The sequence below is a fragment of the Pararge aegeria genome, chromosome 25 (genome assembly GCF_905163445.1).
Source record: "Pararge aegeria chromosome 25, ilParAegt1.1, whole genome shotgun sequence".
Lineage (NCBI taxonomy): Eukaryota > Metazoa > Arthropoda > Insecta > Lepidoptera > Nymphalidae > Pararge > Pararge aegeria.
The window spans coordinates 390044-461094 of NC_053204.1; the positions used below are offsets into that span (position 1 = coordinate 390044).

At 54.7% G+C, this 71051-nt stretch overlaps 3 protein-coding genes across 3 annotated transcripts; 1 reads left to right on the forward strand and 2 right to left on the reverse strand.

The window, feature by feature from the left end:
- Nucleotides 1-39799: 39799 nt before the first annotated feature.
- LOC120634783 lies at nucleotides 39800-40204 on the reverse strand (the record flags this gene model as incomplete). The annotated part of the gene is made up of 1 exon (XM_039905567.1): nucleotides 39800-40204. A coding segment is annotated over one exon (405 nt), but the record flags the coding sequence as incomplete, so codon positions are not given.
- A 9050-nt stretch (nucleotides 40205-49254) lies between these two features.
- LOC120634710 lies at nucleotides 49255-55429 on the reverse strand (the record flags this gene model as incomplete). Its single annotated transcript, XM_039905483.1, has 2 exons — nucleotides 55316-55429; nucleotides 49255-49659 (listed from the first exon to the last, which is right to left on the reverse strand). Coding segments are annotated over exons 1-2 (519 nt in total), but the record flags the coding sequence as incomplete, so codon positions are not given.
- An 11625-nt stretch (nucleotides 55430-67054) lies between these two features.
- On the forward strand, nucleotides 67055-68917 carry LOC120634711. Its single transcript, XM_039905485.1, has one exon. It carries the CDS (start codon nucleotides 67055-67057, stop codon nucleotides 68915-68917), a length of 1863 nt encoding a protein of 620 aa, XP_039761419.1.
- Nucleotides 68918-71051: the final 2134 nt, after the last annotated feature.

Sequence of the window (71051 nt, forward strand, 5' to 3'; positions counted from 1 at the left end):
CTTCGGACCCCTGCTCTTCCCCTCCTTCACCTTCGGAACCCTGCTCTTCCCGTCCTTCACCTTCGGAACCCTGCTCTTCCCCTCCTTCACCTTCGGAACCCTGCTCTTCCCCTCCTTCACCTTCGGACCCCTGCTCTTCCCGTCCTTCACCTTCGGACCCCTGCTCTTCCCGTCCTTCACCTTTGGAACCCTGCTCTTCCCGTCCTTCACCTTCTGAACCCTGCTCTTCCCCTCCTTCACCTTCGGACCCCTGCTCTTCCCCTCCTTCACCTTCGGCCCCCGGCTCTTCCCCTCCTTCACCTTCGGACCCCTGCTCTTCCCTTCGTTCACCTTCGGACCCCTGCTCTTCCCCTCCTTCACCTTCGGACCCCTGCTATTCCCCTCCTTCACCTTCGGACCCCTGCTCTTCCCCTCGTTCACCTTCGGACCCCTGCTCTTCCCCTCCCAACCACTCTGCTCTCAACGATGTATTCCCCTCATCCCCACCCGTAACCTCTATTGTATGTATTCCCCTCCCAACCCCCATCAAATTTTGGCCCAATAACTGTAAAATTTTCTAAGTTGTCCTTTCTCCAGTCTGACGCCTTTAAACCCTTGCCACATTTCCTGCTTCACCTCACTTTAGCCTAGTTGACTCTTCCCGTATTGCAACCCCCCTTAAATGCTGCTTTGCTTTTATCTCCCGTGAATTTATCATTTCAGCCCTATACCCTGGCCCTGTACTCTCTTCGCTGTGCATTCTCCCCTTACCTTGATTGTAATCATCATCCCTTGCAAATTCTTTAAATATTCGCCCTTTAGCCGTTTCTCCTGTCAATTCTTTCTTAGTTTAAGCGAATAAATTTCATCTAATTGCTCTCCACCTTTAATCTTTTAACTTCTGTATTTTTCGGAGCAAACAAAACTACAATGTAATTCAATCAATTTATTATTGTTTCATACAACAACCAGTATATTTTATTCTGACATTGTTTTAGTATAATTATCTTATCAACGATACGCTGCTTCGCTTTAATTTTAATTTTGTAAAAATAGTATTATTTTAATAACTTATCCCATTCTTTGAGTACAGATTTAATCAGACAACTGTCTGTACGCTGGGGTTTTATAGAAAAAGTCGCAAATTTTTAGCTGTTTCACAAATTAAGAAAAGTAGCGAATTGTTTCCGGTAATAATGGACTGGTCTCCGTGTCCGCAGAGGCTACCCCGCCACTGTGCTGGGGGTGATCCCCTACGCGGGGGTGTCTTTCTTCACCTACGACTCGCTGAAGCACTGGTACCTGGGTGAGTCGCGGGACATTGCTACACGTGTTTAACTCACGACGCCCGAATGTGAGTGAATGAACAAATGAATGGGACGTGTCGCCCCGTGTCCTTCAATTTGAGACGTATACCGTTGCGGATAGGTATAGCTACAAAGGGTAGAATTGCATGTAACACCTTGTACAGGTAACCACATTCATGGTCACTTTAGCCCTATTGATAGGACTCCGTTCTCGCACACCTTCATCTACTCTTTCAGCCCGAGCCCTTCCCACTTTAATCTTTGCCTTTGTTGTTACTGCAGACTCAGTCTCAGGCTCCACTGCGACAGCCTTCAACGAGGGCTCTCCTTCTTCCTCTTCCCGTGAGTCCACCTGATCATGGGGCCGCTTTGATACGGCTCCGGCTACCTTCCAAGGCTCCACTAAGGCCTCCAAAACTCTGTCACTATCGTCTGAATCAGTGTCCATTAGAAGCTCATTAACCTTTTCCTCCTCCGTTGGCTTAGGCAGAACAATCTTCAGCCGGTAAGCCTGTCCTTCTCTCTTCCTTCCTCTCTCTTCCTCTCCTTGCGGGCCTTCTAGCCCTCTAATATTACTATTCTTTCTAATTTTATTTATTTCCATATTTGATCCCACGAGTATGGGGGAAATATTCAGTCCATCCGGGTGGTGCCCCCTGCACCCAGATAAGCCAAAGCGTAACTCGCCAAAGGGTGTCGGCCGGTACCCTGACGGGGGTCGCACTAGAGACTGAACTACCCATCAGCCATGCATCCCCTCGCGGTGCGCCGCCGCTTGGGATTCGGGGTGATTTTTATAGAGGTTTTCTTCCTCGCAGTCCGGCCGGTTAAGGACCTCGACCTCGACCAAAAAGTCCCGGTCAATGCGCGACAGCGACCAACGAGGACCGTCCTCTCGCAAGGGGGTTGGACCGCTCGGGAGAACCGAACTTGCGGAGATGTCGAACCTCAAGTATCTGTGGTCCGACAACGTCTCCACGTTCTCCAGCACCTTCCAGCCCCGAACACGGCGCGCCAGGGCAGCATCTGCGAAAGTGACGTCCACAATGGAGCCGCCCTGTTGCCGCACGCATGTGTTTACCGATCCTCGGTTTAAGACCGTGAGGCCAGTCGCCATCGCCCATTCCTCCAGCTCTCGTCCACGCGGATCCGTCGCTGGACACCCCCATGCCACAGATTTTGCATTGAGGTCCCCAGCGACAAGAACGCGGCCGGAGCGTCTTCTGCTTATCAGGACGCCGACTTCAGCAAGAAACTGTTCGAAGTCAGCGAGACTTTTATTAGGCGAGAAGTACACTCCGACTACCATAACGTCGTCAACGAAAGCCGAGACGTATACCCGACCTCGCACTACGTTATCGAAGGCTGGAGAGCCCACTATGGACCGGGACGTTATGGCAACCACTCCTTCCGTATCTCCCACCCAATTATCCCCAGAAGGGACGCGATAGGGCTCAGCTACCACGGCTACGTGAATCAACCACTCCGCCATGCTCTGGAAGAGGAGGTCCTGAGCTCTGGCGCAGTGGTTGATATTCGCCTGGAGGAGGTTCAGGTCCATTATTAGTCTTCGGCCATTGGAACCTCCTCAGTCCCCTGCTGCGTTTCCGCTTGCTGAGGTGAGCAAGAAGACTGCTCAGTAGCCTGGCCTGCCTTCCCTCTCTTCTTCTTGCCCGCAGATGGGGATACGCAGGACTTGCTGTCCACGCGATGCTTCGCCGTTCTGCCATCCGCTGCACAGACCACGCAATGTGGTGTAGCGGAGCATTCACGGGCCTTATGACCCGGTCGGCCGCAGCGATAGCACAAACCACTGCGGTCGACCCCTGCCTTGCACTGGGCACCCATGTGCCCCGGTGCCAGGCACCGATAGCACATCAGGGGCCGGGCGTCCAGCAACTTTACTTGGGCCGACACCCATCCCACGAGGAGCCTTCCTCCTGCTACTACCTTCTTGGCAGCTGCAACGGGACAGTGCACTAACACTGCCCCTAGCCCGTCGTAGCCACTGACAACTTCGCCAGAACGCACTTGCTCGACGGGACATCCTCCTACCGTTGCCACCGCTGCGATAACCTCGGCGCTGGTGACGGAGTCGTCCAGGCCTGTGATCCGCAGGTCAACAGACTTCGTAGGTCTAGAGACCCGAACGACCTCGTCACTCAAGACCTCTCTGAGCTTTCTAGCCAAGGAGTCCGCCTTCTCAGCACTGGAGGCCCCGGGGAATTCGAACAGGCGGCCTCCTGTAGCTGCCTTTCGGAGTCGGACTCCTTGTGCGCCAATGTCTGCTGCATTTATTCTCGCCTTCGCAGCGGCAATAACTTTTGCATAAGTCGCGCCCCTTTCTTCCGCCCCCGGTTGCAGCGTTAAGATGACTGCTGATGACCGAGGTGTGCGGAGTTTGCTGGCGCGACTTTTCGCATCAGGTCGCTTCTTGGGACCTACTTTCGTCCATTCCGACGACTGGCTCTTCCCCTGGTGTGGGCCAGCCTCCTGATTCCCGTTCTTTTTCTTCTTCTTCTTTTTCTTCTTCTCCGCGGAAGGTGGAGTAGAAGAGGAAGTAGAAGGGTCTGTCGTCATCCGTGCCCGTGGCTGACTCCACGAGGACCCAGCTGGGCGATGAGGTGGTGCCGAGGGCGCCTGCCCTGCGAGCCTGCTGTGTTCAGATCGGGCGGGCCCCTTAGGCGCGCTTTCAGTAGGCGGTTTTGCGGTGCCTGGAGATCCCGATGCCGCGGCAGCATATGTGCGCCCGTCTCGCCTTTTGTCGGTCGCCAAAGGCGGCCGGAGGTTCCTCTCTGGGAGGAGTCTGTCCTCTAGTGACTCCAGGCGGGCATTCAACATTCCTCCGACCTGGACCATCACCGTACGACAAATCTCCTCCAATGAAGGCGCAGCTGGGGTAACCCCAGGGCGGCCAGTTTTGCCTTGTTGAGGAGGACGCATTGCAGGGGGCGCCTCCTCTGTCTTGTCCGGGGAAGAGTGAGCGGAACCCTGCTTCCGCATACCCTCCATCTCTGTCCGTAATTGGGCCAGCTCTCTGCGGAGGCTAGCCATCTCGGCTTGCAGGCGTGTGTTGTCCGCCTGCAGTCGCCGCGTCTCATCCGAAACGGTGCGCGACCCGAGGGCTTCTACAGTCTCCTTGATGGAAGCCGCAGCGTCTTTCAGGTCACGCACGTAGGTGCCCTTCAAGTGGGCAGACTTAGTGGCCACCTTTCTAATAAGGTCCAAGTCTTCCCAGACCTGGTCCTGCAGTCGGGCTGCGGTCTTTTCATCCACACGTTGCCCGAATGGAGATGACACTTCTTTGCGCGCCTCCCGCCGAAAACGGGCGACGGCGGCCTCCTTGAGGAGGTCATCCTCCGCCTTTTGTTTGGCCTGGGCTTTCGCCTCGGCTCTTTTTTCCATATTAAGGGCCTCCCTGGCCTTGCCAATGCCGACATAACGCCCATGGGTAGGTGGACGCCCTCTACCTCTTACAGGGACTGGTGTCCCCGGCCTTTCCTCGTCAGTCGACATATCATCGCCTTCACTGAGGCGTGGGCGCTTCACTCCTGTCATATCGGACACTGAAAACGCTACCGACGAGCCTGAGCCCGATCTGGGCCTGCTCTCGACGGTTATAAGGCTGCAGTCGGATTCCGACGCCGCCTCTTCAGTTCCGCTCCTCTTCCTCCCCCCTTCTCCTACATCCATCCAAAATTTCCCCCCCAATTCTAACTCTTCCTCCTTACGCATTTCTCTCTCGTGCCTCTGTGCTAAAACTTCGCACCTCTCTAAGGCCACTACCAATTCTTTCCCCCCTTGCACGTTTCCATCTATCCCTAAACCCCCCCCAATCTTCTCCTCTTCCTTACGAATGGTGGCCCCCCCGTATACATGGGGCCGATGCGCCACTAGCGACGCACCAAGGGATTCCCCCTCGCGGGGACCCTCCCGGGTAGATTTATTTCCAGTTCGTACTTCCATTTTGTTTTTTAGGCCTAATGGGGACCCTTCCCAGACACCCTAGTGGCTGCACTCCCAGCAACCATGCATCCCATCGGCGGGCATCAAACCTTAGGATTGGGGTAATTTTTTATAGAGGTTGTCTTCCTCGCAGCCCCACGCTCAGTGCGCGGGACCCCCGGTTCCGCTCAGTGCGGATTACGGGTTGCCCGACGGTGGCCGAAGCCAGCGCTCACCGGCCATGAAGACCGGAGAGCCCACCGCGCTGGGCGTTTCCACCCACACCGGTGATTTTTTTACCGAGGTTGTCCTTCCTCGCGGCCTGTAAGGCCCCACCCTCAGTGGCAGCGCACAGAAGCGCCCCACCCTCAGTGGCAGCGCACAGAAGCGCCCCACCCCGCCTCGTGCTAGTTTTGGTTCGCGCCGGGTTTCCCCGGTACCCCCCATATCTGGGAGGCATTCCCCTATCCACCACCCGGGGACGCGCCCGATGGGGGACTAGCAACCCCACACGGGAACCTAACCTAACCTAACCTAACCTAACCTAACCTAACCTAACCTAACCTAACCTAACCTAACCTTTTAAAACTAGTTTGGATTCCTTTAGACCTCAGCCCACCGGCAACTACGACTAACTAAACACTGATCTAGCTATCTGGCTTTCATCAGTGCATCAACAGCAGCATAACTAGTATTAAAATATAGTAATGAGTTTTTATTAATGCATATATTCACATTAAATCTTGAATCTAAAGTCTAAAGGTGTCAACACTAGATTTAGGTTAGGTTAGGTTAGAACATGAATACGAGGGGTGCCTTTAGGCTAAAAGATAGCCCAGCCTGCGAATGTGACCCAAACGAAACAGAAACTGTCGAACACCTTATAGTAGAATGCCCAAGATTCTCGAACCATCGCTACGAGCTCGAACATCAAATCGATCGGGAAATCTCAACTAGAAGCTTCCACGATCTCGTAGCGGATCCAGAGAGAAGACCAGACTTCCTGAGGTATGTGGAGAAGATCTTCCTCATTGCCGTCAGGAGAAACAGCAACCCGACGCCGCCAAGCCCAGACTTGAGCAGGACCACCCAGGCCCCGTTACCCCAACAACCCTGCCCGGTGCAGGATATGCCTACCAGGCAGCTCTTGCTAATGGCAGAAAGGGGAAATCCGGGGTTAAGAACCCGTGGTGTGGCACTGTTTATGGATAACAGCTCTGAGAGATTGGGGATAGGCTTCTGCATCGCGAGCGACTCGAGCAGGGTGATGATATCGCCAGGACTCGCAGCGCTAGCGAACGGAAGCACTTCCAAAAATACAATTCGACGCAAAATCTATGAAGCCCTGCCAGAAGTTACAGTAGCTCAACAACCCTGTAGAATATTGCGCACAAAGAACAAAGTTGTCGCAATATTCAACTGGAATCTACTGGAACCACCATTTGCCAGGGCCAGCTCAGTACTAACATCATTCTGCAGCACGGGCGACACACCTGCCCGAATAATTAGCGTCGACGCCATGGCGGTGGGCTATACAAAAGGAACAATAGAGGACTACCTTGGTTGCATAGACGCATCGAAAAAGCACCAGGTAGTTGTCTACGAAAACAGGGGAGAGGACCTTAGTTACCTCAAACCCAGGAAAAAACCCAGCGAAACACCTGACTGGGAAAATGTTCCACCCACCATCATGGTTACTCAGGAGCGGAAAAGCGGCGCGGAACAGCTGACACAAAAGTGGCAGGAGGCCGAGAAAACTCAAGGGGAGTCCTCCCAGACAACCTCTGCGCCGACACGTGCCTTTAAAACAGCCATCAGCACGTTCAAATCGGCAATAGCAAGCATGTCTGGCGAAAAATCAAAAAAGAGAGCCGAGTCAATGACGCAAGAGGTGGGCAGTGCACTGGCCGCTTTCTTGAAGCCCAGGCCACAGCCCAAAACTTCACCCAGCGACAAACGGACTAACGCCGAAAAAGGCCTGGTCGAACCGCCGACCCTCGGAGTCGTAGTAACACCAATGGACCACATCATGAATGCATTCTTGGAGTTCATGGCTCTCATCAAAGCTGAGCTAGAGGTCAGCCGGAAGTCCTGCCATGACATCCTGCAGGCCTACAAACATCAAAACACTGGCCTCTTGACGGTGAGACTCCAGGAAGCTGAAGCGGTTATTTACGACAACGGACGTCGGCAAACTCTACATGGAAATGTAGAAGAACTCGACCACATGGCCGCATACAGCGCAACAGCAGGTTTTGTCGAGGTGGACGAAGAGGCGGAAGCAGAAGATAATAAGCCGCGGTTCAAAACACCATCCACCGACCCAATAGTTGTCCTGGCAAAATGCACCAACATAATGCTGGGACAGAGAATCCTCGAACAAGGCAATAAGATAGCGAAGGACGAGAAGGAGCCCCTGAAATCCTGGAAAGCACCCAAAATCACCTGGGTAAACGGAGTTCCTGGCTGTGGGAAGACCACCTGGATAGTGAGGAACTTCGAGATAAATCGTGACGTGGTTCTAACAGCAACCACGGAGGCCAAAAAGGATTTGAAGGAGAAGCTGCAGGCAAAGTACGGAGCGGCATCAACACTCAAAGTCCGCACCATGGCATCGGTCTTGGTAAATGGATTCAAAGAGCAAAGCGAGAGGCACTGCGAGCGCCTCATCGTGGATGAAGCTCTCATGAGCCACCCAGGATCGATAATTATGGCCGCGAAACTTGCTCATGCCAGCGAAATGCTCATAATTGGCGACGAAAACCAGGTGCCCTTCATCGACCGTAGTAACGCTTTCTCATTAAAGTACTCCCGCCCTAGCGTATTCCTCACTATCAGCAAACAACTGTTGTGCACGCACAGAAACCCCATGGACGTGGCGTATGCGCTCAACGAAGTGTATGATGGCATATACTCGTCCAACGTTCGGATACAGTCCCTGACCCTGAAGGACTACACTGGTGCCGAGATCCCTAAAGAGACAATTAACACCTTGTACCTTACCCATACCCAAAAAGAAAAGGCTCTCTTGAAGTCCTTGGGATATGGAACGGGACAGGGATCACGAGTGAACACCATCCACGAGGCCCAGGGTCTGACATCCGAATATGTGGTGATAGTGCGCACTACGGCCAAAAAGTCGCGTATCCACGACGAAATTCCCCACGCGATTGTTGCGGTGTCACGGCACACCATCAGCTGCATATACTACACCGACGACAACACGTTCCCCCGAATAGGACGGCCTCCGTCTTTGGAAGGGCAACTTTGAGCCCCAACATGCCAATTCGGGTGACCATCAGCTCGGTGGCCACCGTAGCCCTCCTCACCGACTCCTCATAACTGCTTCCCCGGACGGCAACCATGGTGTCGTCCGCGTAACAAATAATTACCATCCGGGGCAGCAGAACCGGACGAATTGCCCAATCAAAGCCCAGGTTCCACAGCAGGGGTCCGAGAACCGATCCCTGCGGAACCCCACAAGCCATACGCCTCTCCTGCCTCGCCCCGTCCTTTCCCTGATAGACCACTACCCTTTCCTCCAGGTAGTGCCCTATCATTCGGCGCAGGTACAGGGGCACCCGATGATATTGGAGCGCCTCCTCTACCACGCTATACGGCAGGGTGCCAAAGGCATTGGCGATATCTAGTGATACCGCCAATACCCCGTCGCTTTCCTTCTGCGCTCCTTCGCAGAAACTTTTCAGAGCACCAACGGCATCTATCGTCGACTTGCCTACCCTAAAGCCGTACTGGTGTTCCGAAAGATCAGGGCCCTGCAGAGCGAGGTGCTGGTTAATACGAGAGGCCAGAACTCTCTCCAGCATCTTGCTCACCTCATCAATAAGGACAATTGGTCTGTATGCCGAAGGAGAATCAGGAGAACGACCCTCCTTCCGCAACAGCACCAAGCGTCCCTGTTTCCATACTCTCGGGAACCGCCCCGCCTCCAGGCAGTCATTAAATAGCTGCCTAAGGTGGCTCCCGAGGTGCCTCAAGGCCAGCGCCAGGACTCTTCCCGGGACTCCATCCGGTCCCGGTGCCTTCTTGCACCGCCGCAGGTGGTTCCACGCTTCTCCTAATTCATCCTCTGTGAATGGAGGGGCTTCTATCGACTCTTCTCGCTCCCCGAATGATGGAATCGTCATAGTCGGGGGCGTAAAAGCTGGTGGTTGAGGAAAGAGTCCAGACACCACCCGATTAAGGAGCTCCGGCTCCATGGAGTTCATGGATGGGGCACTCCGCATCTTACCTCTGACGATGCGGTATGGCCGACCCCATGGATCCCTATTCAGGGTTGCCAGGAACTCCTCGCTGGCGGAGTCCTTGGCATTAGCGATGGCCACCTGGAATGCCCTTTTTGCCCTCTGGAGCTCTTTATATAGGCGATCCTCTTCCGGCGCGTCCAGTGGCCTTCTTCGGCGGCAACGGGTGTAAGCCCGGCGCGCCCGATTACTGTCGCAACGGAGAGCAGCAATTTCTTGCGACCACCAGTAAACCGCCTTCCGGGCTGGGAGGCACCTGGTCCGGGGCATCGCTGCATCACATACCCTCGTCAATGCGATGCGGAAACGCCTCGCCCTCTCCTCAACGTCAGTCAGCACCGGGGTGGCTGCGTTCCAGGCCTCAACAATGGCTCCTTCCTCCACCATTTCCCGGTCGAGGCGGGCTAGGGACCATCTCGGAAACACTACTCTCCCTCCTCCGGTCTGACTTTGAGGCAACGAGCAGGATGCGGAGACTCTCCACCGGATGTACCGATGGTCTGACAGAGTCTCCACGACCCAAAGCCACGACCCAGGCCCGGCCGGGAATGCCGTCGGGTCCCGGAGCAGTGTTTTTGGCTCGAAGCCGCAGCAGCGCCGCCCTCAGTTCTCCCTCGGTGACTTCGGGCGCGCCCGTAAAAGACGCGTCCGCAGCACCGATGGGTGGCGCCATACACGGTGGCTCCAAGCCATCCCTCCTGGGGAACAGAGTCCCCACCACTAACTCCAGTTGCTGAGGCTGAAGAGATTCAGTTAGCGGTGGGGCCCTGGGGCGAAGCTTACGCCTAACCATTTTGTATGGCCGGCCCCAGGGATCGGCGTCGAGGCTAGCCAGCATCTCCTCCTCCGCCAGATTCTTGGCTGTTGCCACTGCCACCTTCAAGGTCCCGACGGCTTCCCGGTAATTGCCGTACAGGCGCTGCTCCGCGTCTGCGTTCCGCTGACGCCGTCGTCTGCACCGGGTGTACTGGCGTCTCGCAGCCACGCAAGATTTGCGCAACTGCGCTATTTCGCTGGACCACCAGTACACTGCACCCCTCGGAGGCTGAGGACCGATCCGTGGCATGGCCGCGTCGCAAACTTGCAACATGGCCTGGCCGAGGCACTCGGCTTCCTCCTCACGTCACGTGCACGGGTCGGCTCACTATTCGGGTAGCCGCCGGGATGGAGGAAACCTCGAACCGAATGTAGCGGTGATCCGAGAGGTTTTGGGCAGAAAATGGTAAGGGCCTACCGAACGGTCTCCTTGAACGCCGTTCTGCTCCTGGCGGGGATACTTCCCCTCGATCTCAGAGTTTGGGAAGCAGCCTCTCTGTATGAAGTGAGAAGGGGTGTTACTCTGCCGGAGCTGGGGGACAGGGAGGTAGAAAGAAGTGCCAAGTATGCCACACTACCACATCCGGCAACAAATAGAGACTACAAATTCACAAGCCTCACGGATCAGGAAGAAGTAAACAGGCACAACGATCAAGCAGTGAGAATCTATACAGATGGTAGCAAAATTGAGGGCAAGGTTGGCGCAGCAATATCCATATGGAATGATGTGTCTGAAACCAAAGCCCTGGTAGATTGTGTTTCGGCCCGCTGTAGCAAAACCGACATTTCATACCCGCGTCCGTGTTAGATTCGCTTTGTAATAACACATGAGATTTGTTTACATAGTTTACGGCATATTTTCGCTTTGAAAAGTTTTGATCGGCTTAGATGCTATTAATATTAATCGCGGTTTTTGTAGTTTTAACTGCTTCCTCTTTTAAAAAATCGGATAATATTACGAGTTTGGCTTTAGATCCGTCGGTTATAAGCGGATAGCTGTAGTCCGTCCATTTTGATAACAAAACCGTTGGGAACTTAGACAACACGGCCGACATGATATTCATGTTTTTTAGGTACTCATCTTCACCGATAGCGAGGACTGCTGCGACGAAATTTTGAACTTTAACGGAAAACTTGACTATATCCTTATGATATTCCTGTGCCATTGCTGGAAGCTTCTGGACATCTTGTACTATTCTAGTGATAATAATATCGGGGTTACCAAATTGTAGCTCCAGTGCTGACATTACTATGTCCGGTGTGGTGGCGCTAATCAGCAGCGCCGTGACGGCTTCCTTTGCTGGTCCGCGGAGGTAACTACGTAGCCTCCACAGATTCTCCCTGGGGCTAAAGCTACATACTTTTGTGGACTCGTCGTAAGCTTGCTTAAAATAAAGCCAGTCCATGGGGTCGCCCTCAAACGTTGGTAGATCCTTCTGTGTGCTAATACGGCTTAAAAACTTATGTGTTTGTGCATGTGGTGCGTTGTGCTTAGCAATAGTTGCCATTTCTTTGAGTGCGCTAGCCAGCATGTGTACAGTCCCATCAGTGCCACCGCCTATAGCGGCGGGCGGGCACAGCTCGCCTAAATCTGAACCATCCTGCTGGACGGGCTGTGCTGACTGCTCGTGCTGACTGTGCTCTAACCATTTCTCTACAGAACTATTATTATTGCTACGCACCTCATGCTCCTCCGGTAGTGGACTGTATGCTTCCTCATCTAGTGCTGCCATATCAGCTTGCAACCTTTTCTCAATTAGCTGCATCTCAATACGCGCTTTCGCCTCCGCTGCCTCTAGTTCCAGCCGTGTCTTTCTTGCTCGGATGGATGCTGAACTTGACTTTCTCGACGTGCCATTGCGTGTAGAAGCCCTACTCGGTGCCACTGCGTGGCCGCTAGTGCTCTTAACACTAGTAGCTGGTTCTACTTCATCGAAAAGCCTTTTTCTAAGCTCCTCCTTTAGGGGTACCTGCTTTTTCACCTGCTTACATGTGTGCTGGCTCTGCTCCTGCTCCTCAACTAGGTCCTGTTTCTTCACAGTGTTCACCATATTTGGCGGTGGAGTTTGGAACATACCTTGCGAACCCTGCTCTTCCCGTCCTTCACCTTCTGAACCCTGCTCTTCCCCTCCTTCACCTTCGGAACCCTGCTCTTCCCCTCCTTCACCTTCGGACCCCTGCTCTTCCCCTCCTTCACCTTCGGACCCCTGCTCTTTCCCTCCTTCACCTTCGGAACCCTGCTCTTCCCGTCCTTCACCTTCGGACCCCTGCTCTTCCCGTCCTTCACCTTCGGAACCCTGCTCTTCCCGTCCTTTACCTTCGGACCCCTGCTCTTCCCCTCTTTCACCTTCGGACCCCTGCTCTTCCCCTCCTTCACCTTCGGACCCCTGCTCTTCCCCTCCTTCACCTTCGGACCCCTGCTCTTTCCGTCCTTCACCTTCGGACCCCTGCTCTTCCCCTCCTTCACCTTCGGACCCCTCCTCATCCCGTCCTTCACCTTCGGACCCCTGCTCTTCCCCTCCTTCACCTTCGGAACCCTGCTCTTCCCGTCCTTCACCTTCGGACCCCTGCTCTTCCCGTCCTTCACCTTCGGAACCCTGCTCTTCCCGTCCTTTACCTTCGGACCCCTGCTCTTCCCCTCTTTCACCTTCGGACCCCTGCTCTTCCCCTCCTTCACCTTCGGACCCCTGCTCTTTCCGTCCTTCACCTTCGGACCCCTGCTCTTCCCCTCCTTCACCTTCGGAACCCTGCTCTTCCCGTCCTTCACCTTCGGAACCCTGCTCTTCCCCTCCTTCACCTTAGGAACCCTGCTCTTCCCCTCCTTCACCTTCGGACCTTTGCTCTTCCCGTCCTTCACCTTCGGACCCCTGCTCTTCCCCTCCTTCACCTTCGGAACCCTGCTCTTCCCCTCCTTCACCTTCGGACCCCTGCTCTTCCCCTCCTTCACCTTCGGACCCCTGCTATTCCCCTCCTTCACCTTCGGACCCCTGCTCTTCCCCTCCTTCACCTTCGGACCTTCCCCTCCTTCACCTTCTGAACCCTGCTCTTCGCCTCCTTCACCTTCGGACCCCTGCTCTTCCCCTCCTTCACCTTCGGCCCCCGGCTCTTCCCCTCCTTCACCTTCGGACCCCTGCTCTTCCCCTCGTTCACCTTCGGACCCCTGCTCTTCCCCTCCTTCACCTTCGGACCCCTGCTATTCCCCTCCTTCACCTTCGGAACCCTGCTCTTCCCCTCCTTCACCTTCGGACCCCTGCTCTTCCCCTCCTTCACCTTCGGAACCCTGCTCTTCCCCTCCTTCACCTTCGGAACCCTGCTCTTCCCCTCCTTCACCTTCGGACCCCTGCTCTTCCCGTCCTTCACCTTCGGACCCCTGCTCTTCCCCTCCTTCACCTTCAGACCTTTGCTCTTCCCGTCCTTCACCTTCGGACCCCTGCTCTTCCCGTCCTTCACCTTTGGAACCCTGCTCTTCCCGTCCTTCACCTTCTGAACCCTGCTCTTCCCCTCCTTCACCTTCGGAACCCTGCTCTTCCCCTCCTTCACCTTCGGACCCCTGCTCTTCCCGTCCTTCACCTTCTCAACCCTGCTCTTCCCCTCGTTCACCTTCGGAACCCTGCTCTTCCCCTCCTTCACCTTCGGAACCCTGCTCTTTCCGTCCTTCACCTTCGGAACCCTGCTCTTCCCCTCCTTCACCTTCGGAACCCTGCTCTTCCCGTCCTTCACCTTCGGACCTTCCCCTCCTTCACCTTCGGCCCCCTGCTCTTCCCCTCCTTCACCTTCGGAACCCTGCTCTTCCCCTCCTTCACCTTCGGACCCCTGCTCTTCCCGTCCTTCACCTTCGGACCCCTGCTCTTCCCGTCCTTCACCTTTGGAACCCTGCTCTTCCCGTCCTTCACCTTCGGACCCCTGCTCTTCCCGTCCTTCACCTTTGGAACCCTGCTCTTCCCGTCCTTCACCTTCGGACCTTCCCCTCCTTCACCTTCGGCCCCCTGCTCTTCCCCTCCTTCACCTTCGGAACCCTGCTCTTCCCCTCCTTCACCTTCGGCCCCCTGCTCTTCCCCTCCTTCACCTTCGGAACCCTGCTCTTCCCGTCCTTCACCTTCGGAACCCTGCTCTTCCCCTCCTTCACCTTCGGACCCCTGCTCTTCCCGTCCTTCACCTTCGGACCCCTGCTCTTCCCCTCCTTCACTTTCGGAACCCTGCTCTTCCCGTCCTTCACCTTCGGAACCCTGCTCTTCCCCTCCTTCACCTTCGGAACCCTGCTCTTCCCCTCCTTCACCTTCGGACCTTTGCTCTTCCCGTCCTTCACCTTCGGACCCCTGCTCTTCCCCTCGTTCACCTTCGGACCCCTGCTCTTCCCCTCCTTCACCTTCGGACCCCTGCTCTTCCCCTCCTTCACCTTCGGACCCCTGCTATTCCCCTCCTTCACCTTCGGACCCCTGCTCTTCCCCTCCTTCACCTTCGGACCTTCCCCTCCTTCACCTTCTGAACCCTGCTCTTCCCCTCCTTCACCTTCGGACCCCTGCTCTTCCCCTCCTTCACCTTCGGACCCCTGCTCTTCCCCTCCTTCACCTTCGGCCCCCTGCTCTTCCCCTCCTGCACCTTCGGACCCCTGCTCTTCCCCTCGTTCACCTTCGGACCCCTGCTCTTCCCCTCCTTCACCTTCGGACCCCTGCTCTTCCCCTCCTTCACCTTCGGACCCCTGCTATTCCCCTCCTTCACCTTCGGACCCCTGCTCTTCCCCTCCTTCACCTTCGGCCCCCGGCTCTTCCCCTCCTTCACCTTCGGACCCCTGCTCTTCCCCTCGTTCACCTTCGGACCCCTGCTCTTCCCCTCCTTCACCTTCGGACCCCTGCTATTCCCCTCCTTCACCTTCGGACCCCTGCTCTTCCCCTCGTTCACCTTCGGACCCCTGCTCTTCCCCTCCTTCACCTTCGGACCCCTGCTCTTCCCGTCCTTCACCTTCGGACCCCTGCTCTTCCCGTCCTTCACCTTTGGAACCCTGCTCTTCCCGTCCTTCACCTTCGGACCCCTGCTCTTCCCGTCCTTCACCTTTGGAACCCTGCTCTTCCCGTCCTTCACCTTCGGACCTTCCCCTCCTTCACCTTCGGCCCCCTGCTCTTCCCCTCCTTCACCTTCGGCCCCCTGCTCTTCCCCTCCTTCACCTTCGGAACCCTGCTCTTCCCGTCCTTCACCTTCGGAACCCTGCTCTTCCCCTCCTTCACCTTCGGACCCCTGCTCTTCCCGTCCTTCACCTTCGGACCCCTGCTCTTCCCCTCCTTCACCTTCGGAACCCTGCTCTTCCCGTCCTTCACCTTCGGAACCCTGCTCTTCCCCTCCTTCACCTTCGGAACCCTGCTCTTCCCCTCCTTCACCTTCGGACCTTTGCTCTTCCCGTCCTTCACCTTCGGACCCCTGCTCTTCCCCTCGTTCACCTTCGGACCCCTGCTCTTCCCCTCCTTCACCTTCGGACCCCTGCTCTTCCCCTCCTTCACCTTCGGACCCCTGCTATTCCCCTCCTTCACCTTCGGACCCCTGCTCTTCCCCTCCTTCACCTTCGGACCTTCCCCTCCTTCACCTTCTGAACCCTGCTCTTCCCCTCCTTCACCTTCGGACCCCTGCTCTTCCCCTCCTTCACCTTCGGACCCCTGCTCTTCCCCTCCTTCACCTTCGGCCCCCTGCTCTTCCCCTCCTGCACCTTCGGACCCCTGCTCTTCCCCTCGTTCACCTTCGGACCCCTGCTCTTCCCCTCCTTCACCTTCGGACCCCTGCTCTTCCCCTCCTTCACCTTCGGACCCCTGCTATTCCCCTCCTTCACCTTCGGACCCCTGCTCTTCCCCTCCTTTACCTTCGGAACCCTGCTCTTCCCCTCCTTCACCTTCGGACCCCTGCTCTTCCCCTCCTGCACCTTCGGACCCCTGCTCTTCCCCTCGTTCACCTTCGGACCCCGGCTCTTCCCCTCCTTCACCTTCGGACCCCTGCTCTTCCCCTCGTTCACCTTCGGACCCCTGCTCTTCCCCTCCTTCACCTTCGGACCCCTGCTATTCCCCTCCTTCACCTTCGGACCCCTGCTCTTCCCGTCCTTCACCTTCGGAACCCTGCTCTTCCCGTCCTTCACCTTCGGACCTTCCCCTCCTTCACCTTCGGCCCCCTGCTCTTCTCCTCCTTCACCTTCGGAACCCTGCTCTTCCCCTCCTTCACCTTCGGCCCCCTGCTCTTCCCCTCCTTCACCTTCGGAACCCTGCTCTTCCCGTCCTTCACCTTCGGAACCCTGCTCTTCCCGTCCTTCACCTTCTGAACCCTGCTCTTCCCCTCCTTCACCTTCGGAACCCTGCTCTTCCCCTCCTTCACCTTCGGAACCCTGCTCTTCCCCTCCTTCACCTTCGGAACCCTGCTCTTCCCCTCCTTCACCTTCGGACCCCTGCTCTTCCCCTCCTTCACCTTCGGACCCCTGCTCTTCCCCTCCTTCACCTTCGGACCCCTGCTCGTCCCCTCCTTCACCTTCGGACCCCTGCTCTTCCCCTCCTTCACCTTCGGACCCCTGCTCTTCCCGTCCTTTACCTTCGGACCCCTGCTCTTCCCGTCCTTCACCTTTGGAACCCTGCTCTTCCCGTCCTTCACCTTCTGAACCCTGCTCTTCCCCTCCTTCACCTTCGGAACCCTGCTCTTCCCCTCCTTTACCTTCGGAACCCTGCTCTTCCCCTCCTTCACCTTCGGACCCCTGCTCTTCCCCTCCTGCACCTTCGGACCCCTGCTCTTCCCCTCGTTCACCTTCGGACCCCTGCTCTTCCCCTCCTTCACCTTCGGACCCCTGCTCTTCCCCTCCTTCACCTTCGGACCCCTGCTATTCCCCTCCTTCACCTTCGGACCCCTGCTCTTCCCCTCCTTCACCTTCGGACCTTCCCCTCCTTCACCTTCTGAACCCTGCTCTTCCCCTCCTTCACCTTCGGACCCCTGCTCTTCCCCTCCTTCACCTTCGGACCCCTGCTCTTCCCCTCCTTCACCTTCGGCCCCCTGCTCTTCCCCTCCTGCACCTTCGGACCCCTGCTCTTCCCCTCGTTCACCTTCGGACCCCTGCTCTTCCCCTCCTTCACCTTCGGACCCCTGCTCTTCCCCTCCTTCACCTTCGGACCCCTGCTATTCCCCTCCTTCACCTTCGGACCCCTGCTCTTCCCCTCGTTCACCTTCGGACCCCTGCTCTTCCCCTCCTTCACCTTCGGACCCCTGCTATTCCCCTCCTTCACCTTCGGAACCCTGCTCTTCCCCTCCTTCACCTTCGGACCCCTGCTCTTCCCCTCCTTCACCTTCGGAACCCTGCTCTTCCCCTCCTTCACCTTCGGAACCCTGCTCTTCCCCTCCTTCACCTTCGGACCCCTGCTCTTCCCGTCCTTCACATTTGGAACCCTGCTCTTCCCCTCCTTCACCTTCGGACCCCTGCTCTTCCCCTCCTTCACCTTCGGAACCCTGCTCTTCCCCTCCTTCACCTTCGGACCCCTGCTCTTCCCGTCCTTCACCTTCTGAACCCTGCTCTTCCCCTCCTTCACCTTCGGAACCCTGCTCTTCCCCTCCTTCACCTTCGGACCCCTGCTCTTCCCCTCCTTCACCTTCGGACCCCTGCTCTTCCCCTCGTTCACCTTCGGAACCCTGCTCTTCCCGTCCTTCACCTTCGGAACCCTGCTCTTCCCGTCCTTCACCTTCGGACCTTCCCCTCCTTCACCTTCGGCCCCCTGCTCTTCTCCTCCTTCACCTTCGGAACCCTGCTCTTCCCCTCCTTCACCTTCGGCCCCCTGCTCTTCCCCTCCTTCACCTTCGGAACCCTGCTCTTCCCGTCCTTCACCTTCGGAACCCTGCTCTTCCCGTCCTTCACCTTCGGACCTTCCCCTCCTTCACCTTCGGCCCCCTGCTCTTCCCCTCCTTCACCTTCGGAACCCTGCTCTTCCCCTCCTTCACCTTCGGCCCCCTGCTCTTCCCCTCCTTCACCTACCTTTTGCTCCACGTCGCGAGACATACCATTCCAAAACATGACGTCACGCGCGCGCCGCTTACATCGGTCTATACCGAGGTGGCCTTCGTGTACACGCTCCAGCATAACACCCCGCAGTTTACGCGGTATGAATACCAGGTTATCCTTAAATAAGACACCCCCTATATATTCAAATGACGTTCTGTATGACCAATGTGCCCGGACTAAATGATCTGCATCGTATCTATAACGCGGCCATCCAAATAAAACATAATTAACTAAAATTTTACATTCTGGATCCGTACCTGTCGCGTTACGAACGCTTTGTATTTTACTGTCACTAAATGGTACATTGTTAATAATAAAACACGCCTGCGCGTCAATTTCAGACGAAAGTTTATCATCCATAGGTTCCTCCAGGGCCGCCCGAGACAATGTGTCAGCAAGGTACATATATTTCCCCGTGGCGACCAACGAGGACCGTCCTCTCGCAAGGGGGTTGGACCGCTCGGGAGAACCGAACTTGCGGAGATGTCGAACCTCAAGTATCTGTGGTCCGACAACGTCTCCACGTTCTCCAGCACCTTCCAGCCCCGAACACGGCGCGCCAGGGCAGCATCTGCGAAAGTGACGTCCACAATGGAGCCGCCCTGTTGCCGCACGCATGTGTTTACCGATCCTCGGTTTAAGACCGTGAGGCCAGTCGCCATCGCCCATTCCTCCAGCTCTCGTCCACGCGGATCCGTCGCTGGACACCCCCATGCCACAGATTTTGCATTGAGGTCCCCAGCGACAAGAACGCGGCCGGAGCGTCTTCTGCTTATCAGGACGCCGACTTCAGCAAGAAACTGTTCGAAGTCAGCGAGACTTTTATTAGGCGAGAAGTACACTCCGACTACCATAACGTCGTCAACGAAAGCCGAGACGTATACCCGACCTCGCACTACGTTATCGAAGGCTGGAGAGCCCACTATGGACCGGGACGTTATGGCAACCACTCCTTCCGTATCTCCCACCCAATTATCCCCAGAAGGGACGCGATAGGGCTCAGCTACCACGGCTACGTGAATCAACCACTCCGCCATGCTCTGGAAGAAGAGGTCCTGAGCTCTGGCGCAGTGGTTGATATTCGCCTGGAGGAGGTTCAGGTCCATTATTAGTCTTCGGCCATTGGAACCTCCTCAGTCCCCTGCTGCGTTTCCGCTTGCTGAGGTGAGCAAGAAGACTGCTCAGTAGCCTGGCCTGCCTTCCCTCTCTTCTTCTTGCCCGCAGATGGGGATACGCAGGACTTGCTGCCCACGCGATGCTTCGCCGTTCTGCCATCCGCTGCACAGACCACGCAATGTGGTGTAGCGGAGCATTCACGGGCCTTATGACCCGGTCGGCCGCAGCGATAGCACAAACCACTGCGGTCGACCCCTGCCTTGCACTGGGCACCCATGTGCCCCGGTGCCAGGCACCGATAGCACATCAGGGGCCGGGCGTCCAGCAACTTTACTTGGGCCGACACTCATCCCACGAGGAGCCTTCCTCCTGCTACTACCTTCTTGGCAGCTGCAACGGGACAGTGCACTAACACTGCCCCTAGCCCGTCGTAGCCACTGACAACTTCGCCAGAACGCACTTGCTCGACGGGACATCCTCCTACCGTTGCCACCGCTGCGATAACCTCGGCGCTGGTGACGGAGTCGTCCAGGCCTGTGATCCGCAGGTCAACAGACTTCGTAGGTCTAGAGACCCGAACGACCTCGTCACTCAAGACCTCTCTGAGCTTTCTAGCCAAGGAGTCCGCCTTCTCAGCACTGGAGGCCCCGGGGAATTCGAACAGGCGGCCTCCTGTAGCTGCCTTTCGGAGTCGGACTCCTTGTGCGCCAATGTCTGCTGCATTTATTCTCGCCTTCGCAGCGGCAATAACTTTTGCATAAGTCGCGCCCCTTTCTTCCGCCCCCGGTTGCAGCGTTAAGATGACTGCTGATGACCGAGGTGTGCGGAGTTTGCTGGCGCGACTTTTCGCATCAGGTCGCTTCTTGGGACCTACTTTCGTCCATTCCGACGACTGGCTCTTCCCCTGGTGTGGGCCAGCCTCCTGATTCCCGTTCTTTTTCTTCTTCTTCTTTTTCTTCTTCTCCGCGGAAGGTGGAGTAGAAGAGGAAGTAGAAGGGTCTGTCGTCATCCGTGCCCGTGGCTGACTCCACGAGGACCCAGCTGGGCGATGAGGTGGTGCCGAGGGCGCCTGCCCTGCGAGCCTGCTGTGTTCAGATCGGGCGGGCCCCTTAGGCGCGCTTTCAGTAGGCGGTTTTGCGGTGCCTGGATATCCCGATGCCGCGGCAGCATATGTGCGCCCGTCTCGCCTTTTGTCGGTCGCCAAAGGCGGCCGGAGGTTCCTCTCTGGGAGGAGTCTGTCCTCTAGTGACTCCAGGCGGGCATTCAACATTCCTCCGACCTGGACCATCACCGTACGACAAATCTCCTCCAATGAAGGCGCAGCTGGGGTAACCCCAGGGCGGCCAGTTTTGCCTTGTTGAGGAGGACGCATTGCAGGGGGCGCCTCCTCTGTCTTGTCCGGGGAAGAGTGAGCGGAACCCTGCTTCCGCATACCCTCCATCTCTGTCCGTAATTGGGCCAGCTCTCTGCGGAGGCTAGCCATCTCGGCTTGCAGGCGTGTGTTGTCCGCCTGCAGTCGCCGCGTCTCATCCGAAACGGTGCGCGACCCGAGGGCTTCTACAGTCTCCTTGATGGAAGCCGCAGCGTCTTTCAGGTCACGCACGAAGGTGCCCTTCAAGTGGGCAGACTTAGTGGCCACCTTTCTAATAAGGTCCAAGTCTTCCCAGACCTGGTCCTGCAGTCGGGCTGCGGTCTTTTCATCCACACGTTGCCCGAATGGAGATGACACTTCTTTGCGCGCCTCCCGCCGAAAACGGGCGACGGCGGCCTCCTTGAGGAGGTCATCCTCCGCCTTTTGTTTGGCCTGGGCTTTCGCCTCGGCTCTTTTTTCCATATTAAGGGCCTCCCTGGCCTTGTCAATGCCGACATAACGCCCATGGGTAGGTGGACGCCCTCTACCTCTTACAGGGACTGGTGTCCCCGGCCTTTCCTCGTCAGTCGACATATCATCGCCTTCACTGAGGCGTGGGCGCTTCACTCCTGTCATATCGGACACTGAAAACGCTACCGACGAGCCTGAGCCCGATCTGGGCCTGCTCTCGACGGTTATAAGGCTGCAGTCGGATTCCGACGCCGCCTCTTCAGTTCCGCTCCTCTTCCTCCCCCCTTCTCCTACATCCATCCAAAATTTCCCCCCCAATTCTAACTCTTCCTCCTTACGCATTTCTCTCTCGTGCCTCTGTGCTAAAACTTCGCACCTCTCTAAGGCCACTACCAATTCTTTCCCCCCTTGCACGTTTCCATCTATCCCTAAACCCCCCACAATCTTCTCCTCTTCCTTACGAATGGTGGCCCCCCCGTATACATGGGGCCGATGCGCCACTAGCGACGCACCAAGGGATTCCCCCTCGCGGGGACCCTCCCGGGTAGATTTATTTCCAGTTCGTACTTCCATTTTGTTTTTTAGGCCTAATGGGGACCCTTCCCAGACACCCTAGTGGCTGCACTCCCAGCAACCATGCATCCCATCGGCGGGCATCAAACCTTAGGATTGGGGTAATTTTTTATAGAGGTTGTCTTCCTCGCAGCCCCACGCTCAGTGCGCGGGACCCCCGGACCCCTGCTCGTCCCCTCCTTCACCTTCGGACCCCTGCTCTTCCCCTCCTTCACCTTCGGAACCCTGCTCTTCCCGTCCTTCACCTTCGGACCTTCCCCTCCTTCACCTTCGGCCCCCTGCTCTTCTCCTCCTTCACCTTCGGAACCCTGCTCTTCCCCTCCTTCACCTTCGGCCCCCTGCTCTTCCCCTCCTTCACCTTCGGAACCCTGCTCTTCCCGTCCTTCACCTTCGGAACCCTGCTCTTCCCGTCCTTCACCTTCGGACCTTCCCCTCCTTCACCTTCGGCCCCCTGCTCTTCCCCTCCTTCACCTTCGGAACCCTGCTCTTCCCCTCCTTCACCTTCGGCCCCCTGCTCTTCCCCTCCTTCACCTACCTTTTGCTCCACGTCGCGAGACATACCATTCCAAAACATGACGTCACGCGCGCGCCGCTTACATCGGTCTATACCGAGGTGGCCTTCGTGTACACGCTCCAGCATAACACCCCGCAGTTTACGCGGTATGAATACCAGGTTATCCTTAAATAAGACACCCCCTATATATTCAAATGACGTTCTGTATGACCAATGTGCCCGGACTAAATGATCTGCATCGTATCTATAACGCGGCCATCCAAATAAAACATAATTAACTAAAATTTTACATTCTGGATCCGTACCTGTCGCGTTACGAACGCTTTGTATTTTACTGTCACTAAATGGTACATTGTTAATAATAAAACACGCCTGCGCGTCAATTTCAGACGAAAGTTTATCATCCATAGGTTCCTCCAGGGCCGCCCGAGACAATGTGTCAGCAAGGTACATATATTTCCCCGTGGCGACCAACGAGGACCGTCCTCTCGCAAGGGGGTTGGACCGCTCGGGAGAACCGAACTTGCGGAGATGTCGAACCTCAAGTATCTGTGGTCCGACAACGTCTCCACGTTCTCCAGCACCTTCCAGCCCCGAACACGGCGCGCCAGGGCAGCATCTGCGAAAGTGACGTCCACAATGGAGCCGCCCTGTTGCCGCACGCATGTGTTTACCGATCCTCGGTTTAAGACCGTGAGGCCAGTCGCCATCGCCCATTCCTCCAGCTCTCGTCCACGCGGATCCGTCGCTGGACACCCCCATGCCACAGATTTTGCATTGAGGTCCCCAGCGACAAGAACGCGGCCGGAGCGTCTTCTGCTTATCAGGACGCCGACTTCAGCAAGAAACTGTTCGAAGTCAGCGAGACTTTTATTAGGCGAGAAGTACACTCCGACTACCATAACGTCGTCAACGAAAGCCGAGACGTATACCCGACCTCGCACTACGTTATCGAAGGCTGGAGAGCCCACTATGGACCGGGACGTTATGGCAACCACTCCTTCCGTATCTCCCACCCAATTATCCCCAGAAGGGACGCGATAGGGCTCAGCTACCACGGCTACGTGAATCAACCACTCCGCCATGCTCTGGAAGAAGAGGTCCTGAGCTCTGGCGCAGTGGTTGATATTCGCCTGGAGGAGGTTCAGGTCCATTATTAGTCTTCGGCCATTGGAACCTCCTCAGTCCCCTGCTGCGTTTCCGCTTGCTGAGGTGAGCAAGAAGACTGCTCAGTAGCCTGGCCTGCCTTCCCTCTCTTCTTCTTGCCCGCAGATGGGGATACGCAGGACTTGCTGCCCACGCGATGCTTCGCCGTTCTGCCATCCGCTGCACAGACCACGCAATGTGGTGTAGCGGAGCATTCACGGGCCTTATGACCCGGTCGGCCGCAGCGATAGCACAAACCACTGCGGTCGACCCCTGCCTTGCACTGGGCACCCATGTGCCCCGGTGCCAGGCACCGATAGCACATCAGGGGCCGGGCGTCCAGCAACTTTACTTGGGCCGACACTCATCCCACGAGGAGCCTTCCTCCTGCTACTACCTTCTTGGCAGCTGCAACGGGACAGTGCACTAACACTGCCTCTAGCCCGTCGTAGCCACTGACAACTTCGCCAGAACGCACTTGCTCGACGGGACATCCTCCTACCGTTGCCACCGCTGCGATAACCTCGGCGCTGGTGACGGAGTCGTCCAGGCCTGTGATCCGCAGGTCAACAGACTTCGTAGGTCTAGAGACCCGAACGACCTCGTCACTCAAGACCTCTCTGAGCTTTCTAGCCAAGGAGTCCGCCTTCTCAGCACTGGAGGCCCCGGGGAATTCGAACAGGCGGCCTCCTGTAGCTGCCTTTCGGAGTCGGACTCCTTGTGCGCCAATGTCTGCTGCATTTATTCTCGCCTTCGCAGCGGCAATAACTTTTGCATAAGTCGCGCCCCTTTCTTCCGCCCCCGGTTGCAGCGTTAAGATGACTGCTGATGACCGAGGTGTGCGGAGTTTGCTGGCGCGACTTTTCGCATCAGGTCGCTTCTTGGGACCTACTTTCGTCCATTCCGACGACTGGCTCTTCCCCTGGTGTGGGCCAGCCTCCTGATTCCCGTTCTTTTTCTTCTTCTTCTTTTTCTTCTTCTCCGCGGAAGGTGGAGTAGAAGAGGAAGTAGAAGGGTCTGTCGTCATCCGTGCCCGTGGCTGACTCCACGAGGACCCAGCTGGGCGATGAGGTGGTGCCGAGGGCGCCTGCCCTGCGAGCCTGCTGTGTTCAGATCGGGCGGGCCCCTTAGGCGCGCTTTCAGTAGGCGGTTTTGCGGTGCCTGGATATCCCGATGCCGCGGCAGCATATGTGCGCCCGTCTCGCCTTTTGTCGGTCGCCAAAGGCGGCCGGAGGTTCCTCTCTGGGAGGAGTCTGTCCTCTAGTGACTCCAGGCGGGCATTCAACATTCCTCCGACCTGGACCATCACCGTACGACAAATCTCCTCCAATGAAGGCGCAGCTGGGGTAACCCCAGGGCGGCCAGTTTTGCCTTGTTGAGGAGGACGCATTGCAGGGGGCGCCTCCTCTGTCTTGTCCGGGGAAGAGTGAGCGGAACCCTGCTTCCGCATACCCTCCATCTCTGTCCGTAATTGGGCCAGCTCTCTGCGGAGGCTAGCCATCTCGGCTTGCAGGCGTGTGTTGTCCGCCTGCAGTCGCCGCGTCTCATCCGAAACGGTGCGCGACCCGAGGGCTTCTACAGTCTCCTTGATGGAAGCCGCAGCGTCTTTCAGGTCACGCACGAAGGTGCCCTTCAAGTGGGCAGACTTAGTGGCCACCTTTCTAATAAGGTCCAAGTCTTCCCAGACCTGGTCCTGCAGTCGGGCTGCGGTCTTTTCATCCACACGTTGCCCGAATGGAGATGACACTTCTTTGCGCGCCTCCCGCCGAAAACGGGCGACGGCGGCCTCCTTGAGGAGGTCATCCTCCGCCTTTTGTTTGGCCTGGGCTTTCGCCTCGGCTCTTTTTTCCATATTAAGGGCCTCCCTGGCCTTGCCAATGCCGACATAACGCCCATGGGTAGGTGGACGCCCTCTACCTCTTACAGGGACTGGTGTCCCCGGCCTTTCCTCGTCAGTCGACATATCATCGCCTTCACTGAGGCGTGGGCGCTTCACTCCTGTCATATCGGACACTGAAAACGCTACCGACGAGCCTGAGCCCGATCTGGGCCTGCTCTCGACGGTTATAAGGCTGCAGTCGGATTCCGACGCCGCCTCTTCAGTTCCGCTCCTCTTCCTCCCCCCTTCTCCTACATCCATCCAAAATTTCCCCCCCAATTCTAACTCTTCCTCCTTACGCATTTCTCTCTCGTGCCTCTGTGCTAAAACTTCGCACCTCTCTAAGGCCACTACCAATTCTTTCCCCCCTTGCACGTTTCCATCTATCCCTAAACCCCCCACAATCTTCTCCTCTTCCTTACGAATGGTGGCCCCCCCGTATACATGGGGCCGATGCGCCACTAGCGACGCACCAAGGGATTCCCCCTCGCGGGGACCCTCCCGGGTAGATTTATTTCCAGTTCGTACTTCCATTTTGTTTTTTAGGCCTAATGGGGACCCTTCCCAGACACCCTAGTGGCTGCACTCCCAGCAACCATGCATCCCATCGGCGGGCATCAAACCTTAGGATTGGGGTAATTTTTTATAGAGGTTGTCTTCCTCGCAGCCCCACGCTCAGTGCGCGGGACCCCCGGTTCCGCTCAGTGCGGATTACGGGTTGCCCGACGGTGGCCGAAGCCAGCGCTCACCGGCCATGAAGACCGGAGAGCCCACCGCGCTGGGCGTTTCCACCCACACCGGTGATTTTTTTACCGAGGTTGTCAAAAAACAACAAAAAACAACCGCAATCCAACCTAAAATAGACTCAAAACTACAATAACAATAACAATAACGATAACAACAACCACTGACAACAACAAATAACAACAACAACCGCTGCCACTACCACTGGCCCTGAAAAGGGCCTTTGAAAAACCAACGAAACCAACTTTCAACCTCCAAAAAAAAGTTCATACAAAGCGTCAGGATTCGAACTCAGATGCCGCGATATATCAACCTAACCTCAAAATATTAATGTTCATCACACAAACATTTTCCAGTTGTGGGAATCGATCCCACGACCTTCGAGTCAGTAAGCTGGGTCTCTGCCCACTGCTCCACTCGGCCGTCTCTCTGCCCACTGCTCCACTCGGCCGTCTAAAAATTATGCTCCAGGTGAGGCCCGAACTAACCTAACCTAACCTTTTTTTTTTTTTTTTTTTTTTTACGTGGGGAATCCTCATGGATACCAACACACCCGGGGAGGTGCAATGGTTATGTCGGACTCTTACCGACTAAACCCCACGGTGTTTAAACACTTCGCCTGGTGACTGGGTTACGGGAACGCTTTCGCACACGACCGCGACCCAGCCAGCGGCGTCCGCTAAAGCGGACCCTTCTCCGGGGGCATTTCGTGCCCCCTCATTCGCCAAAGGCGCACTTTGAACACAGAGTGCGCCTTCCAGCACGAGGACCTATCTCCCACGGGCGGTAAATGTCCCCGCATCTATCGCCCGGAGGTCCTCCTTATGGGGGCAGGCGGCGGTGTTGTGCAAGCCGCCTGCGCCCGACTCTCCTGCGGCGGATCGGCTGGGAGTCCACGGCATCCTCTCTCAGCGTCATCACGTCTTCGCAGAACGAGACTATCGCATCCCAAGACGTCTCACTGCCGGCCATGGCCCTGACCACAGCCGGCAGGGAGAGGTCTTGTCCCACTACCGCCACGAGTGCGGCCCGCTGCACCGCCCAGCTCGGGCAATCGGCAAGCGTGTGTTGCGCCGTGTCCACAGCGCAGCCGCACTCGTGGCACTCCTCGGTAGGTTCCCTACCGGAACCTCAATAACTCTGGCCCCGGTGGCTGATTTGCGCACCCGTACATGATCCACTCCGACCTCCTTCAAGGCCAGGCCCGCGGTGGCTGTCTTCATGACCGTCGCGTAAGTTTGGGTTGCGACGACTTCTGGCCTCAGGGTGATAACGACCGCTGAGGACTTTGGAGGGCTCAGTTTACCCTTGCGTTTAGCCGGCGTAGCCTTAGCAGGTGCGCAGGCTGAGTTAGGAGCCTTGGGCTTAGTGGACTTAGCCGTCTTGGCTTTAGCCTTCCTCCCAATTACCTTTGACCAGGCGGGTGGGGTTGGTGGGGCTGGAGCGTGGTCTCAGTGGCTTCAGCCTCACGTGGCTCTGCACTACGTGTGGAGACGCTGCACTCTGTCTGCGGCGCAGCGGTAGGCTTAGTGGTCTTAGTTCCTGCCGCCGAGCGAGTCTTTGCTGGACGCGCAGGCGAAGGGCCCGCTGATGGCTCATCGGGAGAGCGGCGGGTAACTGCTCCTTTCTTTTTATCAGCCGCGAGTGGCGGCCTCAAAATGGGCTCCTGTGGGAGTCGCTTTTCCAGCTGCTCGAGGCGGTCATTTACCATCCCCCCGATGGATATAAAGAGATCCCTCTTTAAGGTCTCAAGCATCTCGCCGAGTGCCGGGGAGCTCTGGGGATCCATGCCCAGATCGGGCTGACCCACTGGTGCAGGGGATTTTTCCCTTGCAGAGAACGCGAACCGGAGGGCCTTGACCTCCGCTCTTAAGGCGGCCATCTCCTGTCGCATCCTCCTGTTGTCTGCCCGGAGCCTTTGGGCTTCCTCGTCAATCGTCATTGCCTGTAGGGCGTCCATGGCTGCGCGGATTTCTTTGGTAGCCCGGTTTATTTCACCCTTCACGCCGCCCTTGAGGTTGTTGGACTTCTGAGTCTCGCACGTTATCGAGGAGACCGCACTCCTGGCCCTGTCGATGAGCTCGTCTTTTGTTGGGCCATATTCGCCATCGGCATTCATGGTCACTTTAGCCCTATTCATAGGACTCCGTTCTCGCACACCTTCATCTACTCTTTCAGCCCGAGCCCTTCCCACTTTAATTTTTGCCTTTGTTGTTACTGCAGACTCAGTCTCAGGCTCCACTGCGACAGCCTTCAACGAGGGCTCTCCTTCTTCCTCTTCCCGTGAGTCCACCTGATCATGGGGCCGCTTTGATACGGCTCCGGCTACCTTCCAAGGCTCCACTAAGGCCTCCAAAACTCTGTCACTATCGTCTGAATCAGTGTCCATTAGAAGCTCATTAACCTTTTCCTCCTCCGTTGGCTTAGGCAGAACAATCTTCAGCCGGTAAGCCTGTCCTTCTCTCTTCCTTCCTCTCTCTTCCTCTCCTTGCGGGCCTTCTAGCCCTCTAATATTACTATTCTTTCTAATTTTATTTATTTCCATATTTGATCCCACGAGTATGGGGGAAATATTCAGTCCATCCGGGTGGTGCCCCCTGCACCCAGATAAGCCAAAGCGTAACTCGCCAAAGGGTGTCGGCCGGTACCCTGACGGGGGTCGCACTAGAGACTGAACTACCCATCAGCCATGCATCCCCTCGCGGTGCGCCGCCGCTTGGGATTCGGGGTGATTTTTATAGAGGTTTTCTTCCTCGCAGTCCGGCCGGTTAAGGACCTCGACCTCGACCAAAAAGTCCCGGTCAATGCGCGACAGCGACCAACGAGGACCGTCCTCTCGCAAGGGGGTTGGACCGCTCGGGAGAACCGAACTTGCGGAGATGTCGAACCTCAAGTATCTGTGGTCCGACAACGTCTCCACGTTCTCCAGCACCTTCCAGCCCCGAACACGGCGCGCCAGGGCAGCATCTGCGAAAGTGACGTCCACAATGGAGCCGCCCTGTTGCCGCACGCATGTGTTTACCGATCCTCGGTTTAAGACCGTGAGGCCAGTCGCCATCGCCCATTCCTCCAGCTCTCGTCCACGCGGATCCGTCGCTGGACACCCCCATGCCACAGATTTTGCATTGAGGTCCCCAGCGACAAGAACGCGGCCGGAGCGTCTTCTGCTTATCAGGACGCCGACTTCAGCAAGAAACTGTTCGAAGTCAGCGAGACTTTTATTAGGCGAGAAGTACACTCCGACTACCATAACGTCGTCAACGAAAGCCGAGACGTATACCCGACCTCGCACTACGTTATCGAAGGCTGGAGAGCCCACTATGGACCGGGACGTTATGGCAACCACTCCTTCCGTATCTCCCACCCAATTATCCCCAGAAGGGACGCGATAGGGCTCAGCTACCACGGCTACGTGAATCAACCACTCCGCCATGCTCTGGAAGAGGAGATCCTGAGCTCTGGCGCAGTGGTTGATATTCGCCTGGAGGAGGTTCAGGTCCATTATTAGTCTTCGGCCATTGGAACCTCCTCAGTCCCCTGCTGCGTTTCCGCTTGCTGAGGTGAGCAAGAAGACTGCTCAGTAGCCTGGCCTGCCTTCCCTCTCTTCTTCTTGCCCGCAGATGGGGATACGCAGGACTTGCTGCCCACGCGATGCTTCGCCGTTCTGCCATCCGCTGCACAGACCACGCAATGTGGTGTAGCGGAGCATTCACGGGCCTTATGACCCGGTCGGCCGCAGCGATAGCACAAACCACTGCGGTCGACCCCTGCCTTGCACTGGGCACCCATGTGCCCCGGTGCCAGGCACCGATAGCACATCAGGGGCCGGGCGTCCAGCAACTTTACTTGGGCCGACACCCATCCCACGAGGAGCCTTCCTCCTGCTACTACCTTCTTGGCAGCTGCAACGGGACAGTGCACTAACACTGCCCCTAGCCCGTCGTAGCCACTGACAACTTCGCCAGAACGCACTTGCTCGACGGGACATCCTCCTACCGTTGCCACCGCTGCGATAACCTCGGCGCTGGTGACGGAGTCGTCCAGGCCTGTGATCCGCAGGTCAACAGACTTCGTAGGTCTAGAGACCCGAACGACCTCGTCACTCAAGACCTCTCTGAGCTTTCTAGCCAAGGAGTCCGCCTTCTCAGCACTGGAGGCCCCGGGGAATTCGAACAGGCGGCCTCCTGTAGCTGCCTTTCGGAGTCGGACTCCTTGTGCGCCAATGTCTGCTGCATTTATTCTCGCCTTCGCAGCGGCAATAACTTTTGCATAAGTCGCGCCCCTTTCTTCCGCCCCCGGTTGCAGCGTTAAGATGACTGCTGATGACCGAGGTGTGCGGAGTTTGCTGGCGCGACTTTTCGCATCAGGTCGCTTCTTGGGACCTACTTTCGTCCATTCCGACGACTGGCTCTTCCCCTGGTGTGGGCCAGCCTCCTGATTCCCGTTCTTTTTCTTCTTCTTCTTTTTCTTCTTCTCCGCGGAAGGTGGAGTAGAAGAGGAAGTAGAAGGGTCTGTCGTCATCCGTGCCCGTGGCTGACTCCACGAGGACCCAGCTGGGCGATGAGGTGGTGCCGAGGGCGCCTGCCCTGCGAGCCTGCTGTGTTCAGATCGGGCGGGCCCCTTAGGCGCGCTTTCAGTAGGCGGTTTTGCGGTGCCTGGAGATCCCGATGCCGCGGCAGCATATGTGCGCCCGTCTCGCCTTTTGTCGGTCGCCAAAGGCGGCCGGAGGTTCCTCTCTGGGAGGAGTCTGTCCTCTAGTGACTCCAGGCGGGCATTCAACATTCCTCCGACCTGGACCATCACCGTACGACAAATCTCCTCCAATGAAGGCGCAGCTGGGGTAACCCCAGGGCGGCCAGTTTTGCCTTGTTGAGGAGGACGCATTGCAGGGGGCGCCTCCTCTGTCTTGTCCGGGGAAGAGTGAGCGGAACCCTGCTTCTGCATACCCTCCATCTCTGTCCGTAATTGGGCCAGCTCTCTGCGGAGGCTAGCCATCTCGGCTTGCAGGCGTGTGTTGTCCGCCTGCAGTCGCCGCGTCTCATCCGAAACGGTGCGCGACCCGAGGGCTTCTACAGTCTCCTTGATGGAAGCCGCAGCGTCTTTCAGGTCACGCACGAAGGTGCCCTTCAAGTGGGCAGACTTAGTGGCCACCTTTCTAATAAGGTCCAAGTCTTCCCAGACCTGGTCCTGCAGTCGGGCTGCGGTCTTTTCATCCACACGTTGCCCGAATGGAGGTGACACTTCTTTGCGCGCCTCCCGCCGAAAACGGGCGACGGCGGCCTCCTTGAGGAGGTCATCCTCCGCCTTTTGTTTGGCCTGGGCTTTCGCCTCGGCTCTTTTTTCCATATTAAGGGCCTCCCTGGCCTTGCCAATGCCGACATAACGCCCATGGGTAGGTGGACGCCCTCTACCTCTTACAGGGACTGGTGTCCCCGGCCTTTCCTCGTCAGTCGACATATCATCGCCTTCACTGAGGCGTGGGCGCTTCACTCCTGTCATATCGGACACTGAAAACGCTACCGACGAGCCAGAGCCCGATCTGGGCCTGCTCTCGACGGTTATAAGGCTGCAGTCGGATTCCGACGCCGCCTCTTCAGTTCCGCTCCTCTTCCTCCCCCCTTCTCCTACATCCATCCAAAATTTCCCCCCCAATTCTAACTCTTCCTCCTTACGCATTTCTCATTTTCTCTCATTTCTAATGGTGGCCCCCCCGTATACATGGGGCCGATGCGCGACTAGCGACGCACCAAGGGATTCCCCCTCGCGGGGACCCTCCCGGGTAGATTTATTTCCAGTTCGTACTTCCATTTTGTTTTTTAGGCCTAATGGGGACCCTTCCCAGACACCCTAGTGGCTGCACTCCCAGCAACCATGCATCCCATCGGCGGGCATCAAACCTTAGGATTGGGGTAATTTTTTATAAAATCAAATCAAATCAAATCAAATCGTTTATTTGCAGATTGGTATTACATTGTTGGTAGGTACACAAAACAAAGGGACAAACAATCCGCCTTAGATGGCATGCAAAAAATATATATGATCGTACAATAATTATACAATAATAATACTATCTTAAATCAATCGATATTATTAAAATAAGAATAAAATTTAAGAGTGATATCAAAAGTACAAATATTATTATTCATGTCAAATTATAATCACTGTAAATGTCAAACCTATAATATTGTGTCTGTTAAATATTCTTGGATGGTATAATAACATTTCCCAATAAGTAATTTTTTTATCTTATCTTTAAAATCCACAAGATTCATGCTTCTGTTGGCCAGCGACGCTGGCAATTTGTTGTATATTTTAGGCGCCATAATGAAAATACTATTCCCAAATAACGCTGTGGAATGTGGCTTATACAATAATTTATTTTTCCTGCGTTCGCTATCACTATATGTAAACAAGTGATTGTTTTTTTTGATAAATATCAGAACTTCATAAATATACAAACAAGGACAAGTTAGTATTTTCATTTTCTCAAAATACGGTTTACACGTATCTGTGGGACGCAAGTGACATATAGCTCTTAGACACTTCTTTTGACATTTAAATATTCGCTCTCTATCAGACGAATTACCCCAAAATATTATACCATATCTTAAACTTGCTGTGACATACGCATTGTATGCAATTATAACCGCTGTCTGATTAACCACTTTCGACAGCATATATAATGCAAACGAAAATCTGTTTAATTTTAAACACAAATTCTCAATATGATTCTTCCAATTAAGGCTATCATCAATTTGCAAGCCTAAAAATTTTGTGTTTGTTGTTACCTCAATTTTTTTACCTAAATACTTAATGTCTAGTGCCATACTATTACCTTTATTCATGAATGTCATAATTTTTGTTTTGTCAAGATTAATAATTAAATTGTTAAATGTCAGCCAATTAATAATATTACATATTGTATCATTTATATCATTTTCAAATTCTATTTTATTCTCACCCACAAAGATCACTGTGCTATCGTCAGCAAATAAAACCATCTTATGATCGGTTACCCTGGGAAAATCATTAATATATACTATAAACAGCAGTGGACCCAATATACTACCCTGCGGAACTCCAGTTATTACAGTTTTTGACTCTGATAAATATGCAGTTTCAGTTTTATTGTACCCGACTAAACTTGTAATCTGCGTCATTTGCTGCCTACCTGTCAGATATGAATTGATCAATGCCAGTGCGTTCCCTCTAATGCCGTATACACTAAGTTTATCTATTAAAATGTTATGGTCAACGTAGTCAAATGCCTTAGTAAGGTCCATGAACAACGCGCATACGAGCTTCTTTTTATCCCTATTAACCATAACCTCCTTAAGAAGGTTATAAATAGCCAAATTGATCGATTTATTCTTTCTAAAACCTATTTGAACATCGGAGAGTACACCATTTTTTTCGAAATAATCATTTAAGCAATTATAAATATATTTTTCTAATATTTTGGAAAAAATTGGAACTAAAGATACGGGTCGATAACAGTCCATATCCTCTGTATCGTGTTTTTTAAATAACGGTTTCACTATAGACACTTTAAGTTTTTCCGGATAAACACCATGCTCTACACATAAATTAGTGATGTAACTTAGCACTGGCGATATTAACTCTGACACATATTTAACTACTTTAGTATTAATCTCATCATACCCACAGCTATTTGTATTCTTTAATAGCTTAATAATGTTTTGTATCTGCTTGGGTGATGAAGGTTTCAAAAAAATTGAGTTATATTTATTCCAAACAATATTAATTTTTTTATTTGTTTTAATATTTTTTCGATTGAGAAAATGCTCGTTAAATGCCTCTGCTATATCTTTAGGGTTTGTTACAATTAGGCCTTCTTTTTTAATCTGATATATTTTATTTTCACTACTTTTAGTTTTATATTCATTTATAATGCTCCATGTAGTTTTAGATTTATTATTAGCAGTTTTAATTTTGTAATCGTTTTGAGCTTTTTGAGTTAATTTTATAATATTCTTTAGCCTTCTTCTGTATGCTTTAAATTCTTTTTTATGTATATAACTACCTTCCACGCACGTTGTCTTCCTCGCAGCCCCACGCTCAGTGCGCGGGACCCCCGGTTCCGCTCAGTGCGGATTACGGGTTGCCCGACGGTGGCCGAAGCCAGCGCTCACCGGCCATGAAGACCGGAGAGCCCACCGCGCTGGGCGTTCCCAACCACACCGGTGATTTTTTTACCGAGGTTGTCCTTCCTCGCGGCCTGTAAGGCCCCACCCTCAGTGGCAGCGCACAGAAGCGCCCCACCCTCAGTGGCAGCGCACAGAAGCGCCCCACCCCGCCTCGTGCTAGTTTTGGTTCTCGCTAATCAGCAGCGCCGTGACGGCTTCCTTTGCTGGTCCGCGGAGGTAACTACGTAGCCTCCACAGATTCTCCCTGGGGCTAAAGCTACATACTTTTGTGGACTCGTCGTAAGCTTGCTTAAAATAAAGCCAGTCCATGGGGTCGCCCTCAAACGTTGGTAGATCCTTCTGTGTGCTAATACGGCTTAAAAACTTATGTGTTTGTGCATGTGGTGCGTTGTGCTTAGCAATAGTTGCCATTTCTTTGAGTGCGCTAGCCAGCATGTGTACAGTCCCATCAGTGCCACCGCCTATAGCGGCGGGCGGGCACAGCTCGCCTAAATCTGAACCATCCTGCTGGACGGGCTGTGCTGACTGCTCGTGCTGACTGTGCTCTAACCATTTCTCTACAGAACTATTATGATTGCTACGCACCTCATGCTCCTCCGGTAGTGGACTGTATGCTTCCTCATCTAGTGCTGCCATATCAGCTTGCAACCTTTTCTCAATTAGCTGCATCTCAATACGCGCTTTCGCCTCCGCTGCCTCTAGTTCCAGCCGTGTCTTTCTTGCTCGGATGGATGCTGAACTTGACTTTCTCGACGTGCCATTGCGTGTAGAAGCCCTACTCGGTGCCACTGCGTGGCCGCTAGTGCTCTTAACACTAGTAGCTGGTTCTACTTCATCGAAAAGCCTTTTTCTAAGCTCCTCCTTTAGGGGTACCTGCTTTTTCACCTGCTTACATGTGTGCTGGCTCTGCTCCTGCTCCTCAACTAGGTCCTGTTTCTTCACAGTGTTCACCATATTTGGCGGTGGAGTTTGGAACATACCTTGCGATCCGGCTCGAAGGACCACTTGTAGGGGCCAGGGCAAGTGAAAACACAGGGTTTCTTTAAGTGACTTGGCTGACAGAACGTGTGTAGCGGTTGGCAAAGTTTAAACGATGCGGCTGCGGTCGGTTGCGGTGAACGTCTACAATTTGAACCGCCGCGGACGTCAGAATAACGGTTTGCCGCCCCCGCCACCTACGTTCCGTTTTTAGCACATTATTTATTAAAACCATAGACAATCATTTATTTCAGCTTAAATTATATAATATTAATTATTTATAATTTATTAATTAATAATTAACTAGAGGGCTTTTTGCGTCGCTAACACCCTCCTTCACCTTCGGAACCCTGCTCTTCCCCTCCTTCACCTTCGGAACCCTGCTCTTCCCGTCCTTCACCTTCGGAACCCTGCTCTTCCCCTCCTTCACCTTCGGACCCCTGCTCTTCCCGTCCTTCACCTTCGGAACCCTGCTCTTCCCCTCCTTCACCTTCGGACCCCTGCTATTCCCCTCCTTCACCTTCGGAACCCTGCTCTTCCCCTCGTTCACCTTCGGACCCCTGCTCTTCCCCTCCTTCACCTTCGGAACCCTGCTCTTCCCCTCCTCCACCTTCGGACCCCTGCTCTTCCCGTCCTTCACCTTCGGACCCCTGCTCTTCCCCTCCTTCACCTTCGGAACCCTGCTCTTCCCGTCCTTCACCTTCGGAACCCTGCTCTTCCCCTCCTTCACCTTCGGAACCCTGCTCTTCCCCTCCTTCACCTTCGGACCCCTGCTCTTCCCCTCCTTCACCTTCGGAACCCTGCTCTTCCCCTCCTTCACCTTCGGACCCCTGCTCTTCCCCTCCTTCACCTTCGGACCCCTGCTCTTCCCCTCCTTCACCTTCGGACCCCTGCTCTTCCCCTCCTTCACCTTCGGACCCCTGCTCTTCCCCTCCTTCACCTTCGGCCCCCTGCTCTTCCCCTCCTTCACCTTCGGACCCCTGCTCTTCCCCTCGTTCACCTTCGGACCCCTGCTCTTCCCCTCCTTCACCTTCGGAACCCTGCTCTTCCCGTCCTTCACCTTCGGACCTTCCCCTCCTTCACCTTCGGCCCCCTGCTCTTCCCCTCCTTCACCTTCGGAACCCTGCTCTTCCCCTCCTTCACCTTCGGCCCCCTGCTCTTCCCCTCCTTCACCTTCGGAACCCTGCTCTTCCCCTCCTTCACCTTCGGACCCCTGCTCTTCCCCTCCTTCACCTTCGGACCCCTGCTCTTCCCCTCCTTCACCTTCGGAACCCTGCTCTTCCCCTCCTTCACCTTCGGAACCCTGCTCTTCCCCTCCTTCACCTTCGGAACCCTGCTCTTCCCCTCCTTCACCTTCGGACCCCTGCTCTTCCCCTCCTTCACCTTCGGACCCCTGCTCTTCCCCTCCTTCACCTTCGGACCCCTGCTCTTCCCCTCCTTCACCTTCGGACCCCTGCTCTTCCCCTCCTTCACCTTCGGCCCCCTGCTCTTCCCCTCCTTCACCTTCGGACCCCTGCTCTTCCCCTCGTTCACCTTCGGACCCCTGCTCTTCCCCTCCTTCACCTTCGGAACCCTGCTCTTCCCGTCCTTCACCTTCGGACCTTCCCCTCCTTCACCTTCGGCCCCCTGCTCTTCCCCTCCTTCACCTTCGGAACCCTGCTCTTCCCCTCCTTCACCTTCGGCCCCCTGCTCTTCCCCTCCTTCACCTTCGGAACCCTGCTCTTCCCGTCCTTCACCTTCGGACCCCTGCTCTTCCCCTCCTTCACCTTCGGAACCCTGCTCTTCCCGTCCTTCACCTTCGGAACCCTGCTCTTCCCCTCCTTCACCTTCGGACCCCTGCTCTTCCCCTCCTTCACCTTCGGAACCCTGCTCTTCCCCTCCTTCACCTTCGGAACCCTGCTCTTCCCCTCCTTCACCTTCGGACCCCTGCTCTTCCCGTCCTTCACCTTCGGACCCCTGCTCTTCCCCTCCTTCACCTTCGGAACCCTGCTCTTCCCGTCCTTCACCTTCGGAACCCTGCTCTTCCCCTCCTTCACCTTCGGAACCCTGCTCTTCCCCTCCTTCACCTTCGGACCCCTGCTCTTCCCGTCCTTCACCTTCGGACCCCTGCTCTTCCCGTCCTTCACCTTCGGAACCCTGCTCTTCCCGTCCTTCACCTTCGGAACCCTGCTCTTCCCCTCCTTCACCTTCGGAACCCTGCTTTTCCCCTCCTTCACCTTCGGACCCCTGCTCTTCCCGTCCTTCACCTTCGGACCCCTGCTCTTCCCGTCCTTCACCTTCTGAACCCTGCTCTTCCCCTCCTTCACCTTCGGAACCCTGCTCTTCCCCTCCTTCACCTTCGGAACCCTGCTCTTCCCGTCCTTCACCTTCGGAACCCTGCTCTTCCCCTCCTTCACCTTCGGAACCCTGCTCTTCCCGTCCTTCACCTTCGGACCTTCCCCACCTTCACCTTCGGCCCCCTGCTCTTCCCCTCCTTCACCTTCGGAACCCTGCTCTTCCCCTCCTTCACCTTCGGCCCCCTGCTCTTCCCCTCCTTCACCTTCGGAACCCTGCTCTTCCCGTCCTTCACCTTCGGAACCCTGCTCTTCCCCTCCTTCACCTTCGGACCCCTGCTCTTCCCGTCCTTCACCTTCGGACCCCTGCTCTTCCCCTCCTTCACCTTCGGAACCCTGCTCTTCCCGTCCTTCACCTTTGGAACCCTGCTCTTCCCCTCCTTCACCTTCGGAACCCTGCTCTTCCCCTCCTTCACCTTCGGACCTTTGCTCTTCCCGTCCTTCACCTTCGGACCCCTGCTCTTCCCGTCCTTCACCTTTGGAACCCTGCTCTTCTCGTCCTTCACCTTCTGAACCCTGCTCTTCCCCTCCTTCACCTTCGGAACCCTGCTCTTCCCCTCCTTCACCTTCGGACCCCTGCTCTTCCCCTCCTTCACCTTCGGAACCCTGCTCTTCCCGTCCTTCACCTTCGGAACCCTGCTCTTCCCCTCCTTCACCTTCGGAACCCTGCTCTTCCCCTCCTTCACCTTCGGACCTTTGCTCTTCCCGTCCTTCACCTTCGGACCCCTGCTCTTCCCCTCCTTACCTTCGGACGTTGATTACTGCGGTTACCTGTCAATGTAAATACGTAAGTAAAAACAAAAAAGTTTGATCTGGCGATATTAAAAAATATAAGGATTGGATGTTATCTAACCTAACCTATTTTTTTTTTTTTTTTTTTTTTAACGCTGGGAAATGCGTTTATGCATCCCCTCCGGAAACAGCGCATCCGAAGCTGCGCCGTTTCCGGAGGGGTATGTGGGACTCACCGGCATAAAGCGGCCAGAATACCCACTAAAACCCAGCGATGTTCCTACTGCCTAAGGTGGCTCCCGAGGTGCCTCAAGGCCAGCGCCAGGACTCTTCCCGGGACTCCATCCGGTCCCGGGAAGGAAGGTCCCACGGGGGGGTGCCAGCTAACACGCAGGCAGCCGCGAACGCAACGGTCGTGTATGCCCGGCATATTCTGTTTGCCACTACCCGTTGCGGCCTCCGCAGAAGGGCCCTGGTTGGCGCACGGAGTGCATCGAACCAAATGGGGGCTCCATACGTTGCCATACTTTTTACCACCCCCGCGAACAGGCGACGGCAAGGGGCTCCAGGCCCCCCCACGTTTGGGAGTAGTCGGCCCAGCGAAGCAGCTGCACCCACTACTCTAGGGGCGAGGCGGCGGAAGTGTTCCTCAAAGTTCCACTTGCGGTCCAAAACAAGGCCCAGATATTTCATGTGGGCCCTGATTTGGACAACTTCCCCCGACACCGTAATGCTTGCGTGTGCCGTTTACAGGTAACGACAACTTTGATTACCTGCATTTCTACCCCTATCTTCTTACCCAGGCAGTACCCCATAAGACAATTCCAACAGTTTCTATGTCTGTCATATGGCGTGACCTCTTTACTGCTTAGGCGGCAGAACTAAAGGATGTTCTATAAATTATGTACATGAATTTTAGCCCATTGAAATTTAGCATCTAACGATATTTCTAGAAAAACTGTCTCATCCACCAGGTTCAACTTCTCATTATTAAGTAGTACAGTGGTTTACACGTGTACATGAAGTAATGGGAATTATATGCATTTAGTTTTTCTTTCTATTTAAAACCAAATTATTGGCTTCAAACCATTATTTTAAATTCTATTTAAAAACTTTCATTAGTTATAATAACATCAGTCAGCACCGGGGTGGCTGCGTTCCAGGCCTCAACAATGGCTCCTTCCTCCACCATTTCACGGTCGAGGCGGGCTAGGGACCATCTCGGAAACACTACTCTCCCTCCTCCGGTCTGACTTTGAGGCAACGAGCAGGATGCGGAGACTCTCCACCGGATGTACCGATGGTCTGACAGAGTCTCCACTTCCTCGAGGACGCGCCAATCCTGGGCACGTGAGGCGATGGCAGGGGTAGCGAATGAGACATCCACTATTGACCCCCCCTGCCGTCGCACACAGGTGTTTGCGCGTCCTTGGTTGAGAAGGACCAGGCCGACCATGGCAGCCCAGTTCTCCAACTCAACTCCCCTCAGATCTGTTATGGGGGATCCCCACGCCGCAGACTTCGCATTTAGGTCCCCCATCAGGATTACCTGGGTCGGGGCCGCACCTCTCACCACTGGCTCCAGACTTCTAAGATAAGCCTCGAAGGCAGACAGGGGTTTGTTTGGGGAGAAGTATACTCCAATTAGTGTCACCTCCCCCCACACGACCGCTACAAACCCTGGTCCGCTGCGTTGTGGAACCAGTGGAATTCCATGTGCCGGCACCACAACAGCCACCGATCCCTCGACGTCACCAGCCCAATTTGATTGAGTAGGGATGAAGTAGGGCTCGGCGGCTGTCGCCACTTGAATCTGCCACTCCGCCATGTGTTGTATCAGGAGGTCCTGGGCACGGGCGCAGTGGTTCAGATTGGCCTGCAGAAATTCGCTATGGCGTATGGTCATTAGTCGCCATTTCGATGTCCTCCTGTGGCGGTTCTTGTCGACCTCTTGAAGAGCCTGGGGCCCGAGTCAAAGGAGCCTCCTTACCCTTCGTTGGAGGCGGGAAACACTTAAGCCCTCCCATAACATGACCAGCTTTCCTGCCCATTTGCGTGCAGATTGCACATTTAGGCTCATCCGAGCACGAGGCCGCCTTGTGCCCTTCCCTGCCACATCTGAAGCACAAAGTGCTCCGGTCGGCAGGTGATGGGCAGAGAGCCCTTGTGTGACCCACCCCCATGCACTTAAAGCAGCGCATCGGGATAGGTTCCAAAAGGGTAACACGGGCTGACGACCACCCAACGACTATCCTTCCCTCTGCTACGAGTAGCTTCGCTGTAGTCACAGGGCATCGGACCAATATCGATCCAGTCCCGCTGGGTCCCGCCCGAATAGCACCAGCTCTAACCTGCTCCAGTGGAACACTTCCCATTTGCGCCACCACCCTCTGCACTTCTTCAGGTGTGACGGACTCGTCAATACCAGCGATCCTCAGTTCTGCGGTTTTCATGGGCCGTGTAACCGTCACCCATTCGCCGACCAGGCCTTGCAGTTTGCCCGCCAGCTCATCTGCAGCCTTGGCGCTGTCGGCCCCCGGAACCTCAATAACTCTGGCCCCGGTGGCTGATTTGCGCACCCGTACATGATCCACTCCGACCTCCTTCAAGGCCAGGCCCGCGGTGGCTGTCTTCATGACCGTCGCGTAAGTTTGGGTTGCGACGACTTCTGGCCTCAGGGTGATAACGACCGCTGAGGACTTTGGAGGGCTCAGTTTACCCTTGCGTTTAGCCGGCGTAGCCTTAGCAGGTGCGCAGGCTGAGTTAGGAGCCTTGGGCTTAGTGGACTTAGCCGTCTTGGCTTTAGCCTTCCTCCCAATTACCTTTGACCAGGCGGGTGGGGTTGGTGGGGCTGGAGCGTGGTCTCAGTGGCTTCAGTCTCACGTGGCTCTGCACTACGTGTGGAGACGCTGCACTCTGTCTGCGGCGCAGCGGTAGGCTTAGTGGTCTTAGTTCCTGCCGCCGAGCGAGTCTTTGCTGGACGCGCAGGCGAAGGGCCCGCTGATGGCTCATCGGGAGAGCGGCGGGTAACTGCTCCTTTCTTTTTATCAGCCGCGAGTGGCGGCCTCAAAATGGGCTCCTGTGGGAGTCGCTTTTCCAGCTGCTCGAGGCGGTCATTTACCATCCCCCCGATGGATATAAAGAGATCCCTCTTTAAGGTCTCAAGCATCTCGCCGAGTGCCGGGGAGCTCTGGGGATCCATGCCCAGATCGGGCTGACCCACTGGTGCAGGGGATTTTTCCCTTGCAGAGAACGCGAACCGGAGGGCCTTGACCTCCGCTCTTAAGGCGGCCATCTCCTGTCGCATCCTCCTGTTGTCTGCCCGGAGCCTTTGGGCTTCCTCGTCAATCGTCATTGCCTGTAGGGCGTCCATGGCTGCGCGGATTTCTTTGGTAGCCCGGTTTATTTCACCCTTCACGCCGCCCTTGAGGTTGTTGGACTTCTGAGTCTCGCACGTTATCGAGGAGACCGCACTCCTGGCCCTGTTGATGAGCTCGTCTTTTGTTGGGCCATATTCGCCATCGGCATTCATGGTCACTTTAGCCCTATTCATAGGACTCCGTTCTCGCACACCTTCATCTACTCTTTCAGCCCGAGCCCTTCCCACTTTAATCTTTGCCTTTGTTGTTACTGCAGACTCAGTCTCAGGCTCCACTGCGACAGCCTTCAACGAGGGCTCTCCTTCTTCCTCTTCCCGTGAGTCCACCTGATCATGGGGCCGCTTTGATACGGCTCCGGCTACCTTCCAAGGCTCCACTAAGGCCTCCAAAACTCTGTCACTATCGTCTGAATCAGTGTCCATTAGAAGCTCATTAACCTTTTCCTCCTCCGTTGGCTTAGGCAGAACAATCTTCAGCCGGTAAGCCTGTCCTTCTCTCTTCCTTCCTCTCTCTTCCTCTCCTTGCGGGCCTTCTAGCCCTCTAATATTACTATTCTTTCTAATTTTATTTATTTCCATATTTGATCCCACGAGTATGGGGGAAATATTCAGTCCATCCGGGTGGTGCCCCCTGCACCCAGATAAGCCAAAGCGTAACTCGCCAAAGGGTGTGTTTAAGACCGTGAGGCCAGTCGCCATCGCCCATTCCTCCAGCTCTCGTCCACGCGGATCCGTCGCTGGACACCCCCATGCCACAGATTTTGCATTGAGGTCCCCAGCGACAAGAACGCGGCCGGAGCGTCTTCTGCTTATCAGGACGCCGACTTCAGCAAGAAACTGTTCGAAGTCAGCGAGATTTTTATTAGGCGAGAAGTACACTCCGACTACCATAACGTCGTCAACGAAAGCCGAGACGTATACCCGACCTCGCACTACGTTATCGAAGGCTGGAGAGCCCACTATGGACCGGGACGTTATGGCAACCACTCCTTCCGTATCTCCCACCCAATTATCCCCAGAAGGGACGCGATAGGGCTCAGCTACCACGGCTACGTGAATCAACCACTCCGCCATGCTCTGGAAGAGGAGGTCCTGAGCTCTGGCGCAGTGGTTGATATTCGCCTGGAGGAGGTTCAGGTCCATTATTAGTCTTCGGCCATTGGAACCTCCTCAGTCCCCTGCTGCGTTTCCGCTTGCTGAGGTGAGCAAGAAGACTGCTCAGTAGCCTGGCCTGCCTTCCCTCTCTTCTTCTTGCCCGCAGATGGGGATACGCAGGACTTGCTGCCCACGCGATGCTTCGCCGTTCTGCCATCCGCTGCACAGACCACGCAATGTGGTGTAGCGGAGCATTCACGGGCCTTATGACCCGGTCGGCCGCAGCGATAGCACAAACCACTGCGGTCGACCCCTGCCTTGCACTGGGCACCCATGTGCCCCGGTGCCAGGCACCGATAGCACATCAGGGGCCGGGCGTCCAGCAACTTTACTTGGGCCGACACCCATCCCACGAGGAGCCTTCCTCCTGCTACTACCTTCTTGGCAGCTGCAACGGGACAGTGCACTAACACTGCCCCTAGCCCGTCGTAGCCACTGACAACTTCGCCAGAACGCACTTGCTCGACGGGACATCCTCCTACCGTTGCCACCGCTGCGATAACCTCGGCGCTGGTGACGGAGTCGTCCAGGCCTGTGATCCGCAGGTCAACAGACTTCGTAGGTCTAGAGACCCGAACGACCTCGTCACTCAAGACCTCTCTGAGCTTTCTAGCCAAGGAGTCCGCCTTCTCAGCACTGGAGGCCCCGGGGAATTCGAACAGGCGGCCTCCTGTAGCTGCCTTTCGGAGTCGGACTCCTTGTGCGCCAATGTCTGCTGCATTTATTCTCGCCTTCGCAGCGGCAATAACTTTTGCATAAGTCGCGCCCCTTTCTTCCGCCCCCGGTTGCAGCGTTAAGATGACTGCTGATGACCGAGGTGTGCGGAGTTTGCTGGCGCGACTTTTCGCATCAGGTCGCTTCTTGGGACCTACTTTCGTCCATTCCGACGACTGGCTCTTCCCCTGGTGTGGGCCAGCCTCCTGATTCCCGTTCTTTTTCTTCTTCTTCTTTTTCTTCTTCTCCGCGGAAGGTGGAGTAGAAGAGGAAGTAGAAGGGTCTGTCGTCATCCGTGCCCGTGGCTGACTCCACGAGGACCCAGCTGGGCGATGAGGTGGTGCCGAGGGCGCCTGCCCTGCGAGCCTGCTGTGTTCAGATCGGGCGGGCCCCTGCTCTTCCTGTCCTTCACCTTTGGAACCCTGCTCTTCCCGTCCTTCACCTTCTGAACCCTGCTCTTCCCCTCCTTCACCTTCGGAACCCTGCTCTTCCCCTCCTTCACCTTCGGACCCCTGCTCTTCCCCTCCTTCACCTTCGGACCCCTGCTCTTCCCCTCCTTCACCTTCGGAACCCTGCTCTTCCCGTCCTTCACCTTCGGACCCCTGCTCTTCCCGTCCTTTACCTTCGGACCCCTGCTCTTCCCCTCTTTCACCTTCGGACCCCTGCTCTTCCCCTCCTTCACCTTCGGACCCCTGCTCTTCCCCTCCTTCACCTTCGGACCCCTGCTCTTTCCGTCCTTCACCTTCGGACCCCTGCTCTTTCCCTCCTTCACCTTCGGACCCCTCCTCATCCCGTCCTTCACCTTCGGACCCCTGCTCTTCCCCTCCTTCACCTTCGGAACCCTGCTCTTCCCGTCCTTCACCTTCGGACCCCTGCTCTTCCCGTCCTTCACCTTCGGAACCCTGCTCTTCCCGTCCTTTACCTTCGGACCCCTGCTCTTCCCCTCTTTCACCTTCGGACCCCTGCTCTTCCCCTCCTTCACCTTCGGACCCCTGCTCTTCCCCTCCTTCACCTTCGGACCCCTGCTCTTCCCCTCCTTCACCTTCGGACCCCTGCTCTTCCCCTCCTTCACCTTCGGACCCCTGCTCTTCCCGTCCTTCACCTTCGGACCCCTGCTCTTCCCCTCCTTCACCTTCGGACCCCTGCTCTTCCCCTCCTTCACCTTCGGAACCCTGCTCTTCCCCTCCTTCACCTTCGGACCCCTGCTCTTCCCCTCCTTCACCTTCGGACCCCTGCTCTTTCCGTCCTTCACCTTCGGACCCCTGCTCTTCCCCTCCTTCACCTTCGGACCCCTGCTCTTCCCCTCCTTTACCTTCGGACCCCTGCTCTTCCCCTCCTTCACCTTCGGAGCCCTGCTCTTCCCCTCCCAACCACTCTGCTCTCAACGATGTATTCCCCTCATCCCCACCCGTAACCTCTATTGTATGTATTCCCCTCCCAACCCCCATCAAATTTTGGCCCAATAACTGTAAAATTTTCTAAGTTGTCCTTTCTCCAGTCTGACGCCTTTAAACCCTTGCCACATTTCCTGCTTCACCTCACTTTAGCCTAGTTGACTCTTCCCGTATTGCAACCCCCCTTAAATGCTGCTTTGCTTTTATCTCCCGTGAATTTATCATTTCAGCCCTATACCCTGGCCCTGTACTCTCTTCGCTGTGCATTCTCCCCTTACCTTGATTGTAATCATCATCCCTTGCAAATTCTTTAAATATTCGCCCTTTAGCCGTTTCTCCTGTCAATTCTTTCTTAGTTTAAGCGAATAAATTTCATCTAATTGCTCTCCACCTTTAATCTTTTAACTTCTGTATTTTTCGGAGCAAACAAAACTACAATGTAATTCAATCAATTTATTATTGTTTCATACAACAACCAGTATATTTTATTCTGACATTGTTTTAGTATAATTATCTTATCAACGATACGCTGCTTCGCTTTAATTTTAATTTTGTAAAAATAGTATTATTTTAATAACTTATCCCATTCTTTGAGTACAGATTTAATCAGACAACTGTCTGTACGCTGGGGTTTTATAGAAAAAGTCGCAAATTTTTAGCTGTTTCACAAATTAAGAAAAGTAGCGAATTGTTTCCGGTAATAATGGACTGGTCTCCGTGTCCGCAGAGGCTACCCCGCCACTGTGCTGGGGGTGATCCCCTACGCGGGGGTGTCTTTCTTCACCTACGACTCGCTGAAGCACTGGTACCTGGGTGAGTCGCGGGACATTGCTACACGTGTTTAACTCACGACGCCCGAATGTGAGTGAATGAACAAATGAATGGGACGTGTCGCCCCGTGTCCTTCAATTTGAGACGTATACCGTTGCGGATAGGTATAGCTACAAAGGGTAGAATTGCATGTAACACCTTGTACAGGTAACCACTGCTTACCTTAGCAGCAGTATCCCATAGTATTGACCTAATGCTGTGAAAGTAACTAAAACAGCAGCAGCAATTTGGTGGGTAGGTGTTTGGGCTCGTGTGACTGTAATCACGCGCTTTAGATCGGAACGCTGCATTACAACAATGCTGCTCAGCGACAGAATAAAACATGGTGGTGATACTTCCGCGGATGAGCTCCGTTTCAAATAGCTGTTCATGTTGAATGATATGTAAACGAAAGAACGATTGAACGAAAGAGCGAACTATGAGAGCGGAAAATTTGTATTACCATTTTATTACCTATAATCTCTAAAGTTTTATATACACATTAAGCACCTTAATGAATGAATACACATTTATTATACAACAGACCAAAGTATAGAACAAAATAACATAATACGTAATAAATACATTATTTTAAATTAAAAAAAAAACTGACTTCAACATACGCCCAGGAACTTAAATACAAAAAAAAATTTGCTACTTTGGGTTACATTATTGTTGATTTTTTAATAACAGCAAATCGGTTCAGGCGTCTTCGAGTAATCGGGTAATACATTAAAAAAAAAAGATTCCGACGAATTAAGAAACTCTTCCTTCTTGAAGTCGGTTAAAAAGCCAGTGGCCTCGATCTCTTCAAGGCAACCAATGGCGTGAAAAACCCGTGTGTATAAAACCATTTTACCGTTTACTTGGAATAGCAATGTCAATGGGAAGTTAGCAATATGCGGTCGATGGCTTGAGTTGTAATGGATGAATTAAATGAATGAATCGAGCTAAATCTGTTCCGCAGAGTACACGGGCTCGAGCCCGCGAGGCCTCACTAACATGGCGTTCGGCGGCGCGGCGGGCGCGCTCGCGCAGACCGCGTCGTACCCGCTGGACATCGTGCGGCGCCGCATGCAAACCGCGCGGCGCCGCGCCGACCGCACCTACCCCTACCCCACCATCGCGGCCACGCTGCGCACCGTTTACAGGTAACGACAACTTTGATTACCTGCATTTCTACCCCTATCTTCTTACCCAGGCAGTACCCCATAAGACAATTCCAACAGTTTCTATGTCTGTCATATGGCGTGACCTCTTTACTGCTTAGGCGGCAGAACTAAAGGATGTTCTATAAATTATGTACATGAATTTTAGCCCATTGAAATTTAGCATCTAACGATATTTCTAGAAAAACTGTCTCATCCACCAGGTTCAACTTCTCATTATTAAGTAGTACAGTGGTTTACACGTGTACATGAAGTAATGGGAATTATATGCATTTAGTTTTTCTTTCTATTTAAAACCAAATTATTGGCTTCAAACCATTATTTTAAATTCTATTTAAAAACTTTCATTAGTTATACCAAAAGTTCTATACTTGGGCGATATACTTTTGGAAGTAATCACATCTTACAAATTAGATTTTCATCTCACAGATCGGAGGGTTGGCGGGGTTTCTTCAAAGGGCTCAGCATGAATTGGGTAAAGGGCCCCATCGCGGTGGGCATCTCCTTCGCGTCCTACGATGCGATCAAGTCTGCGCTTAGAGACATATCGCTCACGTTGACCACGTGAGACGGGTAATATTGGTAATAACGATTACTGGGGTTACCTGTTACTTTAGATGCTTGAATGACGTATATTTTGTAAAGTTGGCTCGTGGTACGTGGTGACGTAGATACTTGCTCGACGAACAAGCTCCTACACATACCTTGTAGAATCCTGTTAGTGAGGTAAACTTGCGACGTTGCTACGTGATTCACCATCATCTTCATCCATAGCTTGAATGTCCCATTGCTGGGTACACGCCTCCTCCCTCTTATAGTAGAACTACTTTTAATATCACAAGTTAGTAATAACGGGGACCGACACTTTAATGTTCTGTTCAAGCCACTGGGGCTCAGACCCCAAATTTCCTATCTCCGTGGGTGTGCTAATATATAATAAACTCTGTACTAAAATCTGTGTGGTGTATAACGATGACAGAAATTGTATAATCCACCATGCAGATCCGGTTTAGATCCCACAGGGCACGTGCATACGTAAAGCCAAATGGTTTGACTGGAGCTATATTATATTGGTAATCGTTGATTACTGCGGTTACCTGTCAATGTAAATACGTAAGTAAAAACAAAAAAGTTTGATCTGGCGATATTAAAAAATATAAGGATTGGATGTTATCTAACCTAACCTATTTTTTTTTTTTTTTTTTTTTTTAACGCTGGGAAATGCGTTTATGCATCCCCTCCGGAAACAGCGCATCCGAAGCTGCGCCGTTTCCGGAGGGGTATGTGGGACTCACCGGCATAAAGCGGCCAGAATACCCACTAAAACCCAGCGATGTTCCTACTGCCTAAGGTGGCTCCCGAGGTGCCTCAAGGCCAGCGCCAGGACTCTTCCCGGGACTCCATCCGGTCCCGGTGCCTTCTTGCACCGCCGCAGGTGGTTCCACGCTTCTCCTAATTCATCCTCTGTGACCGGAGGGGCTTCCATCGACTCTTCTCGCTCCCCGAATGATGGAATCGTCATAGTCGGGGGCGTAAAAGCTGGTGGTTGAGGAAAGAGTCCAGACACCACCCGATTAAGGAGCTCCGGCTCCATGGAGTTCATGGGTGGGGCACTCCGCATCTTACCTCTGACGATGCGGTATGGCCGACCCCATGGATCCCTATTCAGGGTTGCCAGGAACTCCTCGCTGGCGGAGTCCTTGGCATTAGCGATGGCCACCTGGAATGCCCTTTTTGCCCTCTGGAGCTCTTTATATAGGCGATCCTCTTCCGGCGCGTCCAGTGGCCTTCTTCGGCGGCAGCGGGTGTAAGCCCGTCGCGCCCGATTACTGTCGCAACGGAGAGCAGCAATTTCTTGCGACCACCAGTAAACCGCCTTCCGGGCTGGGAGGCACCTGGTCCGGGGCATCGCTGCATCACATACCCTCTTCAATGCGATGCGGAAACGCCTCGCCCTCTCCTCAACATCAGTCAGCACCGGGGTGGCTGCGTTCCAGGCCTCAACAATGGCTCCTTCCTCCACCATTTCACGGTCGAGGCGGGCTAGGGACCATCTCGGAAACACTACTCTCCCTCCTCCGGTCTGACTTTGAGGCAACGAGCAGGATGCGGAGACTCTCCACCGGATGTACCGATGGTCTGACAGAGTCTCCACTTCCTCGAGGACGCGCCAATCCTGGGCACGTGAGGCGATGGCAGGGGTAGCGAATGAGACATCCACTATTGACCCCCCCTGCCGTCGCACACAGGTGTTTGCGCGTCCTTGGTTGAGAAGGACCAGGCCGACCATGGCAGCCCAGTTCTCCAACTCAACTCCCCTCAGATCTGTTATGGGGGATCCCCACGCCGCAGACTTCGCATTTAGGTCCCCCATCAGGATTACCTGGGTCGGGGCCGCACCTCTCACCACTGGCTCCAGACTTCTAAGATAAGCCTCGAAGGCAGACAGGGGTTTGTTTGGGGAGAAGTATACTCCAATTAGTGTCACCTCCCCCCACACGACCGCTACAAACCCTGGTCCGCTGCGTTGTGGAACCAGTGGAATTCCATGTGCCGGCACCACAACAGCCACCGATCCCTCGACGTCACCAGCCCAATTTGATTGAGTAGGGATGAAGTAGGGCTCGGCGGCTGTCGCCACTTGAATCTGCCACTCCGCCATGTGTTGTATCAGGAGGTCCTGGGCACGGGCGCAGTGGTTCAGATTGGCCTGCAGAAATTCGCTATGGCGTATGGTCATTAGTCGCCATTTCGATGTCCTCCTGTGGCGGTTCTTGTCGACCTCTTGAAGAGCCTGGGGCCCGAGTCAAAGGAGCCTCCTTACCCTTCGTTGGAGGCGGGAAACACTTAAGCCCTCCCATAACATGACCAGCTTTCCTGCCCATTTGCGTGCAGATTGCACATTTAGGCTCATCCGAGCACGAGGCCGCCTTGTGCCCTTCCCTGCCACATCTGAAGCACAAAGTGCTCCGGTCGGCAGGTGATGGGCAGAGAGCCCTTGTGTGACCCACCCCCATGCACTTAAAGCAGCGCATCGGGATAGGTTCCAAAAGGGTAACACGGGCTGACGACCACCCAACGACTATCCTTCCCTCTGCTACGAGTAGCTTCGCTGTAGTCACAGGGCATCGGACCAATATCGATCCAGTCCCGCTGGGTCCCGCCCGAATAGCACCAGCTCTAACCTGCTCCAGTGGAACACTTCCCATTTGCGCCACCACCCTCTGCACTTCTTCAGGTGTGACGGACTCGTCAATACCAGCGATCCTCAGTTCTGCGGTTTTCATGGGCCGTGTAACCGTCACCCATTCGCCGACCAGGCCTTGCAGTTTGCCCGCCAGCTCATCTGCAGCCTTGGCGCTGTCGGCCCCCGGAACCTCAATAACTCTGGCCCCGGTGGCTGATTTGCGCACCCGTACATGATCCACTCCGACCTCCTTCAAGGCCAGGCCCGCGGTGGCTGTCTTCATGACCGTCGCGTAAGTTTGGGTTGCGACGACTTCTGGCCTCAGGGTGATAACGACCGCTGAGGACTTTGGAGGGCTCAGTTTACCCTTGCGTTTAGCCGGCGTAGCCTTAGCAGGTGCGCAGGCTGAGTTAGGAGCCTTGGGCTTAGTGGACTTAGCCGTCTTGGCTTTAGCCTTCCTCCCAATTACCTTTGACCAGGCGGGTGGGGTTGGTGGGGCTGGAGCGTGGTCTCAGTGGCTTCAGCCTCACGTGGCTCTGCACTACGTGTGGAGACGCTGCACTCTGTCTGCGGCGCAGCGGTAGGCTTAGTGGTCTTAGTTCCTGCCGCCGAGCGAGTCTTTGCTGGACGCGCAGGCGAAGGGCCCGCTGATGGCTCATCGGGAGAGCGGCGGGTAACTGCTCCTTTCTTTTTATCAGCCGCGAGTGGCGGCCTCAAAATGGGCTCCTGTGGGAGTCGCTTTTCCAGCTGCTCGAGGCGGTCATTTACCATCCCCCCGATGGATATAAAGAGATCCCTCTTTAAGGTCTCAAGCATCTCGCCGAGTGCCGGGGAGCTCTGGGGATCCATGCCCAGATCGGGCTGACCCACTGGTGCAGGGGATTTTTCCCTTGCAGAGAACGCGAACCGGAGGGCCTTGACCTCCGCTCTTAAGGCGGCCATCTCCTGTCGCATCCTCCTGTTGTCTGCCCGGAGCCTTTGGGCTTCCTCGTCAATCGTCATTGCCTGTAGGGCGTCCATGGCTGCGCGGATTTCTTTGGTAGCCCGGTTTATTTCACCCTTCACGCCGCCCTTGAGGTTGTTGGACTTCTGAGTCTCACACGTTATCGAGGAGACCGCACTCCTGGCCCTGTCGATGAGCTCGTCTTTTGTTGGGCCATATTCGCCATCGGCATTCATGGTCACTTTAGCCCTATTCATAGGACTCCGTTCTCGCACACCTTCATCTACTCTTTCAGCCCGAGCCCTTCCCACTTTAATTTTTGCCTTTGTTGTTACTGCAGACTCAGTCTCAGGCTCCACTGCGACAGCCTTCAACGAGGGCTCTCCTTCTTCCTCTTCCCGTGAGTCCACCTGATCATGGGGCCGCTTTGATACGGCTCCGGCTACCTTCCAAGGCTCCACTAAGGCCTCCAAAACTCTGTCACTATCGTCTGAATCAGTGTCCATTAGAAGCTCATTAACCTTTTCCTCCTCCGTTGGCTTAGGCAGAACAATCTTCAGCCGGTAAGCCTGTCCTTCTCTCTTCCTTCCTCTCTCTTCCTCTCCTTGCGGGCCTTCTAGCCCTCTAATATTACTATTCTTTCTAATTTTATTTATTTCCATATTTGATCCCACGAGTATGGGGGAAATATTCAGTCCATCCGGGTGGTGCCCCCTGCACCCAGATAAGCCAAAGCGTAACTCGCCAAAGGGTGTCGGCCGGTACCCTGACGGGGGTCGCACTAGAGACTGAACTACCCATCAGCCATGCATCCCCTCGCGGTGCGCCGCCGCTTGGGATTCGGGGTGATTTTTATAGAGGTTTTCTTCCTCGCAGTCCGGCCGGTTAAGGACCTCGACCTCGACCAAAAAGTCCCGGTCAATGCGCGACAGCGACCAACGAGGACCGTCCTCTCGCAAGGGGGTTGGACCGCTCGGGAGAACCGAACTTGCGGAGATGTCGAACCTCAAGTATCTGTGGTCCGACAACGTCTCCACGTTCTCCAGCACCTTCCAGCCCCGAACACGGCGCGCCAGGGCAGCATCTGCGAAAGTGACGTCCACAATGGAGCCGCCCTGTTGCCGCACGCATGTGTTTACCGATCCTCGGTTTAAGACCGTGAGGCCAGTCACCATCGCCCATTCCTCCAGCTCTCGTCCACGCGGATCCGTCGCTGGACACCCCCATGCCACAGATTTTGCATTGAGGTCCCCAGCGACAAGAACGCGGCCGGAGCGTCTTCTGCTTATCAGGACGCCGACTTCAGCAAGAAACTGTTCGAAGTCAGCGAGACTTTTATTAGGCGAGAAGTACACTCCGACTACCATAACGTCGTCAACGAAAGCCGAGACGTATACCCGACCTCGCACTACGTTATCGAAGGCTGGAGAGCCCACTATGGACCGGGACGTTATGGCAACCACTCCTTCCGTATCTCCCACCCAATTATCCCCAGAAGGGACGCGATAGGGCTCAGCTACCACGGCTACGTGAATCAACCACTCCGCCATGCTCTGGAAGAGGAGATCCTGAGCTCTGGCGCAGTGGTTGATATTCGCCTGGAGGAGGTTCAGGTCCATTATTAGTCTTCGGCCATTGGAACCTCCTCAGTCCCCTGCTGCGTTTCCGCTTGCTGAGGTGAGCAAGAAGACTGCTCAGTAGCCTGGCCTGCCTTCCCTCTCTTCTTCTTGCCCGCAGATGGGGATACGCAGGACTTGCTGCCCACGCGATGCTTCGCCGTTCTGCCATCCGCTGCACAGACCACGCAATGTGGTGTAGCGGAGCATTCACGGGCCTTATGACCCGGTCGGCCGCAGCGATAGCACAAACCACTGCGGTCGACCCCTGCCTTGCACTGGGCACCCATGTGCCCCGGTGCCAGGCACCGATAGCACATCAGGGGCCGGGCGTCCAGCAACTTTACTTGGGCCGACACCCATCCCACGAGGAGCCTTCCTCCTGCTACTACCTTCTTGGCAGCTGCAACGGGACAGTGCACTAACACTGCCCCTAGCCCGTCGTAGCCACTGACAACTTCGCCAGAACGCACTTGCTCGACGGGACATCCTCCTACCGTTGCCACCGCTGCGATAACCTCGGCGCTGGTGACGGAGTCGTCCAGGCCTGTGATCCGCAGGTCAACAGACTTCGTAGGTCTAGAGACCCGAACGACCTCGTCACTCAAGACCTCTCTGAGCTTTCTAGCCAAGGAGTCCGCCTTCTCAGCACTGGAGGCCCCGGGGAATTCGAACAGGCGGCCTCCTGTAGCTGCCTTTCGGAGTCGGACTCCTTGTGCGCCAATGTCTGCTGCATTTATTCTCGCCTTCGCAGCGGCAATAACTTTTGCATAAGTCGCGCCCCTTTCTTCCGCCCCCGGTTGCAGCGTTAAGATGACTGCTGATGACCGAGGTGTGCGGAGTTTGCTGGCGCGACTTTTCGCATCAGGTCGCTTCTTGGGACCTACTTTCGTCCATTCCGACGACTGGCTCTTCCCCTGGTGTGGGCCAGCCTCCTGATTCCCGTTCTTTTTCTTCTTCTTCTTTTTCTTCTTCTCCGCGGAAGGTGGAGTAGAAGAGGAAGTAGAAGGGTCTGTCGTCATCCGTGCCCGTGGCTGACTCCACGAGGACCCAGCTGGGCGATGAGGTGGTGCCGAGGGCGCCTGCCCTGCGAGCCTGCTGTGTTCAGATCGGGCGGGCCCCTTAGGCGCGCTTTAAGTAGGCGGTTTTGCGGTGCCTGGAGATCCCGATGCCGCGGCAGCATATGTGCGCCCGTCTCGCCTTTTGTCGGTCGCCAAAGGCGGCCGGAGGTTCCTCTCTGGGAGGAGTCTGTCCTCTAGTGACTCCAGGCGGGCATTCAACATTCCTCCGACCTGGACCATCACCGTACGACAAATCTCCTCCAATGAAGGCGCAGCTGGGGTAACCCCAGGGCGGCCAGTTTTGCCTTGTTGAGGAGGACGCATTGCAGGGGGCGCCTCCTCTGTCTTGTCCGGGGAAGAGTGAGCGGAACCCTGCTTCCGCATACCCTCCATCTCTGTCCGTAATTGGGCCAGCTCTCTGCGGAGGCTAGCCATCTCGGCTTGCAGGCGTGTGTTGTCCGCCTGCAGTCGCCGCGTCTCATCCGAAACGGTGCGCGACCCGAGGGCTTCTACAGTCTCCTTGATGGAAGCCGCAGCGTCTTTCAGGTCACGCACGAAGGTGCCCTTCAAGTGGGCAGACTTAGTGGCCACCTTTCTAATAAGGTCCAAGTCTTCCCAGACCTGGTCCTGCAGTCGGGCTGCGGTCTTTTCATCCACACGTTGCCCGAATGGAGATGACACTTCTTTGCGCGCCTCCCGCCGAAAACGGGCGACGGCGGCCTCCTTGAGGAGGTCATCCTCCGCCTTTTGTTTGGCCTGGGCTTTCGCCTCGGCTCTTTTTTCCATATTAAGGGCCTCCCTGGCCTTGCCAATGCCGACATAACGCCCATGGGTAGGTGGACGCCCTCTACCTCTTACAGGGACTGGTGTCCCCGGCCTTTCCTCGTCAGTCGACATATCATCGCCTTCACTGAGGCGTGGGCGCTTCACTCCTGTCATATCGGACACTGAAAACGCTACCGACGAGCCTGAGCCCGATCTGGGCCTGCTCTCGACGGTTATAAGGCTGCAGTCGGATTCCGACGCCGCCTCTTCAGTTCCGCTCCTCTTCCTCCCCCCTTCTCCTACATCCATCCAAAATTTCCTTTCCAATTCTAACTCTTCCTCCTTACGCATTTCTCTCTCGTGCCTCTGTGCTAAAACTTCGCACCTCTCTAAGGCCACTACCAATTCTTTCCCCCCTTGCACGTTTCCATCTATCCCTAAACCCCCCACAATCTTCTCCTCTTCCTTACGAATGGTGGCCCCCCCGTATACATGGGGCCGATGCGCGACTAGCGACGCACCAAGGGATTCCCCCTCGCGGGGACCCTCCCGGATAGATTTATTTCCAGTTCGTACTTCCATTTTGTTTTTTAGGCCTAATGGGGACCCTTCCCAGACACCCTAGTGGCTGCACTCCCAGCAACCATGCATCCCATCGGCGGGCATCAAACCTTAGGATTGGGGTAATTTTTTATAGAGGTTGTCTTCCTCGCAGCCCCACGCTCAGTGCGCGGGACCCCCGGTTCCGCTCAGTGCGGATTACGGGTTGCCCGACGGTGGCCGAAGCCAGCGCTCACCGGCCATGAAGACCGGAGAGCCCACCGCGCTGGGCGCCCACCGCGCCGGCCCCAGGGATCGGCATCGAGGCTAGGCAGCATCTCCTCCTCCGCCAGATTTTTGGCTGTTGCCATTGCTACCTTCAGGGTCCCGACGGCTTCCCGGTAATTGCCGTACAGGCGCTGCTCCGCGTCTGCGTTCCGCTGGCGTCGTCGCCTGCACCGGGTGTACTGGCGTCTCGCAGCCACGCAATATTTGCGCAACTGCGCTATTTCGCTCGACCACCAGTACACTGCACCCCTCGGAGGCTGAGGACCGATCCGTGGCATGGCCGCGTCGCAAACTTGCGACATGGCCTGGCCGAAGTACTCGGCTTCCTCCTCCACCGGGTTCTCGAGTGCCGGCAACCACGCCTGCACCAGTGCTGCCTCAATCAGGACCTCGTTTCCCCGGTACCCCCCATATCTGGGAGGCATTCCCCTATCCACCACCCGGGGACGCGCCCGATGGGGGACTAGCAACCCCACACGGGACCCTTCGCTGACCTAACCTAACCTAACCTAACCTAACCTTTTTTTTTTTTTTTTTTTTTTTTTTTTTTGTCGTGGTGGAAAAGCTTTATGACTACCCCCGTCCCTTGGGCAGGACGGAGGTTATGTGGGACTCCCCCCTCTGGGGTATACCCAAACTAAAAACCACCACGGCATGTCCCTCTCGTTGGCTTTGCTAGACGCCCGGGGAACCCGTTGTATACTTCCCAGGCGTCTGCCAACTGCCCCAGCCGAATGCCGGGGCTCCCGCGCTAAAAAGGAGGGGGTCGGGACAGCGTGATCCCCCCCTTAGACAGTGAGGAGACTAGTATAGTGGCGGGCAGCTAGCCCAATAGCTACCCGCCGCCTCCCAAGGGAAGCTGACGAGCGGCAAATTGCCGCCGTCTTCTTCCCCCCCGTCTGCGCCGGAGCGGGTGCGCGTTTGGATCTTCTTCACGCATCCGCTCCGCGGCCTCCTTCTGCGACATGATCTCTTCGCAGAAGTCAGCTACGGCCTCCCAAGATCTCTCGCTGCTCAGCATGGCAAACACTACGCTGGGCAGCGAGAGATCCCCTCCGATCTCCGCCACCAGAGCGCGGCGCTGAGGATCCCATTTATTGCACACCTCAAGGGTATGCTGCGCCGTGTCATCCGCAGCGCCGCACTCATGGCACAAAGGGGTCGGTTCTCTCCTCGCGACGCGGTAGAGATAGTGACCGAAGCAGCCGTGGCCTGTCAAGACCTGCACCAGCCGGTAGGAGAGAGCCCCATGCTTCCGCCGGCACCACCGGCCTAGGACCGGGCGGACGGCGTCTATGGTGCATTTGCCATAGAGGGCGTCCGCCAGGTCCGCTTTCCAGCGGTCCCGCATCCTCTTTTCGGCCATTCGCCGCACACGTCCAACCTGATCTATGGCCAGGTGTTCCCCTCTCGCCCGAGCCTCTGCTCTGACACGGTGTGTCTCCGCGAGAACCCCCGCCTCCAGCTCCCAAGGGGGGGTGCCTGCCAAGACACAGGCTGCTGCAAAGGCAACCGTGGTGTAGGCTCGGCAAATTCGGTTCGCCACTACCCGTTGCGGCCGCCTCAGTAGGGCTTTGGAAGAGGCACGAAGTGCTTCAAACCATATGGGAGCCCCATACGTCGCCATGCTTCTCAAGACACCCGCGAAGAGGCGACGGCATGGAGCCCCAGGGCCCCCGACATTTGGGAGCAATCGGCCGAGCGCTGAAGCTGCTCCTACGACTCGGGGAGCGAGCTGGCGGAAGTGCTCCTCGAAGTCCCATTTTCGGTCCAAAACAAGGCCCAAGTACTTCATGTGGGCCTTGATTGGGACAACTTCCCCCGACACAGATATGTTGGCGCGTGCCGGGGGCCGCCAGCCCGCTCCCCCGAATAGGACGGCCTCCGTTTTTGGAAGGGCCACTTTAAGACCCAGCATGCCGATCCGGGTGATCATCAACTCAGTGGCCACTGTGGCCCTCCTGACCAACTCCTCATAGTTGCTCCCCCGAACGGCAACCATGGTGTCGTCCGCATAACATATGATTGCCATCCGGGGCAACAAAACCGGGCGAATTGCCCAGTCGAACCCCAGGTTCCACAACAGGGGTCCGAGGACTGAACCCTGCGGAATTCCACAGGCCATCTGCCTTTCTCGCCTGCTCCCATCCCTGTCCTGATAGAGCACTACCCTTTCCTCCAAGTAGTGCCCTATCATTCGGCGCAGGTAAATGGGCACCCGGTGAAACCGCAGCGCCTCCTCTATCACGCCAAAAGGCAGCGTGCCAAAGGCATTGGCGATATCCAGAGACAACGCCAATACGCCCTCTCTCCTGTTTTGCGCATCAGCGCAGAAACTTCTCAGAGCACCAATAGCGTCTATGGTCGACAAGCCGACCCTAAACCCGTACTGGTGCTCCGAGATATCAGGCCCTCGCTGAGCAAGATGTTGGTTTATGCGGGAGGCCAGAACTCTCTCCAACATCTTGCTCACTTCATCAATCAGGACGATTGGTCGGTATGCTGAAGGCGAGTCGGGAGATCGACCCTCCTTCCGCAGCAACACCAATCGTCCTTCTTTCCACACGCGCGGAAATCGCCCAGCTTCCAGGCAGTCGTCGAATAGCTGCCTGAGATGAACCCCAAGATGCTTACAGGCCAGCGCCAAAACCCTTCCGGGAACTCCGTCCGGTCCAGGTGCCTTTTTCTGCCGCCTCAAGTGGTCCCAAACCTCCCTTATCTCTTCGTCTGTGACTGGAGGGGCTTCCACTGGCTCTTCTTGGTCCCCGGACGGAGGTGCCATAATCGGGGGTGAGAAAACCGGTGGCTGGGGAAAGAGCCCAGACACCACCCGGTTAAGAAGGCCCGGCTCCATGAAATCCATGGGGGGGGCACTCCGCATCTTACCTCTTACGATGCGGTATGGCCGGCCCCATGGATCCCTATCCAAGGTTGCCAAGAACTCCTCGTTGGCGGCATCTTTGGCATTGGCAATGGCTACTTGGAAGGCCAGTTTTGCCCTCTGAAGCTTCCTATAGAGGCGAGTTTCTTCTGGCCCAGACAGCGGCCTCCTGCGGCGGCAGCGGGTGTAGGCCCGGCGCGCCCGATTGCTGGCGGCCCGGAGAGCCGCAATTTCTGGTGACCACCAGTATACTGCCCTCCGGGCGGGAAGGCGCCTAGTCCTGGGCATTGCCGCGTCACATATCCTAGATAGGGCGATGCGAAAGTGCATCGCCCTGTCTTCAATGCCCGTCGATCCCGGGGGAGCAGTGTTCCAGGCCTCGATTATGGCCCCCTCCTCCGCCATTTCGCGGTCGAGGTGGGCTAAGGTCCATCTGGAAAACAGTCCTCGACCTCCCCCAGTCTGCCTTTGGGAGGCCGGGAGTGACGCGGAGACTCTCCACCGAATATATCGGTGGTCAGACAGAGTCTCTACTTCCTCAAGGACACGCCAGTCCCGGGTACGTGAGGCGATGGCAGGGGTAGCGAATGTAATGTCCACTATTGACCCCCCCTGCTGTCGCACACAGGTGTTGACGCGTCCTCGGTTGAGTAGGACCAGGCCAACCATGGCAGCCCAGTTCTGTAGCTCAACCCCCCTCAGGTCTGTGATGGGCGATCCCCACGCGGCGGACTTTGCGTTGAGATCTCCCATCAAGATAACCTGGGCTGGGGCCGCACCTCTCACCACTGGCTCCAACATTCTGAGGTATGACTCAAAGTCGGACAGAGGTCTGTTTGGGGAGAAGTATACTCCAATAAGTATCAACTCCCCCCATCCGACAGCAACGAACCCTGGTCCGTTGCGTATTGGAACCAGTGGAACCCCGTGTCCCGGCACCACGATGGCCACCGAGCCCTCAGTATCCCCAGCCCAGTTTGGTTGGGGGGGGATAAAGTAGGGCTCAGCGGCTGTCACCACTTTAATCTGCCACTCCGCCATGTGCTGCATCAGGAGATCCTGCGCACGGGCAGAGTGGTTAAGATTTGCCAGGAGGAAGTCGTTATGGCGTTCTGGCATTAAGCGTCCATTTCGATGTCCTCCGGTTCAGTCTCCTGTTGCCCATTGCCTGTGTCAGGGGCCCGGGTCAAAGGGGCCTCTTTACCCTTTGTAGGGGGTGGAGAGCACTTCAGCCCCCCCATGACATGCCCAGCTTTCCTACCCAACTGCGTGCAGACTGCACACTTCGGGTCAGCTGAGCACGAGGCCGCCTTGTGCCCATCCTTACCACATCTGAAGCACAAAGTGCTTCGGTCGGCAGGTGACGGGCAGAGAGCCCTTGTGTGACCCACCCCCATGCACTTAAAGCAGCGCATCGGGATAGGTTCCACAAGGGTAATACGGGCCGCAGACCACCCAACGACTAACCGTCCTGCCGCAATGAGCAGCTTTGCTGCGGGCACCGGGCATCGGACAAGGGATGAACCAGTCCCACTTGGTCCCATTCGAATGGCGCCAACCCTAACCTGCTCCGGTGGGACGTTTCCCTTCTCTGCCGCCACTCGCTGGACTTCTTCGGGAGTGACCGACTCGTCGAGCCCGACCAGCCGAAGTTCGGCAGTTTTCATGGGCCGGGACACCGTCACCCACTCGCCAACGAGGCCTTGCAGTTTCCCGGCCAGCTCATCCGCGGCCTTTGCACTGCCGGCTCCTGGGACCTCAATAATTCGAGCCCCGGTGGCGGATTTGCGGACCCGCACGTGATTTACCCCGACCTCCGAAAGGGCAAAGCCAGAAGTGGCTGCCTTCATGACCGTCGCATAACTTTGTGTTTCGACGGCTTCTGGCCTCAGGGTAATGACGACTGCCGAGGACTTGGGCGAGGTCAATTTACCCTTCCGGGTAGCCGGCGGAGACTTAGCAGGTGCGTGGGCTGGGACGGTAGCTTTGCGCCCAGCGGCCTTCTTGGACTTGGCCTTGGCCTTCCTCCCGACTACTTCAGACCAGGCTGGTGGAGTCGGAGCCGTTGTCCTAGCGGTCTCGGTCTCATCTGGCGCTTCCTTACGCAAGGGGGCGCTACCCTCTGCCTGTGGTGCAGGTGCAGGCTTGGTTGCCTTAGATCTTTTGGGTCTTCCCGTTGGCTGCGTCGTCGCTGGGCGAGCTGGCGATGGGCCCGCGGAAGGCTCGTCGGTAGGGCGGTGGTCTACTTTTCCCCGCTTCTTGTCTGCAGCAAGTGGGGGCCTCAATATGGGCTCCTGAGGCAGCCGCTTTTCCAGCTGTTTGAGGCGCTCGTTAAGCATCCCTCCAATAGACACAAAGAGATCCCTTTTAAGGGTTTCAAGCATTTCCCCAAGAGCTGGGGAGGCCTGGGGATCCACGTCTAAGTCAGGCTGACGCATTGGAGCAGGGGATTTCTCCCTTGCGGAGAAAGAGGTGCGGAGAGCCTTGACCTCGGCCGGAGCGCCGTGTCTTCAGGCGCGTCACACTCATGGCAGATCGGCGAGGCCTCCCTCCTCGCGATCCCGTGCAGGTATTTACCGAAGCAGCCGTGTCCGGTAAGCACCTGCACGAGGCGATACGTCAGCGCGCCATGGCGCCGCTTCAGCCACCGCTCTAGGTGGGGCCGGATGCCCTCCACCGTCCAGATGCCCGCCACCGGGGACTCGAGGTCCGGAGTCTCCCAATCTCCTCGGGTCCTGGTCTTTCCCCTCGAGTCCTCACACTTGACCGGTAGCGGTGCACCTGTGCAAGCACCTCAGCCTGCAGGTCCCACGGCGGGTCGCCAGCAAGGAGTGTGGATGCCGTCCAAGACACCGTACGGTAGCCCCGGATCGCACGCACCGCGATTACGCGTTGCGGTCTCCGCAGGAGTGTGATATTCTGCGGAGACAATGCGTGCACCCATATTGGAGCCCCGTACAGCGCCATACTCCTGACGATACCCGCATACAGGCGCCTGCAGGCTGAGTCCGGCCCCCCGATGTTGGGCAAAAGCCTCCCCAGAGCGGCTGCCGCTCCGACGAGTCTGGGCGCAAGCAGCTCGAAGTGCCCTTTAAAACTCCACCGTCCGTCCAGGGTGAGGCCCAGGTACTTCATCTGGGCCTTTATTTCCACCTGAACACCCTGGACGGTGATTTGGGCACCTCGTGGTGGACCTCTGCGAGGGCCATGGAAGAGGAGGGCCTCGGTCTTAGGGACCGAAACCCTCAGACCCAAGGCCTGGACCCTCCTTGCCACTAGGGACGCGCTGACCGTGGCCAGGCGGGACGCCTCCGCAAAGGTGCTCCCGCGTGCCGTGACTAGGGTATCATCCGCATAGCATAACACCCTTGCCCCCGGCAGCATGGGGGCCCGCAGGAGCCAATCGAAGCCGATGTTCCACAGCACCGGCCCGAGAACCGATCCCTGCGGGACCCCATTGAGCACCTTCCGCCGCTCTCGTTGCCCGCCACTCCCCGTCCAGGATATCCACCTATCCTGGAGGTATGACTCCAACAGCCTCCTGAGATACGGAGGCACTTCATGGTACCGAAGTGCCTCTAGAAGAGTCTCAAAGGGGAGGCTGTTGAAGGCATTCGTGACGTCCAAGGAGACGGCGAGAATGACGTCCCCCCCGGCAACTGCCTCATCCGTCAGGGCCTTCAACGACTCTAGGGCGTCAATGGTCGAGCGACCCGCCCTAAAGCCGTACTGCTCCGCCGAGAGCCCTGGACCGACAGTTTCCAGATGCCCAACTAGTCGGTCTGCAAGGATCTTCTCAAAGACCTTCCCGACCTCGTTGAGCAAGACTATCGGTCTGTACGCCGACGGAGCGTCCAACGGTCGCCCTGCTTTGCGGATAAGGCACAGCAGTCCCTCCTTCCAAGACTTGGGGAACTGTCCAGCCAGTATACACTGGTTGAACAGCTCCCGGAGTCTTGCCTCAAAGTACTCCCTGGTCGTGAATATAACCCGACCCGGGATACCGTCCGGACCAGGTGCCGTCTTCTTGGACCGGAGGCGGCCAAGGGCTACGTCCATCTCCTCCCCGGTGATCAGCGGAACAGAACCGCTATCAGCCAGGGGGATGGAGCCCCTTCCGGCCTGAGGTACCGGGGAGGACATCGTTGGAGGGACATGTCCCTGGGAGTCCGGGAAGAGTCCCTCGACGACGCTCCGCAAGAGCTCCGGCTGGAGGGTCTGGGTTACTGGGGGTCCCTGGTTACGGAGCTTCCTTCTCGCCACGCGATAAGGGCGTCCCCAGGGGTCCCTACTCAGGCCCTCCAGCAGTTCCTCCCGGGCACGCTCCTTGGCGCAGCTTATGGCCAGCTGAAGGGCCCTCTTGGCCTGGCCGTAAACCTCCCGCAGTTGCTCCTCCAGAACTACGTCCAGTCCGTTCCGCCTACGGCACCGGACATAGTCCCTGCGGGCTCGGTGACTGGCGATACGTAGAACCGCGATCTCGTCCGACCACCAGTACACCCGTTTACGGCGGCGCCATCCACGCGCCCTCGGCATTGCAGAGTCGCATACCTCCGTGAGGTCCGCGCGCAGCTGCTCCGCCCGTTCTCCCACACTGGTGTCCCTCTCATCTCCGGAAGAGGCCCACCGTACAATAATGGAGGCCTCTTTGACCAACTCCAAAAAATTTTAATAATTAAAAAACCATACTGACCTGAGTAACAATACCTATCATATAAAATTCTATATATCTAGGTATATATAAAAGACGCGTGGGATTTTATACTTATTTTGGATAGGTAAAGGACCAGGAAAACTATATCAGTTTAAACCAGATTTTTATGTTAAATAGTTTAGGAAATATAAGATATCCAAAATAGGGGTAAAATCCACCATTCACTGAAGGATAAAAGGGTGGAAATATATATAAATACATAAAGCAGGGGTCATTTATGTGCGCAACTTAGTAAGTAAGAGCAAAAGAAAACTTTTTGCGTTTAAATAAAAATTTCAAGTTTGATAGTTTTTAAAATATTAAATTTCTAAAGTCAAAAAAACACAAAATTAAATTTTACACCCCTAAATAAGGGTGGTAGCAAAAAGTCTTCTTTTAAGGGATTGTGCGTCTTCGGAGTGACAACAGAACTGCATTTACAGAATTTTAAAATATCGTATAGTTTTCAAATTAATCAAAAATACGTATTTTGGGCCTATTTGCGGTTAACCACAAACAACCCCCCTTACTTAAGGGCGGATAAAAGATAAACCGCTGACCCTGGAGTTTCGGAGATAGGAGAGGAAGTGTGCAGTAACTCTCCTGGAGTATATAGAAATTTGTTGCGGCAATCCAGGCTTCATATTTTCGGAGCTATCCCTAATTTAAGGGAAAGAGCCAAAAAATTGCAACCGCATTGCCAAGATAAAACACAAAACACCCCATATCTCCGAAACTAGGGGTCCTAGGTCAAAAATAACTTTTTTTCCGTGGTCCCCCCCCCTTCAACCCCCCTCCCACGCTCGACCACGCTGGAGGCCACAAAACCCCCGACCCCTCCCCCAACTGGCAGTGGAGAAAGGGGAACGAAGGAAATCGAAAGTAGAATAATGCAAAGGATGGATGAGCACGAAAGGCTGATAAAGGAAAATAACAAAATGATGGAAAGGATGAAAGGTACATTAGAAGGACTGGAAAGAGTAGGAGAAAAAATCTCGTATGCAGACATGACAGCGACTGGAGCCCCGAAGAGGAACCCAGTGCAGACTGCGCTGCATTCGGTTATGGTCTCCTCAAAGGATGAGGAAGAAACGGGAGATGATGTGATGAAAAGAATAAGAGAGACGATGAACGCAAGGGATGGATGGGTAAAAGTGGAAAGAGTAAGGAAGGTGAAGGATAGGAGAGTTATAGTCGGCTGCGCGACAGAAGAGGAAAGGAGGAAAGTGAAAGAAAGACTGGAGAAAGTAAGCGATAGACTGAACGTAGAGGACGTCACCAATAAGAACCCCCTGGTCATGCTCAAAGATGTCCTGAGCTATAACACTGACCAGGAGGTGTTAAGAGCATTAGAGAAACAGAACAAAACAATATTTAAGGACCTGGAGGAAGATAGGGAAAAACTGGAGATCTGCTTCAGAAAGAAGACTCGCAACCCTCACGCCAACCATATCGTGCTACGAGTTCCCCCCAGAATTTGGCAGCGCATGACCGGGGCAGAGGCAGTACACATCGACCTGCAGAGGGTGAGAGTGGTGGATCACTCACCACTTGTTCAGTGCTCCCTCTGCCTCGGTTATGGGCACAACAGAAAACTGTGTAAGGACACCACAACCAAATGCAGTCACTGCGGAGGCCCCCACATTAAAGCGGATTGTGCTGATTGGATCGCCAACACGCCCCCAAGGTGCTGTAACTGCACGCGCGCCGGGCTGGAAGGCTCTGCTGAGCATAACGCGTTTAGTCGGGACTGCCCGGTCAGGCGTAAATGGGACGCCTTGGCACGATCCAGCATAGCATATTGCTAAGGGCACCACGGGCATCCCCACCGGAGAAGCAGCGTACAATTTCGCGCAGGTTAATCTACAGCGTAAACAGCTCGCCACAAATGAACTGATGATAGAGGCTACGCACGGTAAATTCGCAGTCGCGTTACTGCAGGAGCCTTATGTGGGCGGCATTGGCAAAATGAAGAGCTATAGAGGGGTACGTATCTACCAGAGCGCTGATCAGGGGGAGGGTACTGTTAAAGCAGCCATAGCCGTTTTTCAACAAGAACTAGAAATAATCCAGTACCCAAAATTCACCACAAATAACATCGTTGTGGTGAAAATCCGAACCAGTGCCTGGGAGACTACGGTTGTCTCGTACTACTTCGAACCAAACCGCCCCATAGAACCATACTTACAACACCTAGGCAAGATTGTGAAGGAACTAGGGACCAGACATATCATCGTAGGAGGCGATGCTAACGCAAAAAATACCTGGTGGGGCAGCGTCTGCAACGACGCAAGGGGTGTGGACATGGAATACATGCTCAACGAACTTGACCTTCAGGTGCTCAACGTGGGTACGTTACCTACCTTCGACGTAATTAGGGGAAACACACGTTACACCAGCTGCATCGACGTAACGGCATGTTCAACGGACCTACTAGATCGCGTCAGAAGGTGGAGAGTGGATGAGAGTGTGACGAGTTCAGACCACAACACAATTGCATTTGAAATTAGACAAAAAAGGGCAAAGGGAACTTTAATAAATAGAACGACAAGGGTATTTAATACAAAAAAAGCAAACTGGAGTGAGTTTCGTGAGAAACTCGCGCAAGTCTTGCAGCTAAATAAAATAAATAAAAATGAAATAAATGCTATAAATAACCTAACCGATTTAGACTTAATAACACAAAAATATTCAAATGCAATTGTGGAGGTATGCAAGAAAACTATACCAGAAAAGAAAATTAAAGAAGTCTTAAAGCTACCATGGTGGAATGACGAACTCGCGGCACTCAAACAACAAGCAGCCACTAAAAAACGCCGAATCCGATGTGCAGCACCTATACGCAGAAAAAAGGTGGTCGATGAGTACCTGAGGGCCAAGGACGAATATGAGGATAGAGCGAAAGCGGCACAAACCACTAGTTGGAAGGAGTTCTGTGGTACACAAAGCAAGGAAGGGGTATGGGACAGCCTATACAGAATTATTGGAAGAACCACAATAAGGCAGGAAGACTTACCACTTACCGAAAAAGGTCACACCTGTGGCCCCCTGGAGTCGGTCCGGTTGCTCGCAGACACTTTTTACCCGGAGGACTCTGAGGAGAGCGACAGTCCGGAGCACCGTCGAATTAGAGAGACCGCAGAGCTGGTGAACGAGGGATCCAATGAGGAAACATTGGATCCACCCTTTACTATGGGCGAGCTCCGTGGTGCTGCGGAGAGTTTCAATCCGAAGAAGGCACCGGGTGGTGACGGTCTGACTCCCGATATATGCCTGCAAGCGATAGACGTCAACCCTGAAGGGTACCTCGCCCTCGCTAACAAGTGCCTGGAACTCGGTTGCTTCCCGAGGGATTGGAAGGAAGCAACAGTTGTAGTACTTCGGAAACCGTCGAGGGAAGACTACACCAATCCCAAAGCCTACCGACCTATCGGGCTGTTGCCGGTTCTAGGCAAGATCCTGGAGAAGATGCTGATGAACCGAATAAAATGGCACATTTTGCCCGGGATTAGTACTTGCCAGTATGGCTTTATGCCACAAAGAAGCACCGAAGACGCCCTCTATGCCCTGACGCAACATATAGATAGCAAACTAAAACAAAAGAAAATAGTAACCATGATATCACTGGACATAGAGGGAGCCTTCGATAGTGCTTGGTGGCCTGCCATTAGGGTCAGACTGGCTGAGGAAAGGTGTCCCATTAACATCAGGCGGGTCATCGACAGCTGGAAGAAACCACTAGTTGGAAGGAGTTCTGTGGTACACAAAGCAAGGAAGGGGTATGGGACAGCCTATACAGAATTATTGGAAGAACCACAATAAGGCAGGAAGACTTACCACTTACCGAAAAAGGTCACACCTGTGGCCCCCTGGAGTCGGTCCGGTTGCTCGCAGACACTTTTTACCCGGAGGACTCTGAGGAGAGCGACAGTCCGGAGCACCGTCGAATTAGAGAGACCGCAGAGCTGGTGAACGAGGGATCCAATGAGGAAACATTGGATCCACCCTTTACTATGGGCGAGCTCCGTGGTGCTCCGGCTGTTGCCGGTTCTAGGCAAGATCCTGGAGAAGATGCTGATGAACCGAATAAAATGGCACATTTTGCCCGGGATTAGTACTTGCCAGTATGGCTTTATGCCACAAAGAAGCACCGAAGACGCCCTCTATGCCCTGACGCAACATATAGATAGCAAACTAAAACAAAAGAAAATAGTAACCATGATATCACTGGACATAGAGGGAGCCTTCGATAGTGCTTGGTGGCCTGCCATTAGGGTCAGACTGGCTGAGGAAAGGTGTCCCATTAACATCAGGCGGGTCATCGACAGCTACCTCCGGGGTCGTAGGGTTAGGGTGCGGTATGCCGGTCAGGAATACTCTAAACGCACAACAAAGGGGTGTGTGCAAGGCTCGATTGGGGGTCCAATCCTGTGGAACCTGCTCCTCGACCCGTTGCTTAAGGGCCTAGAAAAACGAGGCGACTATTGTCAGGCCTTTGCCGACGATGTCGTCCTCGTCTTCGACGACGACACGGGACTCGAGATTTCTAGGCGGGCCAATGCGGCCCTTGCCTATGTCCGGGAGTGGGGAGTCCGAAATAAGTTGAAATTCGCGCCAAATAAAACAAAGGCCATGGTCATTACGAAGAAACTTAAATACGACTCCCCGCTCCTGACCATGGGAGGGATCGACATTGGTCTGTCGGATGAGATCAAAGTCCTGGGTCTTACAATTGACAAGGGACTGACCTTCAATGCACATGTAACCAACACGTGCAAAAAGGTGCAGGGTCTTTATAAGCAACTGTGTCGAGCAGCCAAGGTGAGCTGGGGACTCCATCCCCAAATCATCAAAATAATTTATACGGCAGTGGTGGAACCGGTGGTCCTTTACGCGGCCAGCGCGTGGGCACCGGCTACTAAAAAACTTGGAGTGCGCAAACAGCTCAACTTCATCCAGCGGTCATTCGCCCAAAAAATCGCCAAAGCCTATCGGACTGTCTCCTCGAACTCAGCGATGATACTAGCTGGAATACTTCCCCTTGACCTAAGGGTCCAGGAATCGGCAGCCCTATATATGGCGAAAAGAGGAGTATTCCACCAGCTTCCAGGAGACAGGTCGATAGAGGTGAAACTAAATTACGCGGAGCAGCAACAGGAACACCCTGCGTGCCGCATCGCCATCGACTACTCCTGCCTTGAGAACCCTCCATCTGAATCCACTATAGGACACTCTTCCGATCAAGCGTTCATCTACACAGATGGAAGCAAGATCGAGGGCAAGGTAGGAGCGGCCGTTTCTATTTGGGAGGGTGGCGCCGAGATTAAATCTATGAAGTTGAAGCTGGAGTCGTACTGCACCGTTTTCCAAGCGGAGTTGTACGCTCTGGATGCCGCAACTAAATGGGCCCTAAAATGCACAAAAAGCGAAATCTGGATCCTTAGCGATTCGAGATCCGCTTTAGATCTCATCAAAAGCGGCAGAGTTGCACATCCACTGGCGTACGACATACGCAGGAACATCGGTGCAGTACAGGCCCAGGGGCGCACAGTAAAATTGTTCTGGATTAAAGCCCACGTCGGCAATGCAGGCAATGAGCGCGCCGACAGCCTGGCAAAACAGGCCGCGCTGAACACTAAGACCACCGCAACGTACAGCGCCTGCCCAGTTTCCTTTGCTAAAATAACGATTAGAGCGGAAACGCAAAATCAGTGGCAGCAGCGCTACGACGAACAAACCACCGCCAGCACTACTAAGGTCTTCCTACCAAACGTAAAAGCCGCACATAAAATAATGGTGGCAACAGAAATCACGCCTATACTCACACAAACACTTAGTGGCCATGGTGGGTTTCTTAAATATCTCCACCGTTTCAAACTAAAAGATAGTCCCTTGTGCAAGTGCGGTATGGCCAGAGACGAGGAACCCATCCACCTGCTGGTGGAATGCCCAAGATTTGGTAGGCAGAGGCACGAATTCACGAGCACGAGTTTCTAAATTTTCAAACACAATTTCCACATAAGCGTGTGCTCCTCACTGGACTGCACGACACCCGCACGCGCGAGAGCGGCGCGCACGCGAATTTCGCACACTTTAGACTGTCTAAAAAGACAAAAATTTTGAACCGAGGCTTCATAGGCCCTAGAAAACTGCCATACTTTGAGTGATTTCATTCAAAGGAGCTCAAAACAGAACTTGAACAGCAAAGGGAAATTGTGGCTGCGGCTAGGGCTGACATGGGAGCCGTCAGAACTGCAGTGAACCAGCTATGCGTAAATCTGGAAACCAACGGCGTTACCTATGCGGCCATGGCCGCAACCACAAAATCGGCCCCGACTCTTATCCCTCATCCTCAGTCTGTCCATTCACTAATTATATCCTCAGCTGACACTCAGGACACAAGCGAAGATGTCATCGGCAAGATACGGAATGCAGTGAGTGCGAAAACCTCCGGCCTGCGAGTGGACAGGCTCAGGAAAGTTAGAGACCAAAAAGTGGTGTTGGGTTGCCAAACCCGGGACGAGCTGGCCAAGGTGGCGGATAGGCTTAGGTTAGGTTAGGTTAGGTTAGAAACCCAACACTTCTCATAGAGGAAAAAGAGAATAAGGACCCCCTAGTCATTCTCAAGAACGTCCTTAACTACAACACAGATGAGGACATACTATGCGCCCTGCAAACACAAAATGCGCACATACTGGGGGCGATACCTGAAGGAAACTATAGGGCTGCTGTGAGGTATCGACGGAAGGCAAGAAATCCGCTCGAGTGCCACGCAGTCCTGCAGGTATCGCCACCAGTATGGCAAAGCCTGACACAAGTAGGCAGGGCGCATATCGATCTGCAGAGGGTGCTGGTTGAAGACCAATCGCCATTGATCCAATGCACACGATGTCTGGCATACGGACATGGCAAGAAGCTCTGCGCGGAGGCGGTAGACCAGTGCAGTCATTGCACCGGGCCGCACCTGCGCAGAGATTGCCCCCACTGGACAGCAGGCGAAAAGGCGACATGCCGTAACTGCCGGGTGGCTAAATTGGAAAAGGCGGATCATGACACTTTTTCTAAAGAATGTCCAATTCGAAAAAAATGGGACGGGCTATCAAGAATGAGCGTCGCCTATTGCTGAAGGCGTCACAGATATAGCCTCGCATGAATTGAGCGATGGCAGAGTGGTGAGCTCGGATCACGGCACAATAATACTAAAATACAAAAAAAATATAATATCTAATATTCACACACAATGCTATAAAACAAAATTGAGCGGGTTTCATGCGAAATCCGAACAAATTTTGATGGAAAATAACAGCGGAAAAATTAAAAATAAAACACAACTATTAGCCCTTACAAAACCAAAAATCTACAATATAATAACTAGGAAATTCCACCCACCAAATGTCGCCATCATCACAACCGTATCCGAGATTACCACCAATGCGTCGCCAAGTTTGATCACCGGCAAAATAAAATGTATAATGTATGAATATTGAGTTGGTTACTGAGTTAACAAATTAGGTATTCATATTATACTAAATATCTATCACTTATATATAAATATCTTTTAAAAATAGTTGTTAAAATTAATAAACAATAAATAATAAATTCTGACCCTTTTCATTACCCTAATTATAATAAATAAATAAAGAAATTACATAGAAATACAAATTGGAACGATAAATAAGACACAACGCATTCAAATATATCTACAACCAAGAACCATAGTAACAATTACACAGCACTCAAACACATAACACAATACACAAACGTAAACAGCAACCATACCACAACACTACAGCATGCATAATGAAAGAAATATGTTTACCTTATATTATAAGAATAAAAGAAATAAACATATTTAATATTATAGCATATCAAATGAAACAACATACAATAAAACAATAATCTTATTATATCTATATTATCCTTAACTAAGTTCTATGAAATAGAAAACGGATGTACAAGGTCTCCGACCACCATGGCGGAGGAAAAGGGTTGCTCCAAGGAATATTAGAGTATTAAAAAAAAAAAAAAAAAAAAACCTAACCTAACCTAACCTAACCTTTTTTTTTTTTTTTTTTTTTTAACGCTGGGAAATGCGTTTATGCATCCCCTCCGGAAACAGCACATCCGAAGC

Bases quoted from the DNA above. Each gene is read 5' to 3' on its own strand.
- LOC120634711 (XM_039905485.1), top strand. From the start codon at position 67,055: ATGCCACAAAGAAGCACCGAAGACGCCCTCTATGCCCTGACGCAACAT.